The sequence below is a fragment of the Cuculus canorus genome, chromosome 5, assembly GCF_017976375.1.
Source record: "Cuculus canorus isolate bCucCan1 chromosome 5, bCucCan1.pri, whole genome shotgun sequence".
Lineage (NCBI taxonomy): Eukaryota > Metazoa > Chordata > Aves > Cuculiformes > Cuculidae > Cuculus > Cuculus canorus.
Window position 1 is genome coordinate 46,583,676 of NC_071405.1, and position 72,089 is coordinate 46,655,764.

General features: G+C 39.0%; 1 protein-coding gene across 2 annotated transcripts; it reads left to right on the forward strand.

Moving 5' to 3' along the window:
• The first annotated feature begins 15,534 nt into the window (after positions 1-15,534).
• LOC128852392 (uncharacterized) lies at positions 15,535-21,920 on the forward strand. 2 transcript variants are annotated; one of them, XM_054068949.1, is made up of 4 exons: positions 15,535-16,104; positions 16,561-16,657; positions 18,462-18,554; positions 20,585-21,920. In XM_054068949.1, exons 1-4 carry the CDS (start codon positions 16,097-16,099, stop codon positions 21,056-21,058), a joined length of 672 nt encoding a protein of 223 aa, XP_053924924.1. In that variant the 5' UTR covers positions 15,535-16,096; the 3' UTR covers positions 21,059-21,920. The 2 variants fall into 2 exon arrangements, 1 of the variants encoding a protein (XP_053924924.1); XR_008450219.1 differs by lacking the exons at positions 15,535-16,104; positions 18,462-18,554; positions 20,585-21,920 and adding an exon at positions 16,112-16,442 and having other exon boundaries at positions 16,561-17,189.
• Positions 21,921-72,089: the final 50,169 nt, after the last annotated feature.

Below are 72,089 nucleotides of genomic sequence, written 5' to 3' on the forward strand. Positions count from 1 at the left end.
TATATTTATATTATTTGTCTCTTGTTAATAGTTATTTTTTTTTAGCACTATGTTTTTAATTAAAGCTGTTTTAGTTTCCAGCCCATGAGTCTCTCCCTCAAATTTCCTTTTCCCTTTTTGTGCATATGTGGGGGACTGGGACTACAACTGCCATGTGTTTGGCTGCCAGCTGTGCTGGGGGACGGGCTAAACCAGGAAAGCTTCACAAAGTTTTGGTCTGGTGAATATTTAAAAAGATCTTCAAATAGGAGAACAAATCGATGCAGCAAATTTGAGCAGACACCGTAAAAGTGTACTTTGAAGCTAATTACTTCAGCTATCTTGCATGTAGGTGCATAGCTGTGGGAAGAGCCGCAGGGTGAAAGAACCCTGAAACTAGACCTGAGACAGATACGAAAGCAAAATATGGAAGTATTTGAAACCTTTTAAAGAGGTCCAGCCTAGATTTGGTTAAACAAATGGGGATGTGGTCTTCTCAAGAACAGGAAGCAAGGCATCTACTGCTTGAAAACTTACTGGACGGGAGACTATGTGACACCGTTTTTTCTTGTCTTCAGGGGAAAAGACAAATTACAGAACTTTCTGAAAAAGTCTTCAAATGTTTTCAGCACTTCACTGTTATTTGTGCCCTCATCTCTCTGGATCTGCTGCTTCAGGACATGAAAAAATCAGGAACGTGCCATTGTCCTAGTGAATTTGCTGGTGTAGCTCTGAAATGAGTTAGTGACTAGTTCAGCTTCCATCAGTCATTGGGAAAAGTCTCACTGCCTTGATACCATGTTAATCAGTCTCTGAGTACTCAATGAAGTGGAGCAGAACAGACTTGAATAGACTATTCTTTCTTATAATGTGACATTGTACTAAGAGGAAAAAAAAGAGTCACATAATAAAGGTCAGAAAGAGATTACATTTTAGGACAAAGAGATAAAATATGAAATATGGCCAAAACAACAATAATCCCAAGTACTTTCTAGCCTACAAAAAGACTGGGACATGTGTCATTCTCTTGAGGTGTACATGTTCTTAATGGCTTGGAAAATGCCATTAGACATCACTATTTCCAGACTCATGAACTTCATAATCTAAAGAGGATTATGAGATTAGTTTTAAAGCAACTAGAAGAATGGGTTAAGTCTCAGCCAGCTGCTGTTTTCATTGTTATCATTGTCTTAAGGTGAGATTAAAATTGTGCCATTTGCTATTTCCATTAACCCCTTAAGCTGAGAAGTATCAGTTTAGTCTTGTCAGTTTGGTGCCTCAGGAAGTGGCTGTGCTACTGACCTTTGGTTTCTTTGTCCTTTCTCCCATCAATTTGATTATTTTGCTGCTTTCCGCTTTCCCCCATGTACCTTGTTAGGTATTTTAGGAACATAGTGTCTATACCAATATTTGGTGTACTGTGGTTCTTTGTATGGTTTGTAAATATTTATTGTTGTTCACTAATGCTGAGTCCACATAGCCCTTGAATAGGATGCATGAGAATGACTATATGACAACTCACATGTGGGACCATCTGTGAAAGCAGGACTTGCACATGGGTGCTGCCATAGAATGTACTACTGTGGCTCTGGGCGGTCTGGCAACATAAAATTCTGTATGCTTCTGAAGCTGACTTCTGCATACCTTGCATAGGTAATGAAAGGTCTGGAAAACTTACTACAATACATTTCCTGCAATGGATAAAGGTGCTTTCCTCCCACGTCATACCACTAAAGGAGAGCAATACTTCACTCTCAAATTAATCAAAATTTTCTGGAGCCAGACTGGAGGACATACTGTAGGAAAATGTCTAGTGTAGTAGAAAAGAGCAAGTTTTTGCTTTATGCATTAGGGATAAGGCTTATTTTTTTATTACGTGAAGAGTTCTCTCTTTGCCTTTGTTTTTCCAGAAGAATCTGAGGTATTTTATCTGAGAACAGGGGAATAACAACAGCACCAGCAACATTATTTTTGGCCTGTTACTAAAGAAAGCAGAGTAGAAGAGGTGTCTGCCTTTCATCCAAGGAAATAAAAGGATGAGAATGATGCTCAGGTTGGCCTGAGGTACACCCACAGATGCTGAGGGGTTGCAAGTGCACACAGTAACCCTTTGTATTTTCTTGTCTGAAACTGAGCTTCCAAATGCATCAGTCCCTGTAATGAACTAAAACTGCTATCTACTTCTATTTACATCAGCTACCTAAAAAATGCAGGGTAGCTAAAGCAGGAAAGGTCAGGCGCAGGGCAGACCTAGTCGTATTTTTCTGCCTTTTACAGCATAAAGAATCTTGAATTCATCCTCAATTGTCTGTGTTACTGCTCAAGTTAAATTCTCCTCTAAAAGTGAGGATGTTGCAGTCTCCTCTAAAAGTGAGGATGCAGGAGTGGGACAAAGAAACCAACACACATTATTTATGAATATCCACGTGCACACAGAAGAATGAAATACATGTAAGCATATCTTTACAGCTTTTCCTCTTCAAAAGGTGAGAAGAAATAAACGTGAAGTGATGAAAAACTTCAGACATTGTGAGTGATACGTGGTGGGCAAGATCCATATGGAGCATAAGTAAGATCTTTAAGTACCAGGAATTTTTTGGAAGAGTTTGATGGAACAAACAATGGCAGCAGCAATAACAGCAGATGTTTTACTGTGCGTTTAAGGGTGACTACTGCAATGTCGTAAGAATGAAAATACTTGGCTACACTGATTCTATAGCAATGTGCAAATCACACTCCCTTAAGGCAATCACTGTTACCAATAATTCTCCAGAGTTACACGGGTAGTAATTATACTCCTCAGGTACATTAATCTCTTATCCTATTGAAACAGAAACTCTACTTTTATACATTTCTGTGACTTGATGTTCTGTGACTTCATGTTTCTTTGTGCTTACATTCTGCAGAAAAATATCTATTTCAGTTGGTCAGAAGATTTTATTTCTAGCTCCAAAGCACAAGTCTGCTGAGTTACAGAACAAAAGTATGAAAAGATCAGTACTAGGTCCCAAATCTTCTGAGAAAGGTTGTTCTGTGATGTAATATGGGGTTCTGGTAAATGGTATCTCAGTTATAATAGCTGCCTTTGAGATGAGAGAGTGAGCCACTGCAAGTTGCTTACATCCGCTTCATACTTATTCAGTCTTGCTGTGGTTTTTCACTAGTTTAATATTATATAGAATGTTAGAAACGTGCTGTAAATGACTGTATTTTCACATGAACAGCATAGCATTTTTTTCATTGATGTTTTGGAAGAGTTTGCCAACATTTTTTGTTTCATAATACCATGTAAGCTACTAGGAACTGCTCTACTCATTCCAGTCAGTGGAAAACTCCAGAGCTGGTTTCAAGTGATTTTCCCAGCTCAACACGATCTACTAACCCATGATTTCTGAAGCTGATTCAGCAAAATGCTGTCATCTCTATTGATACAGAATCTGAAAATATATAGCTGCTGCAGCAAGAAAGTTATTTTAAGTGATTGGCAGAAATGCCAGAAGGTTGAAAAGTTTGTTGCTTTTGTGAGAGTGAGTGAAGAGTCAGAGAAGAAATTGCAGCATTCAAAAGTGAGTGCGAACTGAAGTCACTGAGAATGGTGAAATAGTAGAGGCATTAAATGAGTACTTGCAAGACCACTAGAAGATGCACCAGCTGAAGCTGGCTATTGCATCCACTATCATGGATGACTTCAGAGCTAGTGAGACAGAGGTACTGAATAAACTAGGAGAAGTTGAAATCAACAATAGTACATGGCTCAGATAGGCTGGTCTTCAATCAGAACCTACAAATGACGAATTCACAAGTAATATAAAAAGAGAAAACTACTGTAGACCAAATACCATAAAATCTTAATTGCAACCTTGTAACTACAGGAAGTCCCTACCAAGTCAAATTTGATATTTGTTTTCCTTTAGCAGGTAGTTTTATTTATATATTTAGCTCAGCACTTTGCACTCACGTGAAATGTGCATGCCATATTCATGCACATTTTAAGACTTAAATGAGCCTTTCAGTAGCAAAACACCAGAAGTGCTTATAGTGAGTTTTGTGTGACATGCTATATGATACACATTGCGTCAGCCATGTCATTATTAGTTTATGGAAGGAGAACCTGAATTAAACAGCAGTGTGGTGGTGCTCTTATTCCTTATGGTATTATGTTCCTTTTTTGTTTTTCTTTTTCTTTCGTGGGAAGGAAGAGGGAATGAAATCAAGGAACCAGTCTCAGATTGTCACCTGTGGCACTTCACCTGTCACACCTATTTTTCCCAAGAGAATGTGCTGCATGCCTACTCAGTTCCTTAGTGGCTCTTGCTAAGCAGAAACAAGCAGGTAACCTACTCATCACCTCCATATCTTGTATAGCTGTCCATGCTGGCCTCGCAGATTCATCTCTTCTTCCTTTCTCCATTTTATATGCTTGCATGTAATTCTAAGCCACATCATCCTTCATTCAAGTGCCCGAAGAATAATAAGACGTCTGCTAAGGGGGCATCTTGAAAGATCAGTTCCCTTGTTGATTTTAACTGCAGTAAGAAGAGAGCAAATGAATATGTAGCCATGTAACTAGCAGATATTGGCAAATACAATGGGGATTAGGGTTTTATATAACACAAACGATGGCATCACAAAGCACCGCTGTACACAACACAGATTTACTTTCACTCTGAGTGGCCACAGCACAGCTAATTATAAACATTCTTCTTCCTCAAACAGGCGTTAATCCTGCAGTCCTTATTTACACCAGTAAGATCACTCTTGTGAATACGAGCTGCATGGTATAGTGTGTAATGATTTGTGCTTTAGGTTCAAGCCCATACACGTGTGGAAGGGTATTTTTATGTTGGTATATAAACATATGTGAACTATTTGCATACAACAAAGTAGTATATGTCATCACGGAACTTTGCTGAGAATAAATAGCTATTGCTTACTTAACTTCCATTGCACATTTCCTTTTAGGGTAAACATTAATGATAAAGTACAAGGCTAGTTTGATGCCAGAATCAGCTATTAAAGAGCCAGAGACACCTTACTAAAATTTGGGCAGAGCATTTTCTGTTTGAAATGCTTACAATTTATTGCATAAAATTAAAACTCTCCTAATTTTAAAAACCTTTCAGTGAAGTGAAAGTGTTTATTTTTCATCAGGAAACATAGGTTTTGAGTCCAAATTTACATTCTACAGGAGTTGTGTTTTTGTTTCAAAAAGTTGCCATTCTCCCCCTGAAATATTTTAGTCAACATACTTTCACAGCTCTAGTAATGGAAAACTTTTGAGTGCTATTCTGAAGCATTTCTGACTGTTTTCCTTAACTTGGCAAAAAAACCCCACAAAACCAAACAACAACCTCAAAAGTAAAGGCAGATAATGTATAAGTTTATGTACATAATTATACACAGCTGATACTTTGTGATTATTTGGTTCAAGATAAAATGCAAAAAACCATGATATCAAATGCAATATTTGCATGAGGTGAGGATTTTTGGATTACAGTAAGTAAGGTTTTTTGAATGTTTTAAAATTGCTGTAATTTTTCAGCAACGTAGGTAGGAACTGGCTATCTACACTGTCCATAGGCCTAGAATTATTTCTTTAGCAAAATTTGAGACCATTTTCTTCTTACTCATCAAAGAATAATGAGTAATATCAAGAAAAAAATCCTTTTAATAGAGGTAAAAATTTTTCCATGCCTTACTTTTCCAAAATCTGTCTGAACTTTGCAAGTTACTTCTCTGACAACTCAGCTGTGTTGTTTTCCATGGGACAAAACAAAAAAAAATGCTTTCAAGGGGATTGTTTTGCTTGGCTTGTAATTAAGTGGAATAAGTCCTGAATTCATTGTCTTTTCTATGCATACCTTCATCTTGTACATAAGAAGCAGTTTTGAACAGAACAGACTGTTTCTGGGTGGGCTATATCAGTCCAATATAATCTTCTTATGCTTTTGCCTCCCATTGCCTCCCGTGAAATGGTACCAATGCTGAATGTCTCTGATTTAGCAATGAAAATCGCTCACACAGAATTTCTATGAGTAGAATGCGATTTCATCCAGAAAGAATTATGCTAGCCTTTAATCTGATTTGCTCTCTGGATTTAAAGAAGTTTCACACGTAGAGAGTAACTTTATTTATAATATTTTCAAAGAAGAGCAGGCCTTTTTGCGGCTCTCATCTCTGATTTGGCTGTAGGCTCAGCTGCTGAATCCTGTAAGTCTGTAAAATGCCAGCTGCCTGATCCTTTATTGCCCACTTCCCAGGAAATGATTTCATACAATATAAGATTTAACTCATAAACTGTCATGAAAAATGCTGAAAGAAAAACAACAGTATTTCCCTCTATCTCTATAAAACATATGACCATGTGAAGAGTGATATAAAGGTTTTATCTATATAATTCTGGGGTGAATCATATTTTTAGAGGTGTTATTGGCATGATGAACATATATCATCTGCATTACTTGCAAGGAATAATGTTAAAATGAAGGAATATGTTTGTCAGCCCAAACCAGTGATAAGGCTTTTATATGCTGTCTCAGTATTATTGCTTATCGGAAAAGCGACAGTCCCTCTAGGTCTCAGTAGAGATGTCAGTATTGAACAAGCACAAAAGAGCATGTTGTCTAAATGCCTATAAAGAGTATATTATCTAAATTAGAAAGGCTTAGAAGGCTTAGACTTAGAAAGAGAAAAGGAGGATTATAATCCTTGTACAAGAGACAGAGCAGACTGAGTCTGTGAGGGATGAAATAACTTGTCATGTTTTTACAGTGTGAATGTCAGAGCCACACTTGTGTTCAGCATGTTTCATTGCACATTTTCAAACGAAATACCAGGCACTTAGGTTGGCTTCATATTCATGTGGTTTCATATTCACCTGCATGTCTGTGAGAAAAAGGAGTGGTTTACCAGAGTATGAATTAAAATACAATGATAAAATCAGTGAATTTTAATATCTACTATTGAAATCCCTAAATATCTTCTCTTAGCTTCACAGGCTTCTGTCTTAGTTTCTTCCACTCTCAGCCCAACTTCATGTTTTGGAAAGTTTGAAACAACTGTTATATATGATTAATAACACCTACTTCTACCTCATTGCTCTACTAGTTATAGTTCTTGATTCATAAGCCTAGCAGGGCTTCAAGGATGCATGCTACTCATACTTCTTTTCAGAGGCAGTTTTGATTGCTTATTTTGGAAGAAGGAAGGAAGAGGGAAGAATTAGAGTTTAAGGGAATGGCAGGTGGGTTACAAAAGTTGTGATTTAAAAAAAACTGTGTGGGAAAAAGGATTCCCCAAGATCTGGAATATGACAAATAGTTTGACCAAACATGGATTAACAGAATAAGTTCATAAATACATAGAATGAATTCTGAAGTCTACAGAAAGCTTTTAAGGTTTTAGTCACATTTGTTTTGTGCTTGCTCATATACAGTGTATTTGCATACAATAGCCATTCAATTTCTTTCTGTAACAACAAAATACATGATCCTTTTGCGCTGCTAAGTTTAGTACCAGCTGTTTATGTCCCTAAGCAAGATGACAGATTTTCTGGGCTGCAATTGAAGTGTGTTTGTGAGGCTGTCATGGGATGCCTGATTTCCAAAGGAATTAATAGTTGAGAGCTGGTGGGGCAGAGCTCATTCTGACTGCAGAGTCTCCCTCCTCCTACATGCATAATATAGAGGGTATCTCTGTACTCTAATATATCAGATATACATCAGCAGAAAGGGAATTTTTTGATAAAAATATTGCAGCTGCTTAGGGCATATTAAGTACTGTTTTACCACAAGGTGTTAAGTGCGATCAGCGTAAAAGCTAAAACTCTCAAATATTCTGTGAAATTATTAGAACAAGAAAGATAACAAATAATCAGTAGTGAATTGAACAAGTTAATAGTAACAGCTTTCAAGGCAATGCATCTAATCATTACTACAAGAGAATAAGTATAGTAATTAAGAAAGATATGTCACCAATTGCCTTATCCTCATCATCCAGATCTGCAGTTGTAGACAGCAAAGATTTGGAGAGACTGCTCCACAATTGTGGGGTCCTACACAGTGTTTACACGTGTAAGTGGGGTCTCCAAAGATCACAGCAAAAGGCCCCAGCTTTTATATGAATAAACAACTTACATCATTCTAAAAATACAGAGTTTCTAGCCCCAGTTACTCACTGCCTCCCCTCCCCACCCCCTGGAATGTGGACTAGGTCCTAAGAAAGGAGATAAAGAAGCAACTGGTTGTCTCTTATCTTTAAATTAAGGGATTGTTGAGGTGCAACACCCCTGTAGAGCTCCTCTCTTTTCACACAGTGCTCATGCTGACTGGTCAGCCAGGATGATGACAGTCTTTTTTCTTGTCCTATATATGCTAAAGAAGCTACAATTAAGGTGGCACAGCCCAGTTCTACTGATAATGCCGACCATGATACATTTTCTCACACTCTTTGTATTTAAGATTAGTGTAGCACAATTCTACTGATAATAGCAATGTGAGAAGTTACAGATTAAACAGTACACTTAGCAATGCAATACAAATCATCCATATGTCACGTATATTGTTTTAGGAATGTTAATCAGGTGATGTCACTTCAAGTATGGGAAAGCACCAAATAAGGAGAAGAATCTGGTGCAGTATATATAGCAAGATGTAGAGGTAACTGAAAATTCAAACAGATGAGTAACCTGTCTTATACACATGCACAAGTATACAAACACTTTTTTTGTTGGAGTTTGGTTGTTTTTTTTCCCTCTCACCTTGGGCTATAAAAACTCCCCAGAGGTCAAAGAACAGAATACTTAAGATTACAACCTGCCTTCCTAAAGATTGTATTATCTCAGCTTAAATATTAGGTATATGAGGTTCAACATAAAAAAACCTGACACTGCCTGTATTTCATTTTATTTAACAAATTAAGAAAACAGGCTATGAACACCTTTTAAATAGTTCCCTTCTGAGTTGACACATTGCTGCATATGACACTGCCAATGTTCAAATCTCAGTGGAGATATTTTGTTTCATTTTAATGCTGCTTTACCGAGCATTTCTTGAGATGTCTCTCTAGATGCCATGTTGCAGCCCCTTTCTGTGAACAATAAGAGATAATATGGTTCTTCACTTACAATAATGCCTTAATTTAAAACTAGGATAATATAGCACAAAAAAAAAGAATAAAAGGATTCCTTAGACCCAGGTGAAGAAGTTGAGCTAAGCTTTTAGAATGTGTGATCCGAGTTTCTTTACTGCACTTTTAGCACTAAATTAAAAAGAAAATAATCTTTTGGCAGCAGGCCATAGGAAAGAAGCAAAATGCTAAATAATCATATTTAATGTTAAAATCAATGGCACAGCGTTATGAAAGCCTGAAGGAATAGAAATATCTTTTCCTAGTATACACAGTAGCCAACTTTGGGGTCAAGAAATGATATATTACTGTAATATCTGTTGCCTATTAAAATGACATTTGTAATAAATGGCATATAGTCCTCTTATAATTTCTGTATTAGTAACACAAATTTCACCATCTGTGATTATCCTCATGGATGGCAGATGAAAAATTTCTGCTCTGCCAATGAACATACCAGTTGAGTTACACTCCTGAGGCATGTGGCTTGCCATGCATATAAAGAACTTAGCCACAGTGATTCCTTTAGTGTCACACAATAGCAATTATAAGCCCCTTTACTTGACAGATGGCCTCTAACTTTCCTAGGCTTCTTTGAGCAGAGTATCAAGTATCACAAGTGAGGGAATACATCAAAATTAGGGAGCCATTTACTTTCTGCATGCACTTGGCATAGTCCTGAGGATTGGCAGTGGACCTTATCCCACAATTTCCTTTCCATCTTGATTGAAGGAAATTTATGACTTAGCTGTAAGCTGTGTTGAATTCCCTGCTACAGTCTTTGCAGATATATAAATGAACATTAGCTGCTGAATATCTGATCATGGGAATGCTTAAAGAATACTAAGGCTCAAAGAAGACGAAAGAATAGTCTTTTGCAAGCAAGATATTTTCTCTTTGAAGGAAACTAGTGAAATGATATTGAGGCTAAAACATAAATATGAAAAGCTGAGTAAATGATAATTATAAAAGCTATTTAGATTTGATGGAGACATTCAAGGCCTGTTTCAATAGAGACCTTGCATGCTTACACTAAAAAAATATGTGAATTCATTGTCAGGCAGTGACTTTCAATCAATGCCACAAAAGAAACAGCAATTTCTACACAGCATGAACAGGCAGGAATTCAAATGAATATGTGGAATTCATCGCTGTATAAGTGAGTTGAAATCTAGTGGCAGATAGATCAAGGTTGATTCACGTGTTATTGCCTCAGAACTGCAAAGACTTTTATCAGCTGCTCAAACAAGGGCTTGTAGTGGTGTCTGAGGTGCCTTGAGCGTCCTCTCCAGGAAGGTGTGGGGCTTCTGTTATTCCCAGGTCACCAGGACCCTGTAGGCATCCCAGATATACCAGGGCATCTCAAATGTCTTAGAGTCACCCTTGACTGAATTGTACACCATAGCACACTTCTCAAATTTTGGGAATCTTGATTGGAATTTAATGAAAGACTGCAGATAATTTACTGCTCTAGCACAATGTGCTGATCATAGTGTTGGCTGATTCACAAACAGAAAACAGTATCTGGTTTAAAATATTTGTATTGCTTTCTGGAGATTATTTTTCCCCGGTTTTACCTAAATCTTAGTCCTTAAAGGCTGTCAATTTGTTTCTATATGTGTGCAAATTTCAAAATTATTCTTCCTTCATTTTGATGTGGTGGCTTTATATAACTGTAAATATTATTTGTGCATTTGTATGTTGTTAACCTGGGTAAAACTCTCCAGTCACAGCCTGATAAAATCTTTTCTGGTGGAATATGTCATGACTCTTCATGACATACTAGCTGTTCAAGACCAATGACACAGAGTTGAGTAGTTTATTTCCATCCATGAACACGTACTGCCAGCAGATGAGCAGAGTAATATTTGAATAATATTTAAAATCTAGAACTGACTCTAGATGTCATCAGATTTGAACAGTACAAGAAAAGAGGTTGATTCTCGGTAACATTCAACTTCAAACTGATTGTACTCTTAATGTTTAATTTGGACACACGTAAATCTCATGAGAATATGGTGCAAGAAGCCAGTGCTGCCAAAACAGATTGAGAATCATAAAAACTTGCTTCTGTCTGAAATTTTAGTTTGCACACAATCCACCTCAAACCAGAACAGCTCTTTAGCAAACATGCATATATGTACATGTATGCTTTCCAGCAACTTCCTACATTTATTTTTCCATTGAGTTGCAACAATGTAAGGAAAGCTTTCACAGCTTTCAAAACACTTTCAGTTAAGCTGATACTAACTAAAAAGAAAAAAAAAATTAATGAGTGTTGCAGTAGCAAATATGCAGCAGGAATTTCTAGCCTCAGCTCTTCAGTGCTTACTGGTTACTAATAGATGATACAACTAAATTATTTTCTTGGTTCCCCAACTGAGGATATAAATACATGGCATAAGCAGCATAGAGCACCTTGCATTTCCCCTGCTTTGCTGTGGATTTAAAGGACCTTCTGGAGTGTCATAAGCTACAAAATTATCTTATTTATTCTGCAGAACCTTACTTGCATAAGACATAAAAAGCAGACTACGTGTTAAGACCTTGTAAGTATTGTAGAGCTTAGCCTATATGTAAGATGTGAAGGCACGGCAAATAACCTGTAGGTTATTTCTCAAACAGAAATTTTGTGAAATATTCCATTCTCCCCCTTTTTATATTACACACACTCTTTTTCTAGCTTCCCTACAAGAGCAGGTCAAAAAGCTAAAAGTCAGAAGTACCAAGCATAAATATTATATTGCCTTTTTTGATATGTAGCTGAGCTCTTTTCTATCTGAAAAGAAAGTGTTCTCTTTCCCTTAATATATTTGTTTCAAGGAAAAGAAGAATCTGAATGTACAAACTCATTATTTTCTTTCTATCATAGAAGTGTAGACGTGGAATATTATAGTGACTAGAAAGAAATAGGTTTTCAAAAGAGATACTGAAGGATTTGAAATCTAGAATGTGAACAGCTTCAGTTAACAAAGCCTTGCAGTGGAATGCTGTTTTCTGCATGTAGGGTAACTATAAGATGAGGCAGGAAGGTTCCAGAAACCTACTGTAGAACTGAATTTCTGCATTTATCATAGAATGAACCAAAACTGTCACCCTCTGCATTTTTAATTTTACTGGAGGTCTACAGTTTTGCCTTTTGGGACCATCTCTTCTTCAGGGTTTGATTAATTATACACTGATTTTATCAGCCTGAGGATTTGAACTTTACACTGTATCATAAACACCTGAAAAGGGGAAGCTGGAAATTTATGAGAGAACTAAGCCCCCTTTTTGGAGTGACAAAATGCCCACCACCATAATCTCTGTTACATGCTACAAAATCACAGTGTAACTGTTCTGTGACATCTGAATCTATTTATTATGTTCAATGCTGTTACAAAAAACACTTACTGAATTTGTACTGATTGCAACTCTTACAAATTAACAGTTACCCAAGCAAACTTACTTCCTAGTGTACATGTATTATTTAAAGGTTCAGTCAAAAGAAAGTAATAGTGCAAATAATACTAATATTTGGCATGGAATATCATAGCTTGCTAAAGTACCCCAATATTTTAAAGCTCTTTAAAGTACTTGATTTTTAAACAAATATCTTTTTTTCCTTTTAAAAAAATTTTGTTTTGATTAAGCATGCCATGTCATTCATTCATCCAGACTCTCAAGAAATGAAATCTAAAGGGGGAAAAACCAAGAAAGAATATGATAAATATTCATATTATGCAAAATTTCCCCTTTTGAAATCACATTCCCCGTTGTGCAAGCCAGAATTTTATAGAGCAAATCACAAAGAAATAAGAAGCCAGTGATGAGATAGAAGTATATTTGAAATATAGATGCAAATCCTTACCACCTGCTGAGGAAAAATAGTCTGCAAAGACTATCCTGAAAACTGAACTGCCATTAATATCTTGTAAGCACTAAATTTGCACCAGAAGAACGCTGGAATTACATGTCTGTGAAATGCCAAAGGCCTTTCTGATTTATCTCTAAGCAGAACACTTCAGCTACATCTACATAAGTATTTTAACAGGAATTTAATTTTCATATTTGTCACACAATAAATCTTCTTATTACACAATATCATCTTGTCCTAAATAAGTTACCTTTTGCACATGAGTATGAAGGTTGTGTTCATTTGTCTTTCTGGTTTGACAAACACTGTTTGAATATACTGTTTTACTCTATTAGTGCACTTATTTAAATAAAACCTTTGCCACAGGCTGTTTAATTTCGTCTAGAGCATTCACTTAAACATTACTTATCCAATGACTATCAATTGGCTTATTTTTAACTCCACCTCTGGACCTCTCAAGGGTATACCAGAACAGAACAACGGTATAAAACAACGAAAGGAGATCTAGCAGCTGTGCATAAAATAGCAGAGGAAAAATATCAGAGCTTTACTGCTTATTTGCTTTTCAGTGCATTTTATAAACAGCAGTAGGAAGTTCAGCAGCTCCTGTCTGACTGAATCTTACTTACCGAGCATTTCAGATACCATTGCTGCTGCAGTTTGATTGTTTAATTAGGTATGGCAAAAAATGGCTAGCCAGTAACTTATAATATGTCCAGAGGATGATCAGCTGGGTGTGGATTACTTGTTCTGCTTGGCAGAGTGCTGAAAATAAGCTCCTAATAGTAGAAAGTTGGGCATGAGCAGGGCAGTCTGGTGCAGAGCTACCTGCCATTCCTAAGTCTGTTTGGCAACATGGAGCCTAGGATAAAGAATCAGGAATGAGGATGAACAGGCATGTCTGTACACAGCCTTTTTGACATTCTCTTTGCAAGCTGTTTACTTGCTATCTTGCTGAAAGAAAATAGTGATGGAGCTACTATAAATCTCTCTTCAGGCATGTGAGTTCATTCAGCAGAAATCATACTGCCCTGATTGCAAACTGATTATCATTTCTAATTTATTAAATCTCAAAATTACGGCATAGAACATTTGCTCTATTATGCAGAGGGGAATGAGCACAAGTGTAAATAACAATTGGCAGTTGGAATTAGGGTGTTAAGGCAGCCTTTTCAAAGGCTTTAACAGAAACTAACATCAAGCAGCTCTAATCAAGCCTTTCACTGTGAGCTGGGTACCTATCATTCATTTTTACCACTGATGATCTTCCCATGAAACTGTTTTGTCAATAAATTTTCAAAATCAGAGGTAAGCATAAGCATACATGCTTACTAACCTGTTGGCTTATTTTTTGAAACTATGACTGTGTATTTTCACCTAATGAAGTTTTAGGCTGCATAACAAATTGGCGTATAGAAATTGAAACATCATTACAGCTTTCCCCAGGGCAGTTTTCTGCTTTAAGAGAACAACAGACCTTAAGGTTGTCTAATCAATATCGTAAACTGATTCTAAAAAATTTTAGAAAAGAGTAATTGGACATTATGTAAAAAAACTAGGGCACCTTTAAAACTCAGATGATTGTACTATTCACTGCATACAAGTGTATGGTACATAAGCATGTAGATGGCAATGGAAATGTAGCTACAAAGACAGATGGTTGAAGGACAGGCTCCAATATAACACAGGGCACTGCAACACAATCTTTTCTTCCATTCGTACTTTGAAGGGTAATTTATAGCTGTCTTTGTAATTTCTTCTTTCTTATTAACTGCTTTAGTCTTTGTCTTGTCTTTTCCATTTCACTGGTTGTCATATAAGCTGCCCAGAGAAGAGCTTAGAGCTAAAAATGGAAGTCTATAGAAGACTACACATTTCTCCTTGGACAGGTTTTTAAAGGAGGGTTCTGGCAGAACACAGAGTGTGATTTCCTTTAAGCCACTGTGACTGCCACATAAGCTTTTCTTTTCTTTCCAAAGTGCATAATGGAGAAAGGAGAAAGACAGCAAATACACTGTTGTACTTCACATACCTTTAGCAGGAAGTTAATTGACCTACGTAGGAAAAGTGACATGCTCAGCCAGTCTTTCTGCTTAATTAATAGAGTCATTTAATACCTGGTTGAAGAGATCTTTAGAGGTCATCTGGTCTGATGTCCAGCTTGAAACAAGACTATTAACCAAGACCAAATCAGAAGACCTCTAGCTTTTTCTAACTGTCTGCTGCAGTGCTACATAAGCTCCCTGTCTTCCCCAAAGTCACCTGGCAACATTCATTTTTAGAGGCAGGAACCAGCTTTACCAAACTTTTCTTTAGTTTACGTAGACAATGCTTAGCTCTACTTTTTTTCCTCAGGTTCCTATACCTTCCCTGAATTTATGGCCTTACATGGCACCCGTAAGCCATGGAGCCTTCGCATCACTGGATCAACAATTTACTTTCTGAAAGATTGTGCAAATGCAATGTATTTTCCACTTTAATGCATTTGCAGTTATGTAATGTAGATATTTCTTTAATTTTAACCTACGGGGAAAGTTCAACGTTCAACGGTCCTTATGCTCACTGTTCATTTTTTATGGTATAGTGAATTGCAATTGTCTCTATTATAAAGCCTGTCAGAGTACTGGCTTATACTAGACCAGGCAAAGGACTCATATTCTCCCTTCCCCTTCAGTCATTTGCATGTGTCTCCTCATTTTCAATCTGTAAAATCCACTCTCAGTCACCTAACATGTAATGACTCTTTTGCTCTATTCAGGTAGGGCAAAAAATTCTGAGCAGACTCATCATGGAGAAGGCAGAGAATGAAGTTCACATTTTCTTGAGCCCAAGGGAGAAATGCTGTGGAGCTAAAAACATTCACTTATCTGTAAAGTTGTAATTAGATGGCAGCAGTTTGCCAATACTCCGGAGTCAGGTAGTGAAATTCCCACAAGGGAGTGCAGTGCCTCTCAGAAAACAATATGATATTTGTGTTACATGAAATCTTTCCTGTCCTGAAATTCTTCTATTTTGTTGACAGCTGAGTTGAGGGATCTGCTTGAAGCAGACTAGGAGAAGTCTGGCTAGAGAGCTGCCTAGAGGAGAAGGACCTGGGGGTAATGGTTGACAGCTGACTGAACATGAGCCAGCAGTATGCCCAGGTGAGGAGAACCATTATACATTCTGAGGGCCTGAAAGGGTCAAAAGCAGAATGATGAAGCCAGAGGCCTTGAGAACAGTGTTCTGTGGGGCCTGAAAGGGTCGATAACAGAAAACTGTGCTGAGATCAAAAGCCGCTCCTCCTGGAAGGGAGTATGTGGACACAGAGGTTCTTGGCGATATAATGGGTTTCTCCCCATTCCAGGGCCCAAGCTAAATGTATACACTCCAGGAACACCTGCAGATTTAGTTAAGGATGTTATGTGAACTCTGGGCAGACATGTAGACCCTTGTTTTGTAGAAGTAGAGCCTGCTTTCTCACGACAAGAATAATAATAAAGTATGTAAACAGTGCATACAAGTACGATGTTATCTCAACCAGAAGAGTATAAAAACTCCGTTTGGAGAATAAAATGTTGCTACTTGCCACCAGAGCGGTAGTCCGTCTGTCGATTTAGGCGTCCCTATGAGCTGGTCTCCGTCATTTGGTGCCGAAACCCGGGATACTCGGTTGCTAAAGGACAGGACGTCGCTCGCCTTCACGAGCCGCGGTTGGTAAGTTGGAAACGAGGGCGAGGACAAGGGTATTTTAGACAGACGACAAAAAAAAAAAAAAAAAAAAATGGGAATTGCTTCAAGTAACGAACATAGTATTTTTGCTAGCATGTTAAAGTCTCTGCCTGGTGCTAATGGAGTAAAGATTACTAGAAAACAGATTGATCATTTTTTAAATTTTGTGATATATGTGCATGTCTTGAGTGTTGTGTGTGTTCAGTGCCGTGTGTAATTTAAATATTCATACCATCATGCTGTTCTTATTGACTGGTCGTAAACAATATTGTATAAGTATATTAAGCTAGCTGTCAAAAGAGTGGTTCTATGTGTGTATGTGTGTGTGTGTGTTTAAAGCGCTTTAAACGTTTGTAAGACTTGCAAATTGGGTTTTGGTTATATTGAGCTTCTGTTTTGATTAATCTTTAAAATGCAACTCTGAAACCTTTCAATCTCAAACGTCCATTAAGCCGGCAAACAGGTAGATTTACCTGGGACCTTTGAAGTGAAAGGCTGCAGAGGACACGATTTTAAAATAGCCAAAAAAAAAAAAAAAAAAAAAATAGAAAAAAGAAAGAAAATATGAAATACAGAAAGAAAAACAGAAAAGAAAACGGAAAAAGAAAAAATAGAAAAATAGAAAAAAGAACGTAGAAAACAAAACAAAACAAAACAAAACAAATGAAAAAAACCCCAGCCCTGTGGCTGTGTGTGAGTTCCCCCCACAACCCCCTCCCACCCCCTCCTTACTCCTGATTTTGTTTGAAAGTGAAGGTTTTTTGTTTTGCTTCAGCTTGGGAGTTTCTATCTCTCTCTAGGGGAGTAACAGTTTATGAAGAACACTCCGCATTCCAGTGTCCCTTATCAGATCAGCAGCTGCTGGGTCCTAGTGCAGACAGCCATAAAGGGAATTTTAGCCAGATACTAATGAAGACATGATTTAAGATCCCAAAAGGAGTATCCTCTGAGAGTAAAAAACTGCAAAGGAATAGAAAAGTTAATGCATTTGCACCCTTGAGAATTTCCATACAGGTAAAAACAGATAAAAGAAGCCGGGGGTAAACCGTTAACATCAAAGAACCAAAGAAACCAGCAACCCAGCATGTGGCGGAGACGTGTGACAACAGTAAATGCTCCTGCTTGGATCTTCTCTACAGCCTCCTCAATAATAAGGGATTGCAGGTTTTGGTCCTATTGGTAAAGGTTTAAGTGTTTTGGTTAGTAGGTCATTCGAGTGTCACTTTGCAAAGTCTTTTTGTGTAACCTGGTGTTATTAATTCTGATTTTACTGGACAAATACAAGCTATGGTTTATATTCCTTTCCCACCTGTGTATATCACCCAAAGCAGTTGTGTTACTCAATTAATACCATTTCAAAGATTGTATTAGAGAAAATAGGCCTTCAAGTTGCACCTGAAAAAATTCAAACCTGGAAATATTTTAAGTGGAAAATTTTGAATGCCACAATTGAACCCCAGCAAGCCAAATTGCAAATAGTAGTTAAAACAATTTACAAAAGCTCCTAAAAACAATCAATCGAGTTAAACCTTATTTGAGTATAACTAATGCAGAACTAAGTCCATTATTTGATCTTCTTAAGGGAGGATGTGGCTTTAACAGCACCTCGTACTTTTAGGAGTGATACACAACAAACTTTGGGCGAAATTGAAAAAACCATTGCTCAGAAAAAAAAAAAAAAAAGCCCATAGACGACTTGATGGTCATCCAATATGTATGTTTTTGTTATTCTGTGTCAGGCATTTGCTGATCATAGACTTAAAGGACTGTTTTTATACCATATTGCTAGATCCTGATGACTGCCAAAGATTTGCTTTTAGTGTTCCTTCTATTAACTACAGCGAACCTATGGACCGCTACCAATGGGAAGTTTTACCTCAAGGTATGGCTAATAGTCCTACATTATGTCAGAAATTTGTGGATAAAAGTCTTAAACAGACGAGACAGTGTTTTCCATCATTGATTTGTATCCACTACATGGATGACATCTTGTTAGCTGCTGAATCTGTCGAATTATTAGTAGCAGCCTATTCCCATATGGAGCAACAATTGGAATGAAATGGGCTGAAGATAGCCCAAGATAAAATACAGCGAACTTTTCCTTTTAAATACTTGGGGTTTCAGCTATACCCTAAGTATTTTGCACCACAAAAAATTGCCCTTTCAGTACAACACCTGACAACCTTAAATGATTTTCAGAAACTTTTGGGTGATATCAATTGGATAAGGCCATTCCTGAAACTCACCACTTCAGAGCTTAGCCCTTTGTTTAAAATATTGGAAGGAAAACCTGATCCTAATTCTCCTCGTAAATTGACGAAAGAAGCATCTCAAGCCTTGGCAAAAGTTGAGAAGGCCATGGCAGATGCTAAATTGACTTATGCTGATTTAACTAAACCTTGGGAATTACTTATTCTTCCCGCTAAGTTGTCTCCCACTGGGGTATTGTATCAAGATGGAATCCTCTGTTGGATCCATGGCCGTCATAGTCAAAATGTTGCCCTAAAATCATATCCCCATAAAATTGCAGAGTGTGTAAAACAAGGGTGAAAATTAAGTATAACTTATCTTGGAAAAGAACCAGCTAAAATAGTCCTGCCTTATAAACCAGATCAAATTACATGGCTGCTCAATATGATGGATGAGTTTGCTTTATCCCTTGCAAATTTTCCAGGGGAAATACCCAGTAAATATCCATTGAACAAATTACTTAGCTTCACCACATACCATTCTGTCGTTTTCCCAACGATTGTAAAACAAGCACCTCTAAAAGACGCTTTGACTGTGTATACTGATGGTTCTTCAAATGGTCGTGCTGTGTTATTAGCACCATCTAATCATTATGTTTGGATATTACAGGACGTATCTGCACAAATGGCTGAATTATATGCTGTCTCTCAAGCCTTACTGAAATATGCTCAGCCTTTGAATATCATCACGGATAGTCTATACATTGTGCAAGCCTTGTACATGCTTGAAACAGTACCACTCATAAATTCTAAAGTGACTTTTATCCAACAGCATTTGAGCCTTATACAATCCCTGTTGTTACAAAGGGACTGTCCAGTTTTTGTGGGACATATTCGTAGTCATTCTAACCTGCCTGGTCCTATGGCACAAGGTAATCAAGCAGCTGATAATCTGATGAAACCACAAGTATATAACATATCCAAAGCCACACACCTACATGAATTACATCATTTATCAGCTCGAACTTTAAGAAAAATGTGTAGTATTACTCGAGAACAAGCGCAATCAATAGTTAAGAACTGTCCTTCCTGTGCTCCATTATTACCTGCCCCTCAATATGGTATCAACCCTAGGGGCTTATTACCTAATGATTTATGGCAAATGGATGTCACTCATATTCCAGCCTTTGGAAAACTTTCATATGTTCATGTCACCATAGATACTTTCTCACATTTTTCCGTGGCATCTGCCCTGTCAGGAGAAAAATTATCACATGTATGCACTCATTTACTCCATTGTTTTAGTGTCCTGGGAATCCCAAAAATGATTAAAACTGATAACGGCCCTGCCTATACCAGTCAAGGATTCAGAACCTTTTGTCAGCAATTTTCCATCCAACACAAAACGAGCATTCCATATAATCCACAAGGGCAAGGAATTGTTGAAAAGTATAATCATCTTTTGAAAACTCAAATTAAAAAAAATAAAAAGGGGGACATGGGGGGGTAAAGGATACCCCATTTTCTTTATTATCGCATGCCCTATGCGTCCTCAATTTTTTAACATTGGACAAAGATGGTCAATCTGCTGCTGACAGACAATGGAATCATAAAATTAATATTAAGCCTGAGGTATACTGGAAAGACCCAATGGATGGAAAAATGCATGGTCCTGATCCGGTACTGATCTGGGGCAGAGGGTATGTTTGTGTTTTTCCTACAGACGAAGCTTCGCCACAGTGGATTCCGGAAAGGTGCATCCGACATGCCAAAAACAAGAATGGGGAAACTACGGCGACGAATGCAGAGGCTGTCGTTGAGTAGAGACTGGGAGACGGGGATTCGATTATTAGCAATGTTGCTGAGCACCCTATGGCTGTTACAACACGGATGTAAGGCAGAAACATATTGGGCCTTTGTTCCCAACCCTCCTATTATCCATCCAGTTACATGGGAAGAGCCGACAGATATTCCCGTACACAATAATCAGACTATGTTTATGGGACAATATTCTGATAAACATATTGTGATCTTTTCAGCACGTTTTAACTTTTCTGGAAGGTTAGATGGCAATCCAATGTGTTTTCAAATCAATCGTACTGAATCATCATGTGAGGAGGTGATTATCCAACATGACTGGGATACTAATGTGTCATGCAGAACATCGTACTATTTGTGTAACCCCAGTAGAATATAATTGTACTATGTTTTCATGGGATAAAATCCAAAGTCACTTACAAGGCATTTGGAATAATGCTAACACCTCTCTGGATTTGGATAAATTAAAGCAACATATTCAAGATATGTTAAACTCCCATAAGGTAGATCTAGCAGTAGCCAAACAGGCAGAAACCTTTGTTAATGCTTTGAGATCTGCCTTTCCATCTTTTGAATCTTTTAAACAAGGGATTTATGGCTTAATAACAATTGCTATTGTAATTCATTTGGGACTACTTGTCTGTCCATACATCTTAAGGCTTATCATAAAACAGTTTCGGCAAATAGTCATGGACATGAAAAAAATGAAATTGGAACACACTAAAGATAAACCGATTCCGCTTTCAATTTAAAAAGAAAGGGTGAAATGAGGAGAACCATTATACATTCTGAGGGCCTGAAAGGGTCAAAAGCAGAATGATGAAGCCAGAGGCCTTGAGAGCAGTGTTCTGTGGGGCCTGAAAGGGTCGATAACAGAAAACTGTGCTGAGATCAAAAGCCGCTCCTCCTGGAAGGGAGTATGTGGACACAGAGGTTCTTGGCGATATAATGGGTTTCTCCCCATTCCAGGGCCCAAGCTAAATGTATACACTCCAGGAACACCTGCAGATTTAGTTGAGGATGTTATGTGAACTCTGGACAGACACGTAGACCCTTGTTTTGTAGAACTTGTAGAGCCTGCTTTCTCACGACAAGAATAATAATAAAGTATGTAAACAGTGCATACAAGTACGATGTTATCTCAACCAGAAGAGTATAAAAACTCCGTTTGGAGAATAAAATGTTGCTACTTGCCACCAGAGCGGTAGTCCGTCTGTCGATTTAGGCGTCCCTGTGAGCTGGTCTCCGTCACCTAGGTGGCCAAGAAAGCCAGTGGCATCTTGGCTTGTATCAGAAATGGTGTGACCAGCAGGTCCAGGGAGGTTATTCTCCCTCTGTACTCGCCACTGGTGAGACCGCACCTTGAGTACTGTGTTCAGTTCTGGGCCCCTCACCACAAGAAGGATGTTGAGGTTCTAGAGCATGTCCAGAAAAGAGCAACAAAGCTGGAGAACAAGTCTTATGAGGAGCAGCTGAGAGAGCTGGGGTTGTTTAGCCTGGAGAAGAGGAGGCTGAGGGGAGACCTTCTTGCTCTCTACGACTACCTGAAAGGAGGTTGTGGAGAGGAGAGTGCTGGCCTTTTCTCCCAAGTGTTAGGGGATAGGACAAGGGGGAATGGCCTCAAGCTGTGCCAGAGGAGGTTCAGACTGGATATTGGAAAAAAATGTTTCATGGTAAGGAGCATTGGGCACTGGAACAGGCTGCCCAGGGAGGTGGTTGAGTCACCTTCCCTGGAGGTGTTTAAGGGATGGGTGGATGAGGTGCTTAGGGGAATGGTTCAGGGAGTGTTAGGAATGGTCGGACTTGATGACCCAGTTGGTTTCTTCCAACCTAGTCATTCTATGGTTCTATGATTTTATGCTACATACATATATATATGAATACATATATGTTACATATATTCATACTCATATATATGTATATATTAATATACATATAAAATATAATGAATATACTTTCTATGATGGAGTATCCACATCAGTGGACATAAGAAAAGCAATAGATGCAATCTATCTGGGCTTGGGGGTACTGATTGTCAAGAAGCTCAACATGAGCTGGCGATGTGTGCTCACAGCCCAGAAAGCCAACCATATCCTGGGCTGCATCAAAAGAAGCATTGCCAGCTGCTGGTCAAGTGACACGATTCTTCCCCCCTACTCCACTCTCTTGGGATCCCACCTGGAGTATTGTGTCCAGTACTGGAATCCCCAATGTAAGAAGGATATTGAACTGTTGGAATGGGTCCAGAGCAGGGCCATGAAGCTGATCACAGGGCAGGAGCTTCTCTGCTATGAGGACAGGCTGAGAGAGTTAGGGTTGTTCAGCCTGGAGAAGAGAAGTCTCTGGGAAGACCTTATAGCAGCCCTCCAGTTCCTGAAGGGGGCTACAAGAAAGTTGTGGAGGAATTTTTTACAATTTTTAACATTTTTCTAGTGATAAAATGAGGGGGAACAGCTTTAAATTGGAAGGGGGAAGACTTAGATTAGACATTAGGAAGAAATTCTTTACAGTGAGAGTGGTCAGACATTGGAACAGGTTGCCCAGGGAGGTTGTGGCTGCCCCATCCCTGGAGGTGTTCAAGGCCAGGTTGAATGGGGCCTTGAGTAGCCTGATTTAGTGGGTGGTGTCCCTGCCCATGGCAGGGGATTTGGAATTAGAAGATCTTTAAAGTCCCTTCCAACTCAAATTATTCTATGATTCTATGATTATATGATTATATGATATAAAAACCTGCACCTCAGAAATATCTTTGATTGGTTGACTTCATGTAGACATCACAACAGAACTATCTTGAGAAGTTAAACCACGGCAGCAAACAAGTAAAGGCTACTGAAGACAACCTGCAGCACAGGAACTTCCTCTCTTCCATAAGGCACAACCACCCCTGCCATAAGAAAAACCTTAAAAATGTGGTGGGGTCACAATATATTTTCTTATCAGTGGGATATATATGATGTAGTTACCAGTATCTCACAACAGAAATATTTTTATTACCATAAACCACTTTGAAGTAGTTCGCAGAAATCACTGAAATCCTCAAATAATTCACAATCTAATCTGTATTTCACTGTTAGTAATGTGTAAGGCTATGTTATTTCCCTTGTCTTCTGTTCTCTTCCAGTTCCACAAGTTTCACAGAACCTGCTTTAAAAGCAATGTCAAAGTGTCAAGGTGCTTTTTAAGCAGGCTGCGGCTATCTATATCCTGCAAATTAATCAGGCTCTTCTTCTCAGGTCAGTCTTTAAAAGCCACAAGATTTTGCATCAACAAAAAAGCCTCAGCAGTGATGTAATCAACTGAATTATACTAAACTGTACAGTTCAAGGACTAAATGGAGCCCAGTGAAATGAATGGAAGTTGCAGAACTTTGTGATTCACATAAGCGAAATGTACAGTGAACTAATTACAATGTCTAGTCTGGGTACCATCATTCATTTCATAGCTTCCCAAAGTAATATTCCCTCAGGGATTGTGCAGCATCAAACTGTCCCTAAAAGTCACATATGAAGTCATTATATGGAATCTGACGAGCATTGTTTCTGGGCTCTAAATGGAAACTACATGATTTTAACTTGTCACAGTTCACTTGTGCCTATAACTAGGTCCATTCATGTCTATTAAACCTCTTGAGGTCTTAAAGGCCTTACATTGCTGAATCAGGATCTCTCACATTAAATGGTCATTGACTGTTTGCTGCCTAATGAGGAAAAAGCGCTAAATAAATTCAACAGATGGGAATTTAGTGTGTCATTTATCCAAAAAATCCAAAGCTCTTTATAAACTGCTTCATGGTGAAGACAAACATTATTATCCTTATTTTACAAACTGGGAAAAATAAGATTAAAGTCTGCCCCAATGTAATAGTGAATCAATGAAACAAGCTTCCAGGAACCCACTGTTCATTAAGGTTGCAAACAATGCCAGACTTTGGTAGAATACAGCAATACTTTATTCTGATAGGGTTTGCCCAATGCTTCAGCTTTTGAGCCTCAGCAGAACACAACCTTCTACCACATAAAAATAATTAATTAAACTTTATGTAGAGCACTAAGCAGCTAGTCTCCCTGGACAATAAAGATGCAGATATTACATTATTCATCTACACACTAATACATGGGGGGGCGGGGGGGGAGGGGAAGGTGTGCCTCCTGCCCACTTTCCCAATATGTCTGTTTAGTATTTGATCCCAAAGTTGCTTGCATAGTGTTGCGGTTGGAATGAGTCATACACTTCACTTGCAAGAGGGAAGCAGCAATACGCTTTCTTTATATAAAACAGTGAGTCAACACAGTTCATTTGGTGACAGTGGTTTAACAAGATTTGATGGCCAGGTTTATCTACTGCACAGAGGACAGGGAGTCCTGTCAGGGAGACTCTCCTGTTGAGTCGCAAGTTTCAAAGTTTTGGTACACTTGTTCCAAATTCATTTACTGAGTATCTCAGCCTTGAGGAGTAACCTTGAGAGGCACCCCTGCTCAAGGGGAGATCCCAGTGTGCAGCCCATTGCTATGCAGGAGAGCTCCAAGTACTCTTAGGTTACTCAGTATGTATGGAGTAAGATAATTGTCTCACTCATATTTGCATAATGACTGCAGATGCCAGTTTCTTCTTCGTTGCTGTAGATGTCTCCCCTGAATCCACCTGAGCTGGATGCAACCATCAGACTAGATCCATCCACGACGACAATCTTTGGTGTTTATTGCTTGATCAGAGCTATAAGAAAAGAAGGTCAGGTGGGGAAGGGTGGTGAAGTACCCCATCACACATAGGAAAAGAGAGTTTGTGTGTGAGTGTGTGTGTGTGCACACGCATGCAGATGTTATGACCACCCACCTGCCAAAGAAGTTACTTCTGAAAAAATGTTAAGAAAGCAACTCCTTCCAAAGCTTTTAAAATCACTGTTAAAGTCTAAGTTCATGGAAGGTTATCTGATCTCTGGTTTTAGTAGAAAGGAATGAGTGAAAAGGAATAAAAGGGGAAAAAAGACTAACCGTAATACAACAAACTAAGGGAACATATCAAAGACAGGCATGCAGATGGTTCGTGGGTGATTTGAAAAAAGGTTTCAAATGCTTGAACCATAGGTTATGTCATTAAGCTCCGTCAGGGGAGGTTCAGGTTGGATATCAGAAAAAAATTCTTCACAGTAAGAGTCATTGGGTACTGGAACAGGCTGCCCAGGGAGGTGGTCGAGTCGCCTTCCCTGGAGGTGTTTAAGGAACGGGTGGATGAAGTGCTTAGGGACATGGTTTAGGGAGTGTTAGGAATGGTTGGACTCGATGATCCAATGGGTCCTTTCCAACCTTGTGATTCTGTGATTCTGTGATATCACATGGAATTGAAGTTTGTAGTAAACCAGTCAGCTTCGGTACCTGCCTAGTAGATAAGAAATCTTTATATGACATTCAGTGAAGCTATTATATCACAGTTTCATAGGCTTCCTCCTAGCTGTTAAGCACTCTTTTTCTCTGGATCAGATCCTTAACATCATTTTCCTCATTATTTCATCAGAAGCAGGTGTTTAGTCCTTTTTGTATTGGAGTACTTTTAAAAAATCCATTAATTTCTCAGCATGGAAGATTCACCAGACTGGTCTCACATGTGAACCTCCTCCCTTTCCATGCCGGCCCACCTATATGCCCATTTAAACAAGATTTAATTTCTTCCAGCATATATTAACTCTAAATCCTAACCACATGCTTATTCAACCTTGCCTGTTATTTCAGCCCAGCTCCTTGCTTCTGCTGGCTCTAATTAGTTAGCTGGCCAGGGTCAGGGCTGGTCGCCTCTGATTTCAGGCAGAAATGTCAGCACAGCACAATAAGCCCTTCTACCAACTCTAAGCCATGCTTTAAATGACAGCATCTCCAAAGCAGAGGAACGGGAGAGGGAGGAGTGTATCTTAGTCTGACTCCTTCCCGCATCTGATTAAGTGTGTCTGCGTTTTTATTTACTGAGAATCTTTAATGGACTGTGCTGTAGATAAGGCAAGACTTGTTCTCTGGCTAAAATGCAGTGAGAGGCTGCGGAAGGCAGGAGGCGAGTGGCGATGGAAGAGGCAGCAAGCAGCTGCGCAGAGCACCTCGGGCTGCGGCTGGAGCCGGGAGTTGCCATGCAACTGCTGCCTGCAGCGGCGGCGGCAGAGGAACCGCGCTGCCCGCGGCGCTGCTGCGACCCTCTGCGGGCGAGGGTCCGGGAACCCCCGCTCCCCTCCGCCAGCGGAAGGCGTGCAGGAAAGGAAGTGTTGGCAGCAGTTGGTACCCATTTACCACTGTCTGTGACATGTCCAGGGATGTACCCGTGCCAGGTCTGTTTTGTGCAGCAAGGGTGTTCCTGGGAAGAACGATCTGGGCATTTGACACCATATCTTGTGCTTAGGGAACAATCCTGTTGCTGGTCTCTTTAGGAAAGTACTTGCTGAAGAGCATTTATGAGGAATGGCAGATAGACCTGGGTCTCTTAAGCCTGGAGAAGAGAGGACCTAGAGTGGGTCTTATCAATGCTTATAAATATCTAAAGGGTGGGTGTCAAGAGGATGGGGCCAGGCTATTTTCTGTGGTGCCCAGCGACAGGACAAGAAGCAGCGGGCACAAATTGGTCTGGAATACTCCTCCACACATTTGGGCTCCTGAAAGTGGAGCCCCCAGCTGCCAAGCTGCGCATTGTCAGTCTTCTGTCTCGTGTGTGTAGAAGGACAGGTGGTAAGGAAAGAGCACACAGAAATTTGCAAATAAGCATAGATTTTGGATGGATTTTCTGTTTCAGTGTATTTGTTTGGGAAACCTTGAGTAGCCAGCACCTGGAAACACTAGTGGCAGAGTTTGTTTTGATGATAGATTCATTAGGTAGATTTTCTGAGAGTAAATCTCTGACGAGATTTTTGAGCAAGAGACAAGACTGAGATTCAGAGACAATTAACAGAACTCTGCCATATCGGTGCTGAGTTCCTCAGTTGCTTGTGGTTCAGCTGTTCTTGATGAGGTCTTTCATTTTTCTCCTGGGCTGAGTCTATTCAGCTTTGGTGTGCAAATCACCAGCTAGGCACAGAGAGAGACTTGTGTAGAGAGACAGCTTGCTCTCCTTGCATACAGGGTTCTGCTGGCTATTAAGGTTTGCTTCTATGTTATGTAATCTCGTTTACATGCGGCTTTGTATAAGGCTCCCTTTCACTCATGAATATGAATAAATACCACAACTTAAATATGACAAAATTTACCAATTACTTCCTGACTTTTCAATGTTCATTTTGTGTTAACATTCAACAAAGAAATTACATTTATAGAAATACATATTTAAAATCTCATTCATCATCTTTTTTTTTTATTATTATTATTTCTTCAGATCATCGCTCATTAAGTTCCTTACAGATCTAGACCCCTGGGTATGCTTTGTTCAGCTGTACAACTTATATCACGTAAAGACAGTGGTTTCCTTCAGGTATTCAACATAGCAATTAACAATCTCCTGAATACAAATGACAGTCTTTTGTGATGGATGTTCACACTTGTATCTCCTCTCATTCTGTTGCCATTCTGCATCCTGCAAATCTCTAAAAGGTGAAGGGATACCAGTTAGTAATTCAGATCTGTTTTGAGGGGGGGAAAAAAAAGTATGTTGAAAATCTGCCAGGAAAAGGTCATCTTCATGAGATTTTTCAGTGTCTCTTGGTTTTGTATTGTCCTGTCAACACTGAGAGGATTCTTATTGTATTTTTATGTGCCAATTTTTCTTCGGAGAATGATTTAAAAATTTTCTGTCAGAAGTGAACATTGTTGAATGATGCATTTTTGCTTTCATAGAGTTAGTCTAAAATCTCAGAAGTCTAGAACCTCCCATATTGGTCCATGCAAGGCACGATTACTTTGATCATTTTTACTCTTGATAACAAAAAAAAGAGGTATTTTTTAAAAATGAATGAACAAACCCCTCACCACCTCACAATAAATATATGTAGGATCATTCAGCCCTCCTCTAAGAAGCATGTCTTGATTAGGTGTGCAGATTTCATAGCTCTTCTCATGAAAAACATGGCATACTTAGTCTCCAGGTTTAGTGAGGACTACTGATTTAAAGGCAGTGGTTAGCCTTCATTTACTACCAGTGGTTTTTTTGAAGTCAGTAGACACCTGGATCTTTTTTTGCATATTATTGATAAATGGAGCGTTTAACTTCATTTAGTATAGTGTGCCTTTATAAGTAAAGTATAAGCTTGCATAGTCTTAGAGCAGATTAAATCAGGGACGGCAATAAAGACGAAGAGTAAAGATAGCTGTATTAAAAAATGACTCTGACAAACCAAGCAATTAAAATGAAGAGCAGCCCTATGGAGCAATTCTCATAGCATTCTGCTTAGGAAAGTGGCTGACTCAGGCCTGGGCAGGTGCACACTCTCCTGGGTTGAAAACTGGTTGCATGGCCAGGCCCAAAGAGTGGTGGTAAATGGATTTAACTCCAGCTGGAGGCCAGTCACAAGTGGTGTCCCCCAGGGCTCGGTGCTGGGTCCAGCCCTGTTCAATGTCTTTACCAATGACCTGGATGAAGGGATTGAATGCACCCTAAGTAAGTTTGCGGACAAATTGGGATTGTCGCTTAAAACGAAAGGTGTAAGAGGTTAGATTTCGGGTTGGCTATTTGGCCTTATCTCAGTATTTTTTTGAAACTGTCTTGTCCAAAGACAATTTTTCTATGCACCACCTACACTGTCTAGTAGCTTCCAGGAATGCATTTAATACATCAGTCACTACTCATCTGCAGATCATTTCACTGCAGTTTGCTTTCTTATATATACATTTTAAGGATGCATCAATGCACTGACAAGTTTGTTTTGCAGTGGGCATTTCCAGTCATCTGCTTGCAATAGTATTTTAGAACAAAGTATTTTATTGTATTAGAATTTCTTGTGTCAGTGTACTACACCACTGGCCCCAAATATTAAGAAAGAATTGAAAAAGCAGAGTGGACAGTGGTTATGATTTGGGTCTGCAGGGTGGCTGCAACAGTGTGTGAGCTCTGAGCATACCAGTGTTAGCTTTGCTGGGGAGAAGGGAAGAGCACCTGACTCCGTGTTTTACGTTGGGTAAAGAAAGAAAAGTAGGAGAGGTTGTACAGCAAACTGTCCAGAGGGAAGTCTGTGTTGTGATTTCTTCTGCTTCATAATCGTCCTCAGTTTAGCGATTTCATGAAGCAGTTCCCATGCTTGGCTACAGGTATACCTTCTCTAAATGGAATTTGATCTCAGGTAGTCACTCCTAAACAGTGCTACAAAACATATTCTCACCCTACAGCAGACAGTCAGATTCCACTGAAGATCCAGTCCTGGCTACTCCTCTAATCAGTTCTACTATGTGCTGCTGATTTGTGAAAAAAAGTCTTTCTCGATAAATCCTAGAACAAAGAATGTGAAGCACCTGGAAGCAAGCACACCAGAACTGTTGATGCTTTTACCAACTTTTGTTTTTTTCTTGGTAGAGTGAAATAGTTGCAGGTTAAGTTTAGACCTAAAACCCAATAAAGATTCACCAATGTTTCCAACTAGCAGTGTGAGACTACATTCAGTAATGGCAGTCTTGCTGCTACCTTTGCGCCTTGGAGAAAATATCAATTTCCTTTGTTTTCAATGCACTTTTGCAAATGGATGTTAAAGTCATGAAAGAAACATTGTTACTTTGTTATATGAAACTACTGTATTCTCCTTTCCTTATCCATCCTATAGGGGAAAAATTTAAAATCACCATCACCTCTAAGAAAAATGAAAGCACTGGGTTTTGTGGATTTTTGTTGTTGTTTGTTTGTTTTGGGGTTTTTTTTTTTCTGTATAAAAAGAGTAATAAAAGAGCAAATGTGGATCCAATTTATTTAACATATTCTCTATGATCTCTGCACAACAGGGAACCAATTCAAAAAAAAAATCATTAATACTTATTATTGTAGCATGTCTGTAGAAGTAGCATATGTTATGGACTGTAAACAGGGCTCCTCTGCCTCTTATGACAGCCACTTGCACAAAGACTGCCGAGTGTGGCAGCAGCTTCAGTCAAACAGTGAATTGCACCATGAGCCAGAGGATGAAGGCTGAGATAAAAGCATTTTAGAGAGACCAACACAACTGTTTGTTGTTTCAACACAGATGTGATAAGACTAAGGACAGTTGCGTAATGAGTTCATTGACACTGGAACATATGGAAGACTCTGTCTGTCCCAATATTATTAGTATATGGATTTTGCTGTCATTTAGACAGCTTTGGATGGACTTCAGAAAGCAAAGAGGATACAACCGTTACGTATCACTTTTCACCTTTTCCAGGGAAGTTTCTGAGGAGGCAAGTGGTCCTGAGTTTCAAATCATGAATCAGTGTCTTGAAGTAGGGCTGCGTGGTGGGTTGACCTTGGGTGGACACCAGATGCCCACTAAGATTCTCTACCACTCCCTTCCTCAGCACGATAGGGGGAGAGATAATAAGAGGCAGAAACCTTACTGGTCAAGATAAAGGCAATTTAATAAGCCAGAAGCAAAGGTCACATGCAGAAACAAAGGAAAACAAAAGATTTATCCACTACTTCACAGCAACAGTCAGTGTTCAGCCATATCCCATGAAACAGGGATAAGCATTGAATTTCCCTCTCACCTCCTTTTTTCTCTTAGCTTTTATTGCTGAGCAGGTGTCATATGGTATTGAATATCCCTCCTGTCAGTTTGGGTCAGCTGTCCTGACTGTGTCCTCTCCCAAGATCTTGCGCACTCCTAGTCTTCTCACCTTCAGGGGTGAGGTGGGGCAATGTTGGACAGACAACCTTGGTGCTGTGTGAACACTGTTTGGCAGTAGCTAAAACAGTGGTTTGTTATCAACATCTTTCTAACTACCAGTACAAAGCACAGCATTATGAGGGCTGTTATGGGGATAATTAACTCCATCTCAGTGAGAACCAATACAGGCTGTCAAAATCAGTAGGTGACATTTTCATTACTATCAGTGTCACTCTTATCAAGCACCTTTGCTGCTGAGATGGTCTTTATTATTACAACACCAAAGCACAAGAACCAAATAACGAGAGTCAGGAACTCACACTGATTTGATGCCTCTAAGCAATAGAAGGGTAGGAGCACTGATTCCTTGCATTTATTCAACTGTACTAACATCTCTAAGTAAAGAATAGAATAGAATAGAATAGAACAGAACAGAACAGAAATTTCAGTTGAAGGGACCTACAACAATCATCTAGTCCAACTGTTGACCACTTCAGGGATAAGCTGAAGTTAAAGCATGTTATTAAAGGCATTGTCCAAATGCCTCTTAAATACTAACAAGCCTGGGGCATCGACCACCTCTATAGGAAGCCTGTTGACCACCCTGTCTGTAAAGAAATGCTTCCCAATGTCCAGTCTGAACTGCCCTGGCACAGCTTTGAACCATTCCTGCGGAACCATTCCTACTGAACATTCCAAACATATTGTGATGGCCCATTTGCAGTGGTTTTGGAGGAAGATTAATGATGCTATGTGAAATGCAATTGCTTACAATGCATTTTTATAGAGAACTACTCTGTCTTTGATGTCCTTTTCACAATTAAAGGACACACTCAAACAAGTATCATGAAAACCAAACATCTGTTCATCTTCAGATAGATCCTTTTATGTATCACCGCTGTTTCAAAGTAATAAGAGAGCATTCCTTTTTTTTTAAAAAAAATTGTCTATCATGATGTGCATTTCTTCTGAAAAAACTATTTTGTATGTATTAAACTTCTTTCTTTTCCAGCCTATATGTTTAATAATGGTAATTTGTAAAGTGGGTACATACACACAGAGGCTTTCAGTTCCAACATCCTTCCTGAAAGTATGAAAAAAATTGTTGACCTCACAGCACATCTGAAACTTCAAAACAGATGACTGAAACAAGGCACAGGAAATCAGAGCTGGACTTTCGAAGTTCCTTTTGATAAACTAATTGGAAAAAATTATCTAACTATTTCTCCATTTTTTAAATTCAATTAGTTGTTTTCCACTGCATCTTCTCTTGAGTGTGAAATAGATTACATGAAGCAGTAGCAGAAGATGAAAGAAAGGAAAAACCCAATCATACTGTGATCTTTACAAATAACTACTTTTGCAAGTAGTATTAAGTCGCATGACCAGAAGATTTCTTTTGTACACTCTATTTCCAACTAGATAATACATATTTTAATGGGTTAAATTAATGCCTGCAGAGTGCACTTGACCAATGTACTATTTCCATGCCACTTAAGCTCTGCCCAACTCTGCCCTTTCCTATAACTTTCTGTGCAAGAGTTAATCTAGCTCAAGAGGGAACAGCAAACCACATTACTGGGAGAAACAGGACAAACTAAGATTTTGAATAAGAATGGATTGAAGTGTGACTAAGCAGTTTTAAAGTGATCTTAATATTTTTATGCAGTAAAAGAAGTCCTTAATTTGGTGTGGGTATGAGCTTCATCTTCTTTTTCCATGTGAAAAATCAAGAGACGTTTGGTTTTTTGGTTTTTTTTTCTGGGGGTGACTGTTTGGTCCAGAGATTTTGATATGGCTGTAAAGTCATATCAATAAAGAAATTAAAACAAGACAGGGACAGATAACTGCATGTAACAATCCCTTTAAGTAATATGGTTAGTGCCATCATAGGCCGTGTAAATCTTCTTTTATGAAAATGAATGTAAGTGAAATTATCACCCTAGTCAAGGTTTTATAAAATGTTGACTAGGATTTTGTTCGCTTAAGAGTAATTTTATTTTAATCCGTCATTTGAGATTCTATATCTATTTACATTAGATGATCAGTCAGGGATGTCCCTAAGTGGCAGGTGAGAATAAGATCAAAACTGCAATATGCTTACCTTAGGTATTATTGAATATTTCTTATACTCATGAGTTAATAATAGCATAGATCTTTACCTTCTGGTGGTGTTCCCCATGGATCCAGTTGTATGAGAACTGGAGAATATGCTGATACATATGGATGCCAAGATTGATCCCAGACTGTGTGCGGCTAGTATCTAATAGAATTACTGCTAATTAGTTTCTTTTGAACTAGACCAAAATTTTAATTTCTAAAAAGATAATGTTTTGATTTTTTAAGGAGTCTCAGCTTCCTATATTTGTTGCAAATCCAGGCTTTTATTTTTATGTTCTTTTGCAAGTGAGAGACCTCTCCTGAGAGACCTGACTCCTTCCCACTTAGTCCTTAAGTCTACTTGAAAGTGCAGACTTTTATGGTTGTTGCCTGCTTACTACATTAGAGATTACATAATGTTTCAGGATGACAATTTATTTGGCAATAAAACGTAACCCCCTCACTGCTCTGGAGCTGTGCAATTTAATGCAAAATTTGAATTTTCAGTCTGTTTTAGAGAGAAGAAAGAAACCCAAAGGAAAACAACAATCAATGCAGTTTCAGAAAAAGAAAGTAGCAGACAAAGAGCTGTATTATTCAAAGAAAACCATCTTCAACAGCAATTTCTGTGGTCTGAATTTAGGATCACATTTCTGTTTTCACAATTCCTGGAAAGATCTGGTCCATCTGTCCAAGTACTGCAAATGCACAACAGTTAAATGTGTTGCAAGTGCAATTAATGTTTTTCAAGATCTGAGACACACGACCTTGCACCTGAGTGTAGCACTAAATGCAGTACTACAGCGTGGATTAGAGAGGGAAATCTGCTTTCACTGGAACTCAATCTCACCTCTCAGAAATCGTTGCTTTCACAAGAGCTCAGTCTTCACCTTTAAAACAGAAATTTGCTTATCTTAGTTCATCTGTAGTAACTTGACATTTGGATGTAGAAGTTTTCAAACTTGAATATTGTTTGTGTTGAATTCTCTGCATTTTCAATACCTTCTGCAGCAAATTTCCAAGTGAAACTCCTAAGAAAAAAAAAAATCTCTGCAGGAAATGTTTTTGCAAGTTTAGCAAACCAAGTCTTGTGGCCTAAACAAAGCCCAACCAGAAACTAGTACTTTATAGACAATAAGAACATATAAGGCTTTGAATATGTGACTTCAGTGTGTTGTATCTCATATTCTGCAAAAAGAATAGGTAATAATACTTAAAAAGCTGTTTTTAAAAATTAATTGGCGTATGTTTAGCATCACTGCCAAATGCTATTATTGTTAATGTGGGATTAACAGTATCATCGGCCAGAGACTGGGCCAATACAGAATGAAAATATTCAGGGAAAAGACTTTCAGAAGCTTCAAAAAAAGCAGCCACCACAACTTATACTGAAAGAAGAAGGTGCTGGTGGTTTACCAGGAGAACTTACCAAAGAATCTATACCTTTCCTGGTTAATGGCTTCACATAGGTTAATAGTTAGGTTTTCCTTTTAGCAAAAACAGAAGGGCTTTTTTTTTTTCCTGAAAATAAAAAACAAAGCTCGTATATCTTCTTGACAAAGGCAAACAAAAGAGTTCTTCCTGTACCTGCCCATAGTTTATATTCACCTGTAATCATATCAGGAATTTTCCTCAGTTTCTGTCTGATGTGGGTTTGTAATTATTGTCTGTCAGATAGCAATTCCCCCTGTACTCGGCACTGGTGAGGCTGCACCTTGAATACTGCGTTCAGCTTTGAGGCCCTCAGTACAAGAAAGGCTTTAAGTTGCTGGAGTGTGTCCAGAGAAGGACAGTGAGGCTGCCGAAGAGTCGGGAGCACAACAGCTGAGGGAACTGGGGCTATTAAGTCTGGAGGAGGCTGAGGGGCAACATTATCATCCTCTACAACTACCTGGCTGGAGGAGGCTGTAGTGAGGTGGGCGTTGGTCTCTTCTCCGAAGTCACAAGTGATAGGATGAGAGGAAGTGGTCTCAAAATGAGACAGGTGAGGTTTAGATTGGATATTAGGAAGAAATTATTTACTGAAACAGTGGTGAAATATTGGAACAGGCCACCCAGGAAGGTGGTAGAGTGTCCTTCCTTGGACGCTTTCAAAAAAATATGTAGACACGGAACTTCATGACATGGTTTAGCAGGCATGCTGGTATTGGGCTGACAGTTGGACTTGATGTTCTCAGAGGTCTTTTCCAACTTTAATGATTCTATCATAATTTGTATGTAAAGTTCTCCTATGTTAAAACATATTCTGGATATAAGTGTTAATGATTGATCTAAATTTGACACAGCTGTGTAGATGCATTGTAATCAATAATTTTTGAAACAATATAACAATATATTTTTTCTGACTGTATTGACAACAAGAAGTCAAATTATTTGTATTTATTAAAGGTTAGGAACTTAGAGAAATAGTGCTTTTAACTATGCTATGGAAAAAATACTTCACAGAAATGCCAGATCAATCCTGAAAGCAGTGTCACACTTCACAGGAAGTTCATATTTGCCTTAGCATTACACTGGAATACCCATGTTGCATTCTCTTCTGATATTATCCAGATTTCTGTTGTCTTAAATTCTTTATGCCATACTTCAACATACCTGAAGTCATCTTCTTCCCCTTTATATAAGTGAAATTTGAATTGCATTTCACAAGTGCAACAGATTCAATTTTTATTCTTGCATACTTACATCTAAAAAAGAGCTAAGGAGAAGTTCAAGTTCTTCTAAATTGGGCATGCAAATTTGCTAATACAGTGGAATCTTGGTTAAGGATGGAATACATACAGGCATGTCTGCATGTGCATTTAGTGCACATGCAAAGGTGTATATATGGTATCAGTTGGATAATTATATTTCTTGGACTTTTTCTGGCAGTATTGTAATGCTACTCAATGGCATTTGTCACAGGAAGTACCTTCTTATGTCACAAAACCCAGTTTGAACTCAACAGTGTTAGCAGCCCATTTTCTGCACACAAATACTTTTTAAATGGATGATGGCAAATTCTGGAATACCATTAAAGTATTGCTAACTAAGGAGCAACAACTGTGTTTTAGGAGGCTAAAAGAATCATACGTAGTATGTCTGTTCAACCCTTCTGAGAAATTCTTTTTTTTCCCCTGAATATACTACAAGAGCTGTACCATACCTTGACAATGGTTTTGCATTGTTCAAAGCAGTTAAACAATAATGCACAATAGGCATTCCTAATATACGGGAAATTTTGAGCAGCTAATTATGATCTAATTTATAGACAATTTTGAATAGTGAAAAAGAAAGATTTGCCCTTTTTTTTGCATATTAAAAATGATGAAACACTTAGAAAAAATCCTTCTCATATCTCCTGAACATCCTTGATAGCTCCTTTTGCCCCATTCCTTCAGAACACTGCCAAATAGGCATTTAAGCGTTCCAAACTATTGAAGGTTTAATCACGTCCTGTATGTTGAAATTATGCAATTTGGCTATCTCTAAGTAATAAGTTAAAACAAAAGGACTTGCTACATATTCCTATCTAGGTATAGGGAAAACCCTTTCCTGGTTTTGTTTTTAGTATTATTGCCCTTCCTTAAGTGATGATTCAGCTGTGTGTGTGGACAGTTGTCAAGGACTGTGTTTTAAACTGCAGCAAAATTGTTCTTTTTTGTCTTAAACCACTGCTTTCAAACCATATTTTGAGATTAAGTGGTTGAAACTAGTTTTGAAGGATCACAGCAAGGACACAGCCTTTCACACCTGCTAAAATGCTCTTTGTGCTGGTCCGCAAGAAGGGGTCAACTGGCAGTCACTACAATTTGGGAGGGGTTTGAGGGATTTTGGTGCTCCTTAGGCCAGCTACTCATGCTCTTCTAAGGCAACTTGAAGTTGAGTGACAACTTATGCAACATAGAGGTCCTAAAGAAACACCCAGTGGCTTAAATAAGCGTGATCAGATGGCCCCAACTGCATAAAAGAATAAAACCTTTTATTTTCAATGGGTGCTCCCACGCTTTTTAAGGATATCAGTGCCATATTTCATTTCAGGAAACTTGGGAAAGTGCACTGTATCTTTTCCACTAATTTTCCAAGGTTCTTTTTAATTTGCCTCTCTTTTCTCTCCTCTCTGTTCTCTCTCTCTCTGCGTTTCCATTTCCAGAGATCATAATAATTTCTTCTATGATCCTTATGTAAATCTCAAAGTTTTTTAAACAAAAAAAGAATATCCCAGAGCAAATGTTATTTGATGTTATGGAAGTGAAAGTATTTTGATGGCACGGTCTCCTGGCATTCACAGATAAATTAAGAGTAATGGCTTTGTTGCTCTGTATTATGGTCTCTCTGCAGGTTTTGATTGGCAGCAACAGAGTCTTATATAAATTTTAAGCCCTGAGACAATTTCTGTGCTCTCTACTAAATTCTTTCTGAGACCTTACTTGGAAATATCCTATTAAATAGTGTCTGAATGTTTATGCTAAGACACTCAAGTAACAAAAATATAGAAAAATTTAGGTATAAAGTTAGCATGCATTACATCACATTGGAGTCTTTTCTGCATCCTTTAGTTCACAAGTACATGCCACTTGCCTTTGTTTAAATCTTTGTTTTGATGAAAGTTTTAGGATCCCCATGGACAGCTTGGCTCAGCAAATCTGCGCTGCAGCTATTCTTTTAGGGTCTGACCCAGCTGTTTGTTAGGTTTGCAATGATTAAATGATTAAATTAAATATACGGAGCTAAGGACTGAAGGGAAAAAGTGGCATGTACACATTAGGAGCAAGGAATCTACATGTGTGGCTCTAAATCACCAAAAGGAATCGTGACATAGTGGGCAATTAAAGAAGAGATTGAAGTAGCTCAGCAGCTGATAAAAAATTACTTTCAGTCCCTGTTATAGAAGCCATTGGGGAAATTCCCACGGACCATTTTAAATGGAAAAAACAGCGTGGTCTTGACAGAGATGGAAGTCTCAGAGGAGAAAGTTGTAGAGCAACTCAGCAACTAGGACAGTGGAATATTTGAGAGGCCTGAAGTATTGAAAGTGTGAGGTAGCAGAGTTACTGAAAAGGAACTTATCGTTAAAATGGTGACTGTGTAGGAATGGGAAAGTCACTTTGCTTCCTGCAATTGAAACAGGACCAAGAGAAAATCCTGCAAATTATACTTTTGCAAATTGTAGTTTTGCTCAGGAGAATGACCTGAAAAGCCTAATTAAATAGTCAGGTAATTAAGTGTAACTTGACATAGTCATGCCAATCCAGCTCTCCTATGGAAAAGTGTGACTTATTAACGATGCCGTTTCAAACAGTTAACAAAGTGGATAGATAAAGGTGAATGTAACAGTTCACTGGGGTCCTGGCAAAGGCAAACTCTTAAAAAGGTTAAAAAAATATGTTTTAAATGTCTCTTCCAACTTATGCTTCTGAATGAAGGAGAGATGACCAGCTTTGCTGTATTAGCATATATGATTTCTTTTTTAAGAATCTGTGTGTACCATGGACTGTCAAGTATTTATACTGTATTTTTACTGGATAAATTTTATATATCTTAGTAAAGCCTTGTAACGCAACATGTTACAGTTGAATTTTACCTAATTACGGATTAAAGTAAACTCCAGAAAACCTACCTTTCACTAGACAATGATGTTGTTCAGGCAATGTCTCATTTCCTTGGTGTGACATACTGTTTTGCTTAAAATATCTTAATTATTTTTGGCTTGGTTCAGCTAGAGTGTTCTACGTAGTATGTTCTGTGGTTTGGTTGCTGTGACAATGGGAACCGCGTCTGAGAATAAAGCATGAGGAAAGCTACACTTTGTTCCTGGAATTGAATTTCCAAAAATCAGCCAATCAGAGCAGAGAAGAAATTGTACTTGACCTATCTGTCAAATCTTTGCCTAGCCTTTTGGGGGTAAGTAATCCAAAAGCCCCTCATGAACCTTCAGAGACCCCTGCCCATCGTGTAGAGAGAGAGAGACCATGACTTCTCTCACCTCTGATATTCATGAGGAGATGCCTCCTCTCCCTTCTGATATTAATGAGAAAAAAAGGGCTTGAGGCAGTACCACGACAAAGATATCTCCATGGATGACCTGTTGCACAAGACGACTGCCTTGAGGATCTCGATGACAGAAAGACATCTCAGAGGACCATCACAGGAATGAAGGGTGGTGACCTCTTCCCCTCTTCCTCTTCCTCTTTTTTCTTTTTTCTCTCTTTTTTTCTGTTTCTTTCCCCTTGCAAACCAACATTTATTTTTCCCATAGCCACAGCCATAGTCTAAGGAAGTATGAATGTAAAATGAAATAAATTGCTGAAAAGGATCACTGATGTTGTTATCATCTTAACTTGAACCAGCTGGAATTTACAAACCTTTTAGGACCTCCCAAAGGGACCTAACACTTGGGATCAAAGCAGGCGCAGGTATTAAACACCCTCTGGTTTAAGTCTTTGTATTCTTTGGACAACTCCTATTCAACTTCTATTTGGAATTAATACCATTTATTTAGCTTCCTCCTTTCTTTCCCAGTTGTAGTTAGTTTTTTATTCAAGAAGCTTCGAAGAATCCTAGACAAGTTTTAATCTCAAAATATGTATCCATAAGGCTATTTACAGCAAAGTCACTAATTTCAGTCTTGCCAAGCTATTTATATAAAATTCCTATACCTAATGTGATTTCAGCAAATCCTGAAGATAAGACTATTTAAACTATTTTTAATATTTACTAGTCATTTTATTTTTCATTGCTCATCTGTCAGTCCATGACCTTGAAATCAATATTACTCAGACTCTAGCAAACCCTAGCTCATTACAGTTTGAGCAGATAGTTTGTGGTAGGTTTTTTTTTGTTGTTGTTCCTTGCAGATTGTGCTTATACTGAGTGTGCTGTATAAACTAATTCATACAGAAGATATATAGAAAGGTCATTCCTAAAAAATTTTGACATGCGTATTATGTAATTGTATCTAGTTCAGTTTTGACCATATCAGTTCTTTCATATAATTTTCTTTCATATAATTTGCACGGTTGAATATCTGCTGCAGGGTATAAATTTTGACAATTTGACATATTTTGGTCTGTAATATTTTATGGAAAAGAAAATAAAATCCTCCTGGGTATTAAATATTTTATGCAGCGTCTGAAAACAAAAGATGTTGGAAGTAAGTTGTACTTCTTTTCAATTCAGAGCTAGCATCCACAGAGTTTACGAACTGGTGAAAAGGACCAGCAGATATTTTTTTTATTTAAAGTTTACTTTAAGAATGCAAATAACAGGTGTCTTTTAGAGAACTGATATGGAAGCAGCAACATAACTTTAAAAGGCACTGTGTCTGGGCTGACAAGCATAGAATGGAGAAAAATCATGCAAGAAACTGCCTGATTCCTTTAACTTCTTCAGGGGAACAGTTTGCATTCCTCATTCCTAGGCAAAAAAATTTCCTTTCGCCTGACAGCTTTCCAATATGTTAAATGGATCTAGTGATGTTAAGAAACTCTAAGACTCTCTAATATAAATGCAACAGGAATATTTATATTGCATAAGGTATCAAAGTCCTTGAAAAGCTTAAAGTCATCCTAGTCCACCTTTCCTGCTGAAATACCATTTCAGATAATTGGATCTCCTGCTACGTGCAGAAGCTAGGTGCAGATGACACCTAGCTTCATGTTTCCAGATATGCTAAGAGATCTTCTGTCATGCAGGTAGAACCACAGAATCATTAAGGTTGGAAAAGACCTCTAAGATCACCAGATACAACCATCAACCCACCACCACCATGCCATGTCATGAAGTGTCGTGTCTACATGATTTTTTAACTCCTCCAGGGAAGGATACTCCACCACTTCCCTGGGCAGCTTGTTCCAATGATTGACTACCCTTTCAGTAAAGGAATTTTTCCTAATATCTAATCTAAACCTCCCCTAGCTCAACTTGAGGCCATTTCCTCTTGTCCTATCACTTGTTATTTGGGAGAAGAGACCAGCACTCACCTTGCTACAATCTCCTCTCAGGTAATTGTAGAGAGCAATGATGTCTCGCTCAAATGTCCTGTTCTCCAGATTAAACAACCCCAGTTTCCTCAGCTGCTCCTCGTAAGACTTACACTCCAGACCCTTCACCAGACTCATTGCCTTCTTCTGGACATGCTTCAGTCATTCAAAGTCTTCCTTGTAATGAGAGGTCCAAAACTGAACACAGTATTCAAGGTGTGGCCTTAACCAACACTGAGGATAGGAATATGATCACTTCGCTTCTCCTGCTGGCCATACCACATTTGATACAAGCCAGGATTCTGTTTACCTTCTTGGCCACATGGGCATTCTTCTGGCTTGTGTTCATCTGGCTGTCAGCCAGCAACCCCAGGTCCTGTTCCCCTGGGCAGCTTTCCAGCCACTCTTCCCAAAGCCTGCAGTATTGCATGGGGTTGTTGTGATTGAAGTGCAGGATCCAGCACTTGGCCTTATTGAACTACATACAGTTGACCTCAGCTCATTAATCCAGCCTGTTCAGAGTCCTCTGCAGAGCCTTTCTGTCCTCAAGTAGATTGATATGCCTGCCCAATTTGGTGTCATCTGCAAACATACTGAGGGAACACTCAATCCCCTCATCCAGATCATCAATAAAGATATTAAACATGAGTGGTCCCAACACTGAGCCCTGGGGAACACCACTTGTGACTGGCTGTCAACTGGATTTAGCTTTGTTCACCACAACTCTCTGGGCTTCACCATCCAGCCAGTTTTTCAGTCAGTGGAGAGTACACCTGTCTAAGCCATGAGCCACCAGCTTCTCTAGGAGAATATTGCGAGAGATTGTGTCAAAGGATGTACTGAATTAAAGGTAATCAACATCCAAGCCTCATCCACTAGGTGGGTCACTTGGTCAAAGAAGGAGATCAGATTGGTCAAGAAGAACATGCCCTTCATGAACCTGTGCTGGCTTGGCCTGATGCTCTGGTTCACCTGCGCTTGCCTGCAGAGGGCATTCAAGTTGAACTGTTTCAGAATCTTTCCTGGTATAGAAGTCACGGTAACAGGCCTGTAGTTCCCTGGATCCTCTTTCTGGTTTGTCTTGTAGGGGGGTGTCACTGGCAAGCCTCCTGTTGTCTAGGACTTCCTCTGTTAACCAGGACTGCTAAAAAATGATGGTGAGTGGCTTGGCAAGCTCCTCTGCCGACTCCCCCGGTATTCTCAGGTGAATTCCATCCAATCCCATAGACTTGTGAGTGTCCAGCTGGTGCAGCAGGTCACTGACTAATTCCTCCTGGACTATGGGGGCCATTCATCCAGCTCTCCATCTCCATTCTCCAATTCAGGGGGATAACTCGTCTGACTATTAGAGACTGAGGCAAAGAAATCATTAAGCACTGCAGCCATTTCCTCAGCAGAAATGTTCCCCTCCTTATCCAGTAAAGGTTGGAAATTCTCTTTGGTTCTCTTTTTGTTGTTGATGTATTTGTAAAAGCATTTTTTCTTATCTCTTATAACGGTGGTCAGATTGAGTTCTAGCTGGGCTTTTGCCTTTCTAATTTTCTCTCTGCACAACTGAACAAGATCTCTGTACTCTTGAGTTTTCTGCTGAGTGGTTAACTCTATTTTTCTCCGAAGTTCCAGTAAAAGCTCCCTGTTCAGCCAGGTCTGTGGTCTTCCTCAACTGTTTGTCTTACGGCACATGGGGACAGCCTGCTCCTGCACCTTCCTTCTTGAAGAACATCCAGCCTTCCTGGACCCCTTTGCCCTTCCTGGACCCCTTTGCCCTTCAGGACTGCCTCCCAAGGGATAATCTCAACTAGTGTCCTCAAAGGTCCAAACCTGCTCTTTTGGAGACCATGGCAGTGGTTTTGCTGACCTCCATCCTTATTTCACCAAGAATAAAGAACTCTGAAATTTTATGGTTGCTAAGCACTTGCCCTGGCAGGTTTGCTTACCAGCTGTGTCAGGAACTTATCACTCGAGGAACTTCCTGGACTCTTTCCTCTCTGCTGTGTTTTATTTCCAGCAGACATCCCCCATGAGAACGGGGGCTAGCGATTGTGAGAGTTCTGCCAGCCACTTGTAGAATACTTTCTCAACCTCTTAATTCTGGTTTAGTGGTCTATAACAGACTCTCACTAGGATATCTGTCTTGTTGGCCTTCCTCCTCATTCTTAATGCATAAGCATTCGACCTTCTCATCACAGTTGTTGAACAAGTGAACCCCTCCCTAGCATACACAGTCACCCACCACCCCTCCTTCCCTTTCTGTCCCTTCTGAAGAGCTTATAGGCATCCATTGCAACACTCCAGTCACGAGAATCATCCCACCATGTTTCTGTGATGGTGACTAAGTCAGAGCTATCCTGCTGCACGCTGGCTTCCTGTTCCTCTGTTTGTTGCCTGTGCTGTGTGCATTGGTGTAGTTGCATTTGAGCTGGGCTATTGATTTGACCCCCAACGTTGGCATGAAACTCCTAACCTTATCTCTCGTGAGTCTAGTTCTATCCCCTTCCGCCTTCGAACCTAGCCCCACGAACTCACTTGTGAGATTCCTTTTCCCTCTTTCAGACAGCTGAAATCCATCTGTCACAAGCTGCCCCAGCATCATGTAAGCCTCCCTACGATGAAAAAAAAAACAACAACAAAATTCCACCAGTGACACCAGCCTCTGAGCCGTGTGCTGATTACATGAGTTTTCCTGTTCCTTTCAGTGATCTTCCTTGTCACTGATGGGATTGAGGAAACACTACCTGTGCTCCTGATCTTTAAACCAATTCCCCCAAGTGCCCTGAAGTCCCTCTTGATGGCTTTTGGACTTCTTCCTGCAATCTCATCACTGCCTAACTATGTAACCTGTAGATGTCAAATTGGTTAGGAAAAAAAAAAAAAAAGCAACTTTAAATAAAGACCAGGTGACTGGGTCTTTCCACACACAGAGAAAAATAAAATACCTTCTCTTGGAAGAAAACTAAGCTTTTGCCTAAGTGGCAGTTTATCATTCAGGCTGTAGAGCCTGCTAAAATATGAAGTACCAAAAATTCTAGAGGGCTATCTGTTCTTGGAATGTAAAATGAAATTGGTACCAATCCTTCTCCCGACATAGTAAGTGTAGTGAGTCCCTGGAGGCACTAATTGGCCAAATGTCACAATAAGCAGTTTTGTGTTTTGCACTTAAAGTTGCCAATCACTTAAGCTAAAATATAAAAAACTGTTGAAACAATCACAGAACTTTATTTCAGGAAAACTGAAACCTCTCCTCAGGGGAAAATACATGGCCCTCGCAACACAAATATCTTATGTTAAACATACATGCCAATTATGGCAAAATATTTTATGTGCTGTTCTGAACTGCTGCTCTGGCCTGAATTTCTCCACCAGGTATGCATGTGAATATCATTCGTTTTTTCCATACATCATTCAGTAAAAGTATAGTTGATGGGGAAAAAAGCAAGGAGCATTACAGTTAGAAAAATACATCAGATTAAGGAATGAAATTGTGCAATAGATATTCATATCAATACTATGAAAAATATTGTATGTGTACACTATGATGTGTAAATTATCTTCAATCCAGTCTGGCTTTTCTATATCTGTTTTTCATATAATCTTAGTAAATCATTAGAAACATATTCTAACCTCCTCCTTCTTTTTGTCCTCCAAGAATGCCGACATTTTGACCTGAGGTGGTTTCTCACAATAGTTGTACAAACAATATCTGAGCATGACTAGTTGTCTGGAGTCTTCATGGGACTTTGTGACATTCCATCAGTTTTAAGAAACTGCTGTTCCTCAGCCACTTCAAATTCCTTTTCCACTGAAATATAATGATTTCAAAAAGTGACTGGCTAAATTCATGAAAAACAATCTGCATCAACAGCTATTGAAACCTATTCCCAAGCGAGAAAAAACCTCTCGCTTGGGAAGTCTTTCAGTCTAGTTTTTGGATGAGATTCTAAGTGATAGCACATATTTGGGCTTATGACACAGGTGATTAGACGGTCTCCAGAGGCATCTAATTCTTTCTAATTTAATAGCTTAAAGTTAAGGAGCCTGAAAATTCCCGTATGCGTAGAACAGTCTTTAGGTGTCTTTCAAGTTTTCAAGAGAAAATGTTGCCTCTGTGATAAAACAAAGACGTGAATATAGATTAAGCTTCTACTGTCATCATAGATCTGAAAGATCACAGAATGTTTATTTATCAGTATGACTCACTGGTAGCACGATTTATTTACTTCAGATTATTTTACCTATCTTCATTAATTAATGTATGCAAATAATTAGAAATCAGTACATGATAAAAGGCAGCCACATCAAAATAAGGCAGCATTATTAATGTTAACTTTTTGTGGCTTTTGAGTGTGTCTTAGCATATCTATATAGCCTTCTACACAGTGGAATATCTTGCTCCCTGTTACTCTTTACTATTTGATCATATGAACTCAAGACACACCAAAGAATATAGGAGGACACCATTTCTGAATGCAGGTTCCTTCCTGTCTGGATTTTTTGTTTCCCTGTATCATGTGAATGAGCAATTAATAAAATTAGAGCTACTTCTGCAGTTTGGAAACAAAATAGTTACTTGCTTTGCAATTACCTTGTCTTTTAAAAAACTCCATCACAAAGGAGAGCATTCTTTACTATTAATTCTTAATCAGATGTTAATCTGTTTTTTCTTTAATAAAAGAATGAGTGGCATCTGAGGTTTCATTTTGATGGATGGAATCCAGACAGAACATAACAAGCAACATTAACAGAGTATAATATTTCTCATCTATTGATGAACTTTAAAGAAAATTATAGTTATTACCTTAGAATATTCTCTCATTTATTACCTGTCTCATAACTGAATTCCAATGCCTTTATGCAGCAGAAATATAGATGCTTGCCTTCAAAAGAGAGAAATAGGATGTAACTATTATAATGGCAGCAGGTGGTGAAGTCTAATTCAATTTTTTCCACATTATATGGGATTTTTGAAGATGATGGTTGTTACTAGACCAGACAGTTCAACGGAGAGAGTAGAATGAATTTATATTTCAGGGCTAAATTAGTTGCAAAAGGGTATTTTCTCAAATGTGTTCGAAGTTCATTAAACTGATTATGTGTGCTTCTTGGATAGCAGTCTAAGCTATTATTAGTAACGTCCTTTACAGTGTAAGAAAAAGATGGCTATTTAGACGTGAAAAATTATTTAAACATTCACCGGTCTACAGAAGTAAAGGCCAACCAAGTCCATCTTTGGTGGAGTAAAACTGAGTGGCACAATTAGTTTTGTAGTTTTCTATAGCATTTTCTATAGTTGAGCAATTTCCTGGGTTTTAAAAAAAAATTGTCTACCTGTTCTTCAACTCAAGTTTGACATAATAGCATGTGTTGCTATTTGTAAACAGACAAAACTCGGAACACTTAGTAATAATTAAAACTGAAAGATGTAATCCCTGGAAGGAAAAGTTCAAGTAAGCAATAACTTGAATTTTCTTGTTCAGCACAAAAATTATATCAGGAATATGAGGTCAGACACAAAACCCCCAAGATTGTGCCTGTAACTATTTATCAAATAAAGAAGACGTAACGATGTGACTTCAAAACAGTTCCTTCCTGAGCTGACACACAGCTGCATGCTATGCTGCCAATGTTCAAAGCATTTCCACAGATCACTTTCTGAAAGGCTGTTGAGGATCTCCATTGCTTTTGCTTTCACATCTTCTATCAACAAACAGTGGTTCCTTTGAGCACCGACTTGGTCTTTGAGATCTCTTCACCAAGACCCTCAGTCAGTAATTGTAAGGTTTCTATTGTGGAATTCTTCAGTTTCCAAAGAAACTTGGTATTAACTCGCTGTTCACTCTTGCACACTGCCATTGACCCAGGGTAAGAAAACATCGATTTGAATATGCGTCCACTTGTACTGAGTGAAGCTATCAAACTCAGCTGTGTCTCATTGTAACAGGTTAGAATATGTTCTATAACCATGTATTTGTGTCTCCCCTCCCACTCTTGGTTGCCATGCCATAGGGTTAGTCTTGGGTTTTTTTTTGTATCAGACCTTGTATTATCTGTTTTACTGTATCTTGTGAGAAAAGACGTAGATACACAATATGACAAATATTTACACCACTGATAAATGGAATCCATGATGCTAGTCTTTGAATGCACAGTTGCAAGTTAGAAGATAAATCATTGTTAGAATCATTGAATTTGTTAAAATTCTCAGCTTAGTGGGCAGCAACAGTTCAGAAATGGTGGGTATCATCCAGATATTGAGAACAAGGCAAAGGATGTAATTATTCCTCCATGTAAAACTTTAATGCAGTCACACTTCGAGCACTGTATTCATTTCTACTGAAGTTCTACTACTTTCAAGAAGTATCTCTCCAGTGGGGTCAGACACTGCAGAGAAAGTTAATGAAAATAATCAAGGGAATGAAGCAGCTGCCCTACAAAGAGAGCCTAAAAAGTCTGAGATAAGAGTCTCAGTCTGAGATAAAAATCTGTGGAGAGAAGAAAGGAAGGGTATGACTGAGTTTACAAAGTCATGAAGGGTCTGGCTGTGGCCACTGAGTGCCACTGTCCTGCAACTAACAGTTCAAACTAGATGGAGATTTATTTAAAACATATAAAATAACATTTAGAAAGTATCTTTCCATCTTTCCGCTTCTATTTACTAATTTTTAGCTACTGGCTTTTTCATACTGGTTAATGGGCCCATGGAATTTTCTGGCATAGAATCTTGTGGAGACATAGTATCAGCAGGTATGGAAAAGTCAGGCCAATTTATGCAACTAGTGAATAAAAGGGACTAGGCAGAATATATCCTCTAGGGCCAGGTTTGTGTGCCCTGCCTCAGCAGCAGCTGAAGTGGCTGTAGTCAGAATAATTGGCAAGGCTGAACCAACACATTTCTTAAATTCTTACAAGCATTATTCTACTCACAATGCTCAGTTGTTTGTTAAAGGGTTTCCTCTTCTAATTATCAATTAACTTGTAAAGCTTAATTGTCTATGCTATCTGTTACTATGTTGTACCATAGGTCCTAAGGGAACAGGACCACAATTACGCAGAAACCTCTGGTCTTAATTGTGATATTCCTACTAATTGTTAATTCATAAAAATAGTTTTAAAACATTATAATTTTGACTACTCAAAAGTATGTACCTTGGATTAGTCACAGAAATGGTGCAGGCAGCTTTATGATATATTCCAGGAAAAATATAACTTGTGTTTCTTTAAGAAAAAAAGATAGCTTCAGTGTTGTCATTGTGTTCTCTGGGATAAATGGCATAAGCAAAATAGACTAGGTTGATACAGAGTCTTTTTATAAAGTCATCATGGTCTTTCAAAGGCACCTCCTCTCTGCAAGCCTGGTTCCTCAAATAAAGTATAGCGTGTACATTGAAAACAATTTGCTGTGGTTAAACTTGATGGACAGTCTTTAAAACAACCCAAAAGCTGATCTGCCCAAGACATTATAACTTCACAGTTGCTGAGGTTTGTTTTAATACTGATGAGAATTTCCTTTTCAGGGTCAGCATGTTAAAACTATTTGAAACAGCACACTTATGGGCCTTTACCCTGTCTCCTTTAATCAAGCTTTGCAGACTGAAGCAGTTAAGTATGGTCCAACACTGTTTGGATTAATACTGTGGCAATAGTCCACGTTTCTTTAGCAGTTTGGAACATACTATACTGCTGATAGTAGACCTGGGCTAGTCTTTAAGGCTTCACACATGAACTATGGCAAAAAGACAAAAACATGTGCAAGAGAAGATGACCAGGGGTGTTATGTTCAGGATGAGGTTGCTGCAGAATAAAAAAGGTCATTTTCACCCCAAATTTGTGTGGTGAAGGCAATAAGTAAAGTTACCAGGGGCTTCACCCTCAAATTCTACGTATCATTTCCTTAAACAGAGCACAGTAACAGGGTTAGTTTCCATCCAGTGCTCCAAGGCACAAAAGAAGGAATGTTGTTTATATTTTTCTTATGATCTCAAGTGCACACACTGGAGTTGGAATGACTCACAGGAAACCACGTGGAAATTTGCTGACCACCTTGCATAATAGCATATGAGATTTCCTTCAGATAGATTCAGATTATCTCAATATAGTTTGCTTCCTCTGTAAATATTGATGTATGATAGCTAGCAAGGCCTGCAATTCTGATACTTCACATTATAAAACATTGCCTTCAAAGCCACAGTAACTGAATGACTTGATAACCTAATAATGTGATCAAGTCTAAAAAGAATTTGGGCTGAAATGCTTCATACTGGGAAGTTTTGTTGGGAATGTTTCAATACTAGCTGATCTGCTGTTTTCAAACAGTTTAGGGAAAATACTTAGATATGTTTCTTTAAGAAAACATGTCATCTCCCAAAATTTGGAACGTTTGACCTGGCATGTGGCAAAAATCCTCTCATGAGGATGCCTGTTGCCTTCTGCATGAAAACACGTCTAAGCTTGTTCTTTGAAAAGCTACTGGTTTTCACGGTGGAAAATACGTTTTGCAGCTTATTTCTCCATGACTTCATTCTTGTCTCAAGAATATTGTTTCCTTAGAGCTTTCTTGCACCAACAAAACTGGAATAAATACAGATCAATCATACTTCCCATCGGAATATCAGTCGTTGACTGAAGTGTAATCCATCCATCTTTAACCCTTCCAAGGTTTCAGAGATAATAGGAAAAATGATACCGACAATTAATTTTTATCAAAATTATTAACTAAAATGCTTCATATATCCTAACGTTTGAGCACTTTGCTTTTCTGAAGGAATATTATCTTTTCCTTTCTTATTGGAAACAGAACATTGATCCAGTTTTCTTCCTGCCATTGCACAGGGAAGTACACATGTATACATACAGTGGATGGCATAAAGAATATAAAGAATGTGTTAAAAGCACTTGGTTGACACAAAAATCTCCCAAACAATTCCCCTGAATAAAGGTGGACTGCAACATGTGAAAAATATTTAATAACAAGTATTAAGCATCATACCATATACTACCTGAAAAGCTGTTTTTCTTCCAGCTGTTGTTGCACAGGATGAGGTACAGTAAGATACCACAAACACAAATGTAGCATTTAAGAATATCTGGCAAACTGACTTAACCTGAATGTTATGTTTTAAGAAGCCATTTTTTCCTTTTTTTGTCGCTTTTTTTTCTCCACAACTTCCTGATACTGAAAAAAAAAAAAAGTGGGCTGTTGCTTTGCAAACTACAGGCAAAGATAACATTATTTTTGCGTGTATCAAAGTGGCTTCCTATTCTGGTTCTTATGATATCCCTAGAGATATGTTTACCTGTTTGATTCTGAATTAATTGCTAGCCTTGTAGGAGAAAAAATTTGCATTTCCTTTTCTTCTCTGACAACAAATGTATTTATCTGAAAATTGTGAATGATTTATCTTGGTTGGTTTATCATGGCAGCAACTTAAAAACATTGACACAGTTAATAAAAGCTACATATAACTTTATATACAGTTTTACTATCCACAAGAAGCATTTGGGAAAAACGTGTATACATATAGTTATTACGTGTATACATATAGCAAACATACACATAAATTACCATCTGTATACCTGTCAAATACTCTACTGTACAACTATGCTACTACCATGTCTTTGTATAATTAAACAGCATCACAAAGGTGTGAAAATTTCATGAGTAGCAGATATATTAATGTATAAGCTGCACATCAATTGTTTGACGTTTGTATTGCAAAAATCTATTCACTTTCATAACTTCTATACTAGTGGAAAGTTTGATTGTCTTCACGGAGAAAAGACTGAAATGAATTGGAAACAGGACTGGACCTACAGTCCCTTAAATATCAGTAAACCTTTTAGCCTGCAGCCTCAAAGGAAAAAAGATAAATATTTTCATCGATAATTGAGGAGAACCATTATACATTCTGAGGGCCTGAAAGGGTCAAAAGCAGAATGATGAAGCCAGAGGCCTTGAGAACAGTGTTCTGTGGGGCCTGAAAGGGTCGATAACAGAAAACTGTGCTGAGATTAAAAGCCGCTCCTCCTGAAAGGGAGGATGCGGACACAGAGGTTCTTGGCAGTATAATGTGTTTCTCCCCATTCCAGGGCCCAAGCTAAATGTATACACTCCAGGAACACCTGCAGACTTAGTTAAGGATGTTATGTGAACTCTGGACAGACACGTAGACCCTTGTTTTGTAGAACTTGTAGAGCCTGCTTTCTCACGACAAGAATAATAATAAAGTATGTAAACAGTGCATACAAGTACGATGTTATCTCAACCAGAAGAGTATAAAAACTCCATTTGGAGAATAAAATGTTACTACTTGCCACCAGAGCGGTAGTCCGTCTGTCGATTTAGGCGTCCCTGTGAGCTGGTCTCTGTCAGATAATTTCATCTAAGTTAAATAAGAATAGATTTACAAAAACAAATCTATCATCACTTATCAGACACATAATTAATAGATATTTTTACAGAGCTGTAATTCAGAAAGCACTCAATTATGTTTCACACAGTGTAAAGTCTATTACATCTACATTGAATCTTTCTGTGATACACTTCATTTAAAATGCCACTTCATTTATTCTTTCTATAGAAACTGATTTTATGCTTACTACTTACAAGATTTGAAATAGAAGGCCCTATATGTACAACTCACAGAAGAAATATACTGTTCTGTATATACTGTGTTGCATAGCAGCTTTCCCTTAGATGTTACCTGAAATTTTGTAAAATATTTATGACTACATGTCCTCCTGTTTTTTCTCAAAATGGGAAACTGAATCCTTATCTCAGACTTGGATATAGCACAGGAGTTAAAGCGTACTTGTTGGATGTTGTGTATGTGTGGATGTCTGTCTAGGTTGCCAAATCTACTATGGTCAACTGAAAATAGCACTGCCTTTTTAAAGAGAAAAAAAATCATATGGAAATAGTATTTTAGTGTTCTTGTCAAACTATTATTTTAGAATTTTGTTATGGATCTGTTGGCAGACAAAGTATCAAACTATGTGCCAATAATGCATGATGGTGGGGCTGAATCTGCTGTTCAAGAAGTTCAAGGAAGTGAATTTATATCTGTTGACTGTTTGCAGACTCTTCCCATTGTGTTATCAAGTGAGATAGAAGACACATTCTAGGTGAATGTGTCCTTACATCTAAACATTTATCTGAGTTTAACTATCTAGTATACCAGTCTAACATACATACCAACAGGATTTCAATGGAATAAATACTGCTCGATATCAAATACACCTGAATAAATCCTTTAATGCAGAATATCTTGTTGGCAAACTTGCTGAAACTGCACTCAGTCCCGCTGTCCATGTCTGTGACAAATTCATTAAGCAACACCAGTCCCAGTACAACTCCTTTAGGAACACCACTCCACTTAGACATTGAGCTAGTGACCACAGCTCTTTGAGTGTGATCATCAAGACAATTCCTAATCCACCAAGTGGTCCATCTGACAAATCCATATCTCTCCAGTTCAGACACAAGAACATCATGTGGAACAGTGTCAAATGCTTTGCACAAGCCCAGGTAGATGATGTCTTCTCTTGTCCACCAAAGCTGTAGGCCTATCATAGAAGGCCACCAAATTGGTCAGGCACAATATGCCTTCAGCGAAACCATGTTGGCTGTCACCAATAACTTCCTTACTTTCCATGTTCCACAGCAGTTTCCAGGAGGATCTGCTCCATGGTCTTGCCAGGCACAGAGGTGAGATTGACCCTTCCTTTTATCCTTTTTAAAAAAATGGGAGTTTCGCATATGTTTCCCCTTTTCCAGTCAGTGGTAACTTCACCAGACTGCCATTACTTCTCAAATATGATGGATAGTGGCCTAGCAATTTCATTTACCAGTTCCCTCAGGACTGATGGATACACTTCATCAAGTCCCATGGACTTGTGCACCTTCAGGTTCTTTAGATGGTTTTGAACCGGATCCTTTCCTGCAGAGGGAAGTTCTTAATTCTCCCAGTCTCTGACTTTCCCTTGGGTTGTGTGGCTTAAGCCAGTGAAGTCTGAGGAAGAACAGTCATTGAGTACCTCAGCCTTCTCCATATCTTGGGCAACCTGGTCTCCTGTTTTCTTCCAGAGAGGTCCCACATTCTCTCCAGTCATCCTTTTGTCACTGACATATCTATAGATTCTGTTCTTGTTTTCCTTGACATCCTTGGCCAGATTTAATTCTATCAGGGCTTTAGCTTTCCTAACCTGATCCTTGGCTGCTCAGATAATTTGTATTCCTCACATGCTACCTGACCTTGCTTCCACCCTCTGTAAGCTTCCTTTTTGAGCTTAATTTTTTACAGAAGTTTCTTGTTCATCCATGTAGGCCTCCTGGCATTTTTGCTGACATGTTCTTTTTTGTGGTGTATGGCTGCTGAGCTTGGAGGAGACGATCCTTGAATAATAACCAGCTTTATTGGGCCCCTCTCCCCTCCAGGGCTTTTTCTTATGGTACTCTATCAAGCAGATTCCTGAAGAGGCCAAATTCTGCTCTCCTGAAGTCCAGGGCAGTGAACTTTCTGTGCACCTTTCTTGCTGCCCTAAGGATTTTGAACTTCACCATTTCATGGTCACTGCAGCCAAGGTTTTTCTTGAGTTTCACATTCCCCAGCAGTCATTTTGTGCTTGTAAGAACAAGGTCCAGCTTAGCACCTCTCCTCATTGCCTTTTCTATCACTTAGTAAAGAAAGCTATCACCAATGAAATCCAGAAACCTTCTGGATTGCTTGGACCCTGCTGTATTGTCCCTCCAACAGATATCAGTGTTGTTGAAGTTCTCCATGAGGACTAGGGCTTGTGAACATGAGGCTGTGCCTATCCATCTATAGAGGGCCTCATCCACTCACTCTACCTGATCTGGTGACCTGTAGCAGACCCCCACTATGTCACCTGTCCATGCCCTCCCTTTACTTGTTCAAGTCTTCATCCATCCTCAGGTGGAGCTCCATGCATGTCAGCTGGTCATTGACATAGAGGGCAAGACTGCCTCCTCATCTCCCCTGCCTGTCCTTCCTGAAGAGGTTGTATCCCTCCATCTCAACTCTCCAATCATAAGATCCATCCCACCATGTCTCTGTGATGCCAATCACATGCACACAGCGCTGCAGATGTGCATGTCTCTAACTTCTCGTGTTTATTCCCCATGCTACATGCATTTGCATAGAAGTACTTTACTTGGGCCTCTGATGAAGCTGCCTTACTGGCTGGATTTCCTTCGTATTGCTCTTCAGGTGTTCTCCTGCTGACCTGTGGTCCTTCTCTGGGTCCTGGGCATATATTGCTAGCACTGGCATCAAACTAGGATGGACTGAGGTTCCCCGCCCACGGAAACTTTAAAGCCCTCTTCACCAGTGTGGCAAGTCTATGATTGAATATGTTCTTTCCCTTCTCTGGTAGATGGCACCTATCAGTCCCCAGTAGACTAGGTTTCTCAAAGCAAGTCCCATGGTTGAGGTAGCCAAATCCCTGGCTGCAGCACCAGTCCTGTAGCCATTTGTTGATTTGTCAGACTCAACCGGCCCTTTCAAACCCCATCCCTTTGACCAGGAGGATTGATGAAAAAATTGCCTGCGCTCCAGAGTCACTTACTACTGTTCCCAGGGCCTGGAATTCCTCTTGATACCCCCTGAGACTGCTCATAGAATTATAGAATGATAGAATGGTTTGAGTTAGAAGGGACCTTTGAGATCAAAGAGTTCCAACCCACTTGCCATGGGCAGGGATCACTTCCCACTATATCAGCATGCCCAAGGCCCCATGCAACCTGGCTTAAACACTTCCAGGGGGCATTGATGAGTTCCCTGGGCAACATGTTCTAGTTTCTTACTGATCTCATTGTGAAGAAATTCTTCCTTATATGTAGTCTGAATCTTCCCTTCTCCAGTCTATAGCTATTCCTCCGAGTTCTATTGCTTCATGCCTTTGTAAAAAGTCCCTTCCCAACTTTCTTGTAGGCCCGCTTCAGGTACTGGAAGTTTGCTATAAGATCTTCTTGGAGCCTTCTCTTCTCCAGACTGAACAACCCCAACTCTCTCAGTCTGTCCTCATATGGGAGGTGCTCCAGCCCTCTGATCATCCTTGTAGCCCTCTTCTGAACCCATTCCAACAGCTCCATATCCATCTTTTGGGAATTCCAGAACAGGGCACAATACTCCAGGTGAGGTATCACAAGAGTGGAATAGAGGGCCAGAACTCCCTCCCTTGATCTCTGAGAAGAATGTCTTCCACTAATGTCACCCTTCGCCTTTTCGTCATTGCGTTGGCTGTTATCCAGGGACAAATGGGGCTGTCTTATTCAGCTACAGCATCTCTCTGGGTGTGACAGGTGTTTCCTCTTCCATCTGCAGAGGAGTGAAGCAGTTCTGCAAGAGCACCTCAGGCTACAGGGGAAGCCTCTTCCTTCAGCTGTTCCTTGCCCTTGCAGGCTTCCATTCTGCTGCATTACTGTGGTTGCACAGCAGACTGCACCAGCTAACTCCTTCTCAGCTTCCCTGATGCTGTGCAGCCTTCATGCTCCCTCCTGTAGCTCAGCCACCTCCTCCCCCTGGGCACACCTTTTGCAGGCAGCTTTGCTACCAGCCCCTGCCACTAGAAGAAAGACCTAGGCACTTCCTGCAGTCTGAGGTCTGCTCTGCAGCCTCTCCCTTCAGCAGCTCCATCTTCATGGAGGCATCAACTGCTACTGGGGTGCCTGGCCAAAGCTGCAGCTTTTGCCCTCAGGTGAATATCCACCATTCTGCCTTGAGGGACGAGTGGATGGGTGGATGGATGGATGGATGGATGGATGAACAGATGGAGGAAGACAATTAAAATGAATGACAGTATCACAAACTATACACTTTCTGGTAACAATGTGTGCATACTATACATATTTTCAAATTTTTCTAATTGTCAGAGAACTCTGGCTGCAGGAATAAAAGTTATTAACTTTCTCTGGTGTTGAAAGGAGTTGTTCTGGCAGAGTATTTGATCCAACAGAGAGGTCTAAGAGCTATCTGTGACATTCATCTTAAATTTTAGAATAATTCTTCACTGAGAGAATGAAGAGAACAATTTCTTTATTACTCTCTCATTAACTGCATCTGTCTCACTACAGTAGACTGCAAGTCCATTTTCAGTTCTCTGTAAAAATATAAGTGAGCCTTTAGGAACATGTCTGTGGATGAATTCAGGCATGTGGATGAATTCTTGTCCATAAGAAAGGTAGACTCCCATCAATTTCCATACATCAGTTATACTACTAATACAAGTACAAGCAAATTTGTAAGCTCAAAACAATGTTTCTGTTTTTCAGTATTTCTTCCTGGATTCCTCATTTTTCACGTGCTTTTTGTGAGGTTGCATAAGATAAACTTACACCAAAGAAAGTGTATGGTTGCACCAGCTGTATGATTCTTAACTTGCACAGACACAGTGGTTGAACATTCCTTTATCAGTTTTGCCAATATCTTCCAGAAATCTTTGCTAAAATCTTTCTTTTTTCTCCGGCTGAGAGTTGCATTACAATTATGTTATAAAGATTAGACTTGCTCATATTCTCTTTGATACAGGAGCTTGATAGGGGTATAAACAGGAATTCAATATTGCTGAACTTCATGAGTTTAGCTTGTGTAAGGTTATGGCATTAAAATTCGAGCATAATTTTCAAGGACAAAATACAATACTTGGTGATAATCAGTAGAGTTCTGTGTAAATTCCAAACCATGGATAAAAATGAGCTAAGATGAAGGAGATTGGTGGAGAATAAACATTTTAATTGTCTCTTTGGCTGTGAGATATGTACATATTTTCATCAGCCTAGGCTCCAGAGCCTAAACAACAATTTCAGTAATTAAAGTCTTCAGTAGATTCATAGAAAAAGTATTCCTTGCTTCTTACAATGTATGACAAAAAACCTGCTGAAAATCTTACTTCACTAGTATATTGTTGATTGTGTACAGGAAAGGTTACTGCAGAAATATTTGTATTACGGTGGTCTGCAAGGTCCTAAGTGAATGAGACTTTTACTACTGATGTCAAGCAGTGCATAGACAAATTCAAAGAAAGTCAAATCCCATGATAATTTCCGAGGGACTCTACACCTACATTTATATTTTTACAGGATTACCTTGGTTTCAACATCACCCAGCTCCTTTACATTCATCAGCATAACCTCTGCTGACTACCCTATCCCCAGAATAATGTAGAAGGAGAGGTAATCCCTCACACCAAAGCTGCTAATGGATTTCGGTAACAGTGAGAATACTTAACAGGAAAGCTTTTTACCTTTTTAAAGAAGCCATTTTACAAGAAAATATCTTGTAAATATTCATTCAAAACCATCATCAGGATAACTCTACTGAAATCAGTGAAATTGACTTCAGTGCTTGGAAAAATATTTCCTTTAATTTTATTATTAAAACAGATTTAGCTTTAAACTACATGTTTGCAACCTGTCCTATTTTTCCAGGGGACTGTAAGAGCTATTAGTTCTCAATCCTAAGGGCTCTTTAACATATTAATGTAATTGCCACTATAAGTATATGTCCAGTTAATTTAAATCACGTTGGAGTGCATTATTGTTTTTTAAGGTCTCACTGAAATCAGGTTGCAAAGTTCTGAAATGTGACACTATCAATCATAACAGTTGGTCTTTCTGATGCGTATCTGGGCATGTTCCCTGCTTCTGAAACTGAAAGCAGCATCTAGTCTAATCATTTGGCATAAAATGAGATTACTGTTTTTTTTTTTTATCATTTTATTTGAATCACAAAAAAAGTAATCTAAAATTTTAAGAAGTTGGCTTGTAGGTCAACCCAAGATATATTTAAAATATTTGTATCAAATGAACAACCTATATTAAATAGTAGTCATTTTACATGACATGTTATGTAAAGGCAAAATAATACTTGCATGTAAGTCTCAGGTACCATATTGGGAAGGAGGAATAAAAGACATTAAATGTGTTCACATATGGTCATTTCTTTGTGGATGTTATAATGACTCAAACAAATTGTGTAAACTGTGAATCACTAAAGCTTTGTGACAGTGGAAAAAGCTTACTATGTATTACTAGAAGTTCTGCTAGCTATGATTTTGGTGCCAGCTACAAGTACAGGATAAGGGCCTCTGTCTCCTTGTACTTTTCACCTTTAAGGCTATTTCAGGAGGATATGTCATGGTCACAGCAGCTGCCATGTCCTGCTGACACAGACATGCAGCTCACCTCTAGGACATCCTCCAAATGCAGCAATGAACAACGCAGAATCGTATTCAAGGACCCCAAACCTCAGACTCCTTATTTTGTGAACTAACATGAATGAAAATGAAAAATAAATTCTAGTGTTTCAGATTGTCTCTGAGGACTTGTCTTGCAGCTAAACCCATTGTCAGTCAACGTGCCTTTGTGGATCAGTGACTTTCAGATGACTTTCTTTTTTCCTTGATAAATGAACATTGGAAAAGCTACCTGCTATTCATGTGTTAATGACATGACTAGTGTTCCAAGCTCATGTGCATTGATGCTCACTGTGTCACTCTGCTCCTCTGTATGTTTTCAGAGAACAGGTTGGGATTAGATAGGTTCTTGACCCAGTTATGGCTTAGATCTTTACCTCCTTTGGAGTCTGTACCAAACTACTGGTAGTTTGATTACAAAGTCAAATGCATCCATCACGTCTTCAGATGATCTGATTTACAGGTGATCCTCTTTAAAAGCAAGAAGGTACATCCAGGGTACAATGGTTGGAATAAGATGTGCTACAAAGAGGTTATACATTTATTTGCAAAAAAGTTTATAAACCCTTGTGACTTTGTTCTAAGGGAGCCACTTAAAACTAGTCCACAAACACAATCTTGAGCAAAGATTTTATTTGTTTTGCAGTACCACCAGTCAGATGGAAACCTTGTTTGTTTCTTTTAATTCTTGTTATCTTTAAATCTTCCAGGGCCCATCACTTCTGTCCTGTCAGCAAGTCTCTGTCTAGGTAGTTGAAGTGACGGGGCCTGATTGACAGGCCTGAAACAGTATATGTGACCCATGGATGATTTGTATTGCATTGTTATGTGTGCTGTTTAATCTGTAACTTCTCTCATTGCTATTATCAGTAGAATTGTGCTGTGCTATTCTTAATACATAGCGTGTGAGAAAATGAATCACAATTTTATTACCAGTAGAATTGGTTTGTGCCACCCTAATTTTTTGAACACCTCCAGGGATGGTGATTCCACCACTTCCCTGGACAGTCTGTTCCAGTGCTTGATCACTCTTTCAGTAAAGAAAGTTTTCCTAATATCCAATCTAAACCTCCCCTGGTGCAACTTGAAGCCATTTCCTCTTGTCCTATCACTTGTTACTCAGGAGAAGAGACCAGCACCCACCTTGCTACAACCTCCCTTTAGGTAGCTGAAGAAAGCAATAAGGTCACCCCTCAGCCTCCTCCAGGCTAAACAATGCCAGTTCCCTCAGCCACTCCTCATTCTCCAGATCCTTCACCAGCCTTGTTGTCCTTCTGCTATGAAATAACTTAATGCTTTCCGGATAATAGGAAGAAAACACCACATCACGTGTACCCTGCCCTGCAAACATTCCTGAAAAACCAATAAAAATATTTAAATATTGCTGAGAATAATATTTGCTGCAAGGTTTATGGCCCTCTCTCAGGTCAGAAGACCAGATATATTATAGAATATTTAGAAATTAATTATGCAAACCTAAAAATACTGAAGAACTACACAGGTCCATTTTTGGGGTAGTATGAGTGGTCACTGTTAGAAGAATCTTAGCATTGAATGCTTGGAGATGCTGACATATCTGAATCCAACACAGTTAAGCACTTAGAAAATCTCTGTGTCTAGTTACTGGGAAGAGATACAGTTTTATGTTTTAAATCTGCCATGTCATCCTAATGAAAACTTGTGACTGGGAGAAAGAGATGGCCCAAGTATGGGTTTGGAATTGAAAAAAATGGAGGTGTACCAGCATAACTGCATGGGAGACCTAAAGATCAGAAGAGAGAGCAAAGCTGATTTGCCTTCAGGGTTTTTAAGTACTATGTTTTCATCAGTAGTATATTCACTACCCTATACATATATGACGTGTATGATGAGTGGATGAGATACTCAGGGGCGTGGTTTAGTGGTTGATACGAATGGTTGGACTTGATGATCCAGCAGGTCTTTTCCAACTTAGTTGGATAGTGATTCTGTGACATATGCATATCTTAGAAATACATACATGTTCTCTTTTACTTCTCATTCAAGAAAAGAATTCAGTCAAAGAACCACTGTCCAAGATGTGAACTAAACTTTACCTTTTTAAAAAAAGAGAATTATTTTCATGATACTACTGCCTTATAGGAAGTCTTATTATGGGCAGCTCCCCTGGGAAAAAGAATCACAAGAGGAGAATCCTGTTCTTGGCTGCTAGATAAGACTGGGTTATTGTCTCACTCCACGTATCCCTGCTAAGACACTCCTGCACTCTTCACATACTGAAGTAAATAACACAGTAACATTTGATACCCTCCTCCGCCCCCCGCGATGAAAATTCATTGCATACTATTGCAGGTATTTAATTCTGCAGGAGTTGAGAACAGCCTGAATAATCCAGACTTTTTCCAGGCTTGATTCTTACTGCTTATTGCACAGATATGGTTTACCTTTTTCTAGCAAAATAAATAAATAAAGCTACACACTGTAAAATACTTACAGAAAATAGTCCTTGCAGAGGAGAACTGTGTATGTAAGCTGGTTGCTTAGATGAAGATTACATATTGACTCTGTTAGAATGGGAGTTGCCTCTGTGTTGCCTCTCTCTCACCAACCTTGTGAGGTAAGTAAGTAGCAATATTAAATGCAATTTTAGAACTACTTGGAACTCCGTGTTTTTCTTCCTGCAATTTGTGATTTTTCTCTTCATCTCAAAACTGGAAAGAGAAGTCATCATATTAAAACTGTCCACATGAAAGATTACAAGAAATAATTGTTCTGTTGAGAAGACCTTTTTGGCACATTTAATTGACTGCTTTTATTTTCACCTCTCTTTACACAATACAATTAGAGAAAATATGAACAATCAAAGAAACTGAATTAAAATACTTCAATTTTTTTAAAGGATGGTGTTCTTATGAGTTTGAAACAAAATATACTGCCATTATAAAAATATATCCTCCTTCTAAATCTACAGATTTAGCAAGTTCTGATAAAACATTTTGATTAGAAATTGATGTATATCTATAACTTCATAATCTCTACCTATATCTATACAGTTTATATCTATATGGCAAAATATGTATTTGTCAACCACTTTCCAAGAAGAAGACCTTTGTGTCATGGATAACCATCTGCCCCCAGCAGTGCAGTTTTAGTACCACTGGCAAGTTTTAGAACTCACTGGCAAGTCTACACTGACTTTGTTGGGTTAGATTATGTCATTTGGGGAAAACGGGCTAACATCTGGATCCTTACAAAGCACATTTGCCATTCTCTTCTCTCATTCCTCTTGAAACTGTCTTTTGGGCCATATTGGACATTCAAAATGGTAGGAGTTAAAGGACAACACGTATACTCCAACCTGGCAATATTTTACCTTGCTATGTGTTTTTTACCATAGGTTAAAACCTGAAGGCTACCAAGGTAATTCATACCTGTCAGAGCTCCTTGAAGGATATTTCCTTTGCCTGTTGATTCCATTTAGTTTAGCAGTCTTGTGTATTTCTTCTTTTATGTCCCAGTCTTTCGCCACTATTTGATTAATAGCCAGCCAGTGCCATGTCATTAGAACTCCACCTGTTTGTTTGTCTGACAAGTGTGATCCATGGATATTTAAGTGTACAGTATGAGAAAAGAGAACAGTTATCATGTGTTCCCTGGGAAATGTTGTATAGTTCTTTTTATGGACACCACTTGCAAAATAGAGCTTGCTGTAGCAGTAGTAACTGTAGAAAGGTAATCAAACCTTATAGTATTTTATACCTCTTATACAAATTTATCATATCAATTGGATTGTTATTGCAGGTGCTTTGGTGTTTTTTCTAGCTGTCATTCATCTAATTCACAACAGTAGCCCCCAAATTGCTTTAGTCAATATGAGATCCAAATTACTTTACGCGTTGACATTCTAGTTTTTCTTCACTCTAAATATCATATAACCCTGAGAATGTCTCTGCAGATGCAGAAATAAGTAGGAATATCAACAGAAATTAAATGACATTTTGTCGCTTTTGACCCAGGATATGATTTGGTTTTGAGAGATTGCATTTTTTACATGTATTTCATCAAATGACATCTCTCTTGTTTCCTGATCGAACTTCTACTGAAATTAATTATAATTTTTCAAAGATTTCCTACAAAGCTGGATTAGGATCAATATGACTGATTAAAAACCAGTCATGAAATACAATAAATTTAACAATAATGTTGGCAATCATATTACTCAGTAGACCTTGGCTAGTGGAATCATAGAATCATGGAATGATTTGGGTTGAAAGGGACTGTTATACTCCAACTTTCCTGCAATTTGCACGGACATCTTCAACTAGATCAGTTTGCTCAGAGCCCCGTCCAACTTAATCATGAATGTTTCCAGGAATGTAATTTCCTCGACCTCTCCAGGCAACTTGTTTTAGTGTTTCACCACCCTCATTGTAAAAAAAAAATTATTCATAGATTCATAGATTCATAGAATCATAGACTCATAGAATAGCTTGTGTTGGAGGGGACCTTAGAGATCATCTATTTCCAAACCCCCTTGCCATGGGCAGGGACATATCCCACTAGATCAGGCCTGACCCACAAGCTTTTAACCTGTTCGTTGCTACTTTTCAATGACAGTTCTTCACATTCTATCCCTTTCCTAAGATAGAGAGCAATGCCTTCAACCCTCCTTCCTGGACTCTCCCTTCTGAACAGCCTGTAACCATTGATAGCCACACTCCAGTCATGGGATTCATCCAACCAAGTTTCCTTATTTCTAGCCTGAATTTAACCTGTTTTAGATTAAAACCATTACCTCTTGTCCTATTGTGACAAGTCCAAATAAAACCTTTGTCCCCATCATTCTAATAGGCCATGTTTTCTTAAGGAAATAATAAATATCTAAATAGATGAAAGTACTGATCTTTCTATTTTAATACCCTGTTCCTGGCAATGAGCATTTGATCCAGAAGGAGACATATTCAGGAATCTGTCTGTTGAGCAAGATTATAGCAGTTTACTTTCTGACTCCAACAAGTCGTTACATAGAGACAAGATGTTGGATGTTCTCACTATAATTTTCAGCCACAACTTTTTTACTAAAGAACATGAAACTAGCCAGAATCACCAGTCTGAGAGTAATGAAATGCAGTGAGATGCACTTATTGAGTAGATTGCATAGAGAAACTTCTAAATTTTCTGTGTTCTGGGTGTGCCTTTCCTCAGCCCTTCTCCTCTTCCACAGAGAGTCATTATTGTCATCTCACTCACTACATGACAAGGCAATTGCCAGACAATGAATCATCAAACTTTTATTTCAGTGGTGACAAGAACTTCTAAAAGCTCACTTCATCTCATAGACAGCTGAAGAGCTAAGACAACATAGCCATAGCTTGTTAAAATCACATTGTAAAAAAATCATCCTCAATGCCTGTTTGACGATGTTTGTTTAAAAATAACTTGAGAGTAGGGGTTAGTAAAACTCAGTGCATGGATTCTTGTGGAAAGTAATCATACAAAGAATTCAGAATATATTTCATGAATCCATGTAGCTGTTCAAACAAATATCCATTAAGAAATGATTTTTGTATTAGCTTAGCTCTTACCTGAACTTCAGAGATGGCTTGTGAACAATGTAGAAAGGAATAATCTAAAATACATTTACTGGTAACAGACTAACCTTTGAAAAGCTACTTTTGAGTGAAGTAGAAATATATTCAGAAGTAGGAAAATAGTTCTGACAGTATTGTGTTTTTAATGGTCTACTCATAAAAAATGTAGTGCTGGTGAAATGGGCTGCATGACTTCTTGTGATTTTGTAAAAAAGTGGAGGGTTTCTTACTGATCTGATTGTTCCATTTGTTTCAACAGGGAGAGCAAAATATTACTCAACATGAATAAAGATGGCATGTTATATTTTGTTTAACGATGGGAAACAACATTTGTCAGGTAATGGGAGCTTTCAATCCACAGTGTGATTTGCTCCAACCTTTGCATAACTCTGAATACCTTTAAAAGATGCTCCATGACTGGAGGTGTTTAAGGCCAAGTTGGATGAGGCTTTCAGCAACCTGATCTAGTGGAAGAGAGTTTGGAACTGGATGATTTTAAGGTCCTTTCTAACCCAAAGCATTCTATGATTCTATGTTTCTGTGTTTTACCACAGAAGTTGTAAAATATTTCTATGAAATTTCAAGCCATTTATTCAATTAACTGGTAGCTGAATTCATTAGAAATATCAGCTTATTTTCCAAAGCAATCAATAATATATATGAAAATCTTGTTTGGCGAAGCTAGTTTTTTGCCAATGGCTGTTTTGAAAAATATCCTTGCAAATAACTGATAAATATCTACCTTGCCTGGTGAGGATGCTTGATGTCCAAATGTTATCACTTTATACAGGGACCAGAATTACCGGATTTGAAAAATTCCAGGACGTCTTTTTTTTTTTTTTTTTTTTTAATATGAAGATGAACAGCTCCAAATATCCAGTGTTAAAATATTTAAAAAATAAACATTTTTGATCCTGTAAAACATTCACTTCAAAAAAATTGATTGGATTATAGCTGAGTTCCTAGTTACATAAAGCTATCTTGAATCAATACAAACAACAAAGAGCTCTATTTCAAAAAGACTGCAATTGAGACATTCTTTTTACATAAAAATTTGGGGTGTTTTTAGAGAAAAAATATAATTGAAATCATCACACTAGTGCATAACATTCTTATGTTCCACAAATTTCATATTCCTGGAGAATAACATTCCACTGATTTTCTTTTTAAACCAGCTGCGCACTTCAGCTTTAGTCTTGGGCATATCAACTCATTCAAAAGTACAGCATGGCAGTAAAACAAGTTTTATGTCAACCCTAGAGGAAAGAAAACAGAGGGAGTATGGTCACATAAAGTATTAACACCCCTCGGTCATTCTTATAGCACAAAGTAAGGGATAAAATTCTCAGGAGATATTAAAATCAGTGTGGCTAAGCTGAATGAAATTAGTTTATGCTGATTTATACCATCACAGTTTAGCCCCAACCCAGTTAATTTCGGCAGCTAAAATCATGGAGCTGGGCTCTCAATTCCCTTCCTCTTATCCCCAGGGAGAGGAAATGAGAGGAAAAAGACTTGCGGGTTGGAAACTAAAACCACTGCTTAAATGAAATTATGATAATAATAATGAAAATAATTAGAAAGTAATAGAATATATAAAAATATACGAGATTGTGCCTCCATGACTTTATGAGTATGCATCACCACAAACAAAGGGAATGGGTTTGTAGATACGAAGGAGCTGGACTCAGGAACTGGATTCAGGAATGCACGGATCCAGGATCAGGAGCAACAGATAGACGAGGTCCTCACTGGATGTTGTCCATTGCAGAAGAGGAGCAGACCATTTTGATCTCTCAGTTTTATACTGAGTATGACATATTTGGGATGGAATATTCTGTTTGTCGGTTTAGAGTCACCTGCCCCATCAACTCCTCCTTGCAGATGCGGCCATTTTTCACCAGCTTGAGGATGGTCTTGGCCTGAGGCCTTTTTCAGCTTGGCATGAGGATAGTTAGAGTCACAAAACCACAACAGCCATCTGAGGTTCAGGAAGCAAATGCCTGAGGTACCGTCATGAACAACATAAGCTACTTTAACCTTTGAAGACACTTCTGACTTCAAGACAATAATATGTTATTTAGGCACTTTGATATTTATCTCTTGCCTTTTACATGAGTTAGGTTGTTATGACAGCTGTTCTTCACTTATGTAGTTAATAAGACTAGTTTCTGAAGTTTTTTACAGTAGACCATTTTCCCCAGAGTATGCATATTTGCTGTGACTTTTCAACGCCTTTCCAGGTTTAACTAGTATTGGAAATGTATCTTCTTCAAATTCGTGCCGCATATTCCTAAGGTCACAGCTAAGTTGAAGCTTTCAGATTTATGCATTATAACTCTTACACTTTTGCACTTTTTGCACTGACTAATGTGAAATACTGTATCAATTTTTATAATTCTAATGTGACTATTTTCAGAATCTTTCTAGTCTCTTACCTTAACTGACCCTTTAAACGACTGAGTTAGACACATCTTCCTTAAAGTTAATCTAATCAAAATATGCTTCTGCATTTAGCAAATTATAAAATGCCTTTCTGTGCTTTGATTTCTAACCTATATCCTTTCAAGAGCAAGTGACCCTGAGAACCTCATCAATACTTGCACGTTTCAGGTCTTCCTGTTTGCAGTGCTGTCTCTTAACAAGATGCTTTGCTGTTGGCTTAGACCTACCAAATAGACTGAAATTTGCTTTGTGTACCTTACTATCCATAAGCTTAGCTATATAAAAATAAAAAGGGTCATATTCACTATTATTTTATGAGTACCTACTACAATATGAGACTGCTTGGAAACCACAATGAATCCTTCAAAAATATTTTAAACAGAAAGTACTATATCAAATATAAACGGCATCTGCAATTATAGAAGGTAGACTTCGGTTTCCAAGAGCTGTTGATTCTTGGAGTGCAAGAAAATTACCAACAGGAGTTGGAAGTTGTTCAACTGGAACAATTACCTGAGATATATGAGAGGTAACAGAGATTTTCATCCTGAAACATTTTAAATTATTTCAGTTTTGAGGGAAACATTTTCTTACCTAGCAACTGAAATCATACCAAGGAACTTATCTAGTCAGAGCTATACAGCTATGGACTGTGCTCCACAGTCACTGAAAAATAATTAACCAGTGGTGGTATTGCACATCCCACAAAAACTCTGTGCCATGTGAAAAGAGCTCAGAGTCTATCCCTCTTTGGCTCCATGGTTTCCAGTTAACACAGTGGTAGTACGGTCCTAGGTCAGAACCATGGTCTTGAATTTAGCCTTTAACGTGGATTTTATATTATTTCCTCTCCTGCACTAAAACAGAACAAACACCAACACACCATATGGTAGAGTTCAGCCACAGTACAGGTGTGTGCAGTTCTTCATAGAACCATATAATCATTAGGTTGAAAAAGATCTTAGAGATCATCAAGCCCAACCATACCTGTCTACTACTAAATCATGTCCACAAGCACCTCATCTACCCTTATAAACATCTCCAGGAACGGTGACTCAAACACCTTCCTGGGCAGCCTGTTCCAGTGCTTGATAGCCCTTCCTGTGAAGAAATATTTCCTAATGTCCAATCTATGGATGCAGCTTGATGCCATTCCCTCCTGTCCTTTCACCCATCACTTGGCAGAAGAGATGAACACCTACCTCTCTGAAATCCCCTTTTAGGTAGTTGTAGAGACCAATAAGGTCTCCCCTCACCCTCCTCGTCTCCAGGCTAAACAACCACAGTTCCCTTAGCTGCTCCTCAGGGGACTTGTTTTACAGTCCCTTCACCAGTTTCGTGGCTCTTCTCTGGACATGCTCCAGGACCTCAATGTGTTTCTTATAGTGAGGGGCCCAAAACTGAACACAATATTCAAGGTGTGGCCTCACCAGTGTGTTGTACAGGGGGAGAATCATTTTCCTGATCCTGCTGACTACATTGTTTCTGGTACAAGCCAAGATGCTATTGGCCTTCTTGGCCACATGGGCACACTGCTGGCTCATGTTCAGTCAGCTGTTCACCAACATCCTCAGGTCTTTCTCTGACAAGCAGCTTTCAAGCCACTCTTTCCCAAGCCTGTAGCATTTGGATCTCCTTTTCCTATGGGGGGCAATCTCTCTATGGGGAAAAGGATCCATTTGCATCACAAGCACCATTGCTATTGATGAAAATTAATTTTCTGGCAGGCCATGGTGGAGCACACCTGCTTTTCTCATCCCCTACATGGGGGGTGTTGCCGCTGCATTTATGTATTTATATAGATACCCTTGCATAGTCTTCTCTGTTTCCCTGGGCCTTTTCAATGAACTTCCTCAAGTCCAGCTTACGTCCTGCACAACAGCTTCAGAGTCCTCATTTTTTTCTGTCACATTCTAACCTGCAAGAATAAAAAGAAGAAGGTCTATGAGCTTTGGAGGAAGGGGCAGGTGTCTTGGGTGGACTACAGGGAGGAAGTGAGATCCTGCAGGGAAAATATCAGGAGGGCTAAGGCCCAACTAGAAATCAAATTGGCTAAGTCTGTGAAAAATAATAAAAAATCTTTCTACAAATACATTAACAAGAAAAGGAGGACTAGGGAGAATATTCAGTCCCTATTGGATACAGAAGGAACAACAGTGACAGGGGATGAGGACAAGGCTGAGGTACTTAATGCCTTCCTTGCCTCAGTCTTTAATAGTAAGGAAAGTTGTTCCCCCTGTGTACAAACCCAGGAGTTAGAAGAGCAGAATGAGGCTCCCATGATCCAAGAGGAGGTGGTTAGAGACTTGCTTGCCCAGCTAGACACCCACAAGTCTATGGGGCTGGATGGGATCCACCCAAGAGTATTGAAGTTGTTCCCCCTGTGTACAAACCCAGGAGTTAGAAGAGCAGAATGAGGCTCCCATGATTCAAGAGGAGGTGGTTAGAGACTTGCTTGCCCAGCTAGACACCCACAAGTCTATGGGGCTGGATGGGATCCACCCAAGAGTATTGAAGGAGCTGGCAGATGTCCTTTCCAAACCCCTTTCCATCATCTTCCAGTGGTCCTGGCTGATTGAAGAAGTTCCACTAGACTGGAGGGTGGCTAATGATGTGCCCATCTACAAGAACGGATGCAGGGAGGATCCAGGGAACTTCAGGCCTGTCAGTCTGACCTCAGTGCCAGGGAAAGTCATGGAACAGGTAATCTTGAGTGCTATCATGAAGCACATGCAAGAGAACTGGGTGATCAGGCCCAGTCAACGTGGGTTTACAAAGGGCAGATCTTGCCAGACTAACCTGATCGCCTTCTATGACAAAATGACTCGACTACTGGATAAGGAAAAGGCTGTGGATGTAGTCTTCTTGGACTTCAGTAAAGCCTTTGACACAGTTTCTCACAGCATTCTGCTTCAGAAACTATCTGCCTCTGGCCTGGACAGGCGCACACTATCCTGGGCTGAAAACTGGTTGGATGGCTTGGCCCAGAGAGTGGTGGTAAATGGAGTTAACTCCAGCTAGAGGCCAGTTACAAGTGGGGTTCCCCCAGGACTCAGTACTGGGTCCAGCCCTGTTCAATGTCTTTATCAATGGCCTGGATGAAGGCATTGAGTGCACCCTCAGCAAGTTTGCAGATGACACTAAGCTGGGTAGAAAGTGTGGATCTGCTAGAGGGTAGGGAGGCTCTGCAAAGGGTTCTTAACAGGCTGAACCACTGTGCTGAGGCCAATGGCATGAGGTTTAACAAGGCCAGATGCCGGGTCCTGCAACAACCCTATGCAATGCTACAGACTGGGTGAAGAGTGGCTGAAGAGCTGCACGGAGGAGAGGGACCTGGGGGTAATGGTTGACTGAACATGAGCCAGCAGTGTGCCCAGGTGGCCAAGAAGGCCAGTGGAATCTTGGCTTGTATCAGAAACGGTGTGACCAGCACATCCCGGGAGGCTATTCTCCCTCTGTACTCGGCACTGGTGAGACCGCACCTTGAGTGTGTTCAGTTCTGGGCCCCTCACCACAAGGATGTTGAGGCTCTGGAGCGTGTCCAGAGAAGAGCAACAAAGCTGGTGAGGGGGCTGGAGAACAAGTCTTACGAGGAGCAGCTGAGAGAGCTGGGCTTGTTTAGCCTGGAGAAGAGGAGGCTGAGGGGTGACCTTATTACTTTCTACAACTATGTGAAAGGAGGTTGTGGAGAGGAGGGAGCTGGCCTCTCCTCCCAAGTGACAGAGGACAGGACAACGGGGAATGGCCTGAAGCTCCGCCATGGGAGGTTCAGGCTTGATATCAGAAAAAAATTCTTCACGGAAAAGGTCATCGGGCACTGGAACAGGCTGCCCAGGGTGGTGGTCAAGTCGCCTTCCCTGGAGATGTTTATGAAAGGGTGGATGAAGTGCTTAGGGACATGTTTTAAGGGAGTGTTAGGAATGGTTTGACTCGATGATCCAGTGGGTCCTTTCCAACCTGGTGATTCTATGATAAGAATTAATTTGACAATCTTATGGCATAGCTTTTTCTGTAACTGCCCTGTAGAGCCTAATATCAACAGTGGTAATACATTTCTTGCTCTGCTTGAAAAATGCAAGTGGTGGAAGTCACCACAGGGTAATTGAAATACATCAAATACTGGCACAGTCCAGATGAATCAGTTTGGGCAGAGCTGTAGAAATTTACATTAGAACTGGATAGTTCAACACTTTGGCTATATAGACATGTTTCAGAGATTTTCAATTTTTTTTTTTTTTTTTTTTTTTTAGTGAACTTATCATATTTGAAAGGCTTCATCCTGATGGCCGCAGAGATGGAAATCCTTTATTCACAAAACAAGTAGTGGCAGTACTGTTTTCTAACACTAATATGCCTCACATATAACTCTGCGAAATAAATCAACGCAGCCTTTACCGTCTTTCATGACTTTGCTGGCAGATTAGCAGACTGCTCAGAAGAGCCAGATGAGTGGGTTTTTTCATTAGGTGAATACATATTCAGTGTAAGTAAGATTTAGCTAATCACATGCATTCATATAGTAGGCTACAGCAATCATATAATGGAAATCTCTAGCCAATATAGACTTGAACAAAAAGTTAAAGGGTAACTTACTCCTGAAAGTGCTAACCTTTGTGTCTTAGAAAATCCCCTACAAGTGTCTCAAGACAGGTGGTGCTTGTGACTCCAAGAAAGGGTTGAGCCTTCTGAATACAGAAGCAGTACTTAGGAACAGTAACAAAGATGAAAAATCAGGAAATGTGACATATCCAATAGTTATTACACCTTTCTTAACATTTCCATTAACAACACTTTTGGGGGGGAAAGAATAACAAGAGTTTTGTAAAGAATCTGAAATTCACAGTTTGTGCGATCTTTACGTAAGTGTTATGACAGCATCTATAATACATCATATATGGCACATTCTGTAGAGAAAAAAAATTGAAATGCACTTGGAGGAATGAGTAGAACTTTAGATAGTCTGTCTATCTGTCTGTCTTTATCTCTCTCTCTCTCTCCATCTATCTATCTCTTTACAGGTAGATATAGTTTGCTTAGTTCATCCAAGAATTCACTATTCAAAACCTCCCCAGAGAAATAAGTTACCTTCCCTTGTGATAAATGAATGTTGGTGGAGGAAGGTGCTTCTATACCTGGTGGCACTAACAACAGTCTTTTCTTTGTATTTTTTTTCTCAAAACTATATGCCTGCATAAATACCCACAGTAAAGTGGAACATCTAGGTTACCTTTTAAATCTTCAAATAATTAGACTCCCTAAACAAGAACAATTACCAAGATTTGAAAGTGAATTTTTTTTCTGCTGAAGCTTGTATAAGAAAGTGCCTGAGGTTTATAGCAGCAGACACTCCCTACCCTGCACTCTTTCCCAGGCAGTTACGTT

What these genes read in the sequence shown, in the direction of transcription:
- LOC128852392 (XM_054068949.1), top strand. An exon ending in GCCTTCACGAGCCGCGGTTG is followed by an intron (nt 16,658 to 18,461) that starts GTAAGTTGGAAA and finishes CCATATTGCTAG; the next exon opens with ATCCTGATGACTGCCAAAGA. An exon ending in ATGGGAAGTTTTACCTCAAG is followed by an intron (nt 18,555 to 20,584) that starts GTATGGCTAATA and finishes TTTTTCCTACAG; the next exon opens with ACGAAGCTTCGCCACAGTGG.